Below are 72089 nucleotides of genomic sequence, written 5' to 3'. Positions count from 1 at the left end.
AGCTGAGAGGATGGTGATATGCTTGACAATAACAGGGAGGTTCTAAAGAGGGAATGGTTTAGGGGAAAGATAATGAACAGGGAGGTTCTAAAGAGGGAATGGTTTAGGGGAAAGATAATGAGTTCAGCTTTGAATATTTTAGTTTTTATGTCCGGGTATATTCAATTTGAGATGTTCAGTAGGCAGTAATAGATGTGAGACTGGAAGTCAGCAGAGAAGTAAGGGCTGAATAAATACATCTAACAATTAACTGCATAAAGATGATAATTGAACCCATGGGAGCTGATGGGATCACTCAGTGAAATAGTACAGAAAGAGAAAAAAGAGGGCCTACAATAGAGCTTTAGTGGGTAACTATGGTCAGTTGTTTTTATTCATCTTTCTTTTAAAAGAAGACCAATTACATCATGATGGGTGATGTCTTGACTCTAGCATGAGTTGGATTTAAGTGAGGTAGAGTTGCACAAAGTTGTCAGCCTCATTTTCTCCACCAGAGTTATTGAAGTCTAGTGGCAAGACAAAAGTCAAGACAACTAGTGATGACCTAGGATGCAGTGGATAACCTGGTGTCTTCGATGTTTGACTAAGCTCTGCACACTCCACAGCGCCTGCTTCAGCTGCCTTCATGGTGACAGGCACAAGTTGTTCTCATCCACCCATTCCATCTGGGGGAATCTTCACATACCTGAGGGAGACATCTCCCTAACTCACCAGCAGGTTTGAGGCCTGTTGGTTACCCTCAGCCTGGTTAGCCTGTCTGCCATGATGGTTTTATGGGGTGTGCCCACTGAGTATGCTATAACTTCCTGGAGCCAAAGGTGAGAGTTGGGTGACAGGTAGACACCAAATGTGGATGAGCAGTCCTGAAGAGGGCTCAGCAAGCCACTAGAGGTGCTAGTCATCCCTGATCACAAGATCCACCAAAGGAGACTGAGGAATCAGACAGGTAGGAGGAAGACCAGAATAGAGTAATGTCACAAAAACCTAGGTATAAGAGAGTATGAAGGAGGAGATGATGATTGGCAGTGTCAAAGACTTCAAAGACTTCAAGAAGGATGACAATTGAAAAGTCATTAGACTTGACAATTAAGAAATCCTTGGCAACTCTGGAGAGAACAGTTTCAATTTGATAATAAGGTTGGAAGCCAGACTCCAAGGTTAAAAGGAAGAGGGAGAGGAAAGGAATTATGGATCAATTGCTTTCTCAAGGAGTTTAGCATAAGAGGAAGGAGAGATATGATGAATGAATCATGTGAGGTGGGGTTTTTTTGGGAGGGACTGGGGAAACATGTGCATAAATGTGTAGGCAGAGGGAAGCAGCCAGTGGACTGGGAGAGATTGAAGATAAGTGAGAGAATGGAGATGATAAGGGGAACAATTTGGTGGAGAAGGAGAGATGGAATGAGATCACTTGTGCATGTAGGGAGGTTTGCCTTGGCAAGAAGAGCTATTTGGATAAAGGAGGAGATAGTTGCAAAAAGCATCTGAGTGATATCAGATGAGAAAAAAGAGATAAGAGGGGGCTCTCAGCAAGTGGCCCCAATTTTTTCAGCAAAACATGAGGTAAGGTTCTCAGCCTAGAGGGTAAGAAGAGGGAGAATGGAAAAGTTTGGAAAAGCCCCCATGGAGAGTGAAATTGTGAAATCAATTAGGGCAGTAAAAGAGTTGTGTCTAACCTTGATAGACTTCGCTCTTCTCAGCAACACAAGGTTCAAAGACAACTCCAAAGGACTCACGATGGAGAATGCTATCTACATCCAGAGAAAGAACTATAGAGTCTGAATGCAGATTGAGGCAGACTATTTGCTCTCCTTTTTTATTCTTTTGTTTTTTTCTCTTTTGTTTTTGTTTTTTGTTTTAGTTTCTTCTTTCTCAAGATTCATTCCTTTGGTCATAATTCTTCTTTAAAACTTGACTATTGTGTAAAAAAGTTTAATGCGAAGTTGTATGTAAAAAAAAGTCTATTTCAATATTCCATGAGTTAGCTGTTTAAGGTGATATGGAATATGGGAAACCCAGTGAATGTGATGACAATGGGATCGATCCTGAAACTTTTTAAAATGAAGGTAAAATGGATACCCTAATCAGAAGGAAGAAGGATTTAAGGACTTGATAGTGGCTGTAGTGGTGGCAAACTTGACTGATACTACAACCCCATATCCTGAATAGGTGTCCTCTTGCCTTCAGTTAAAGAGAGCCAATAGAATTAATTTGCCAGCCAAAGGCAATTCAAGAACCATGTGGAATCAGCTCATATTGATCCTTCAAAGTTGGATGCTCTGACTGCCTAGAAGAGCATTGTTGGGAAGACACTGTTGGCTACATCATCCTCTGTGAATGGGGATCACATGGTTCTGCACCTATAACAACACAGCAAGAACCCCCGTAACCAGACTGATGAGGTACCAAATCCCCAATTTCTGCTGTGCTTGTGAGGGTATCAGCTCGGTTATTCAGTTTTACAGAAAGGGCCTGTAGTCTCTCTGGTGGTTTATTTGGTTCAATTCTGGTTTAATTCTGTTCCAGTGGGCACTAACATACCCCGCAAACAACTGCATGTGGTGGAAGGCATCAATAACTTTTCCCCATTAATCCTGACTTCAAAGTAGAGAGCTTTTAAGTGTTCAGTTCTGTTCTCTCTTTGCCCCAGAATATTTGGGCAAACCCATAGCCATCACCTAGGTACCAACATAAATACAAATTTTATCTGTTCCATCCTTCAAGTCTCTCTCAAAAATGGCCATGCAAATCATAGTTTATACCATTGGGAAGACTCTCTAGGACACTTGGAGGAATTAGAACAGCAAGTAGAAGTGAGAATTGGGTGAACTACATGGATTCCATCTTGTGGCTGTATTATTGGACTTGTGACTCAATTCTGGAGCTAGCTCACTTCCCTTTCTATTCAATTATGGGTCTAGTGCAATTTCGGTCTTGTGAGAAAACCGTATTTCATTGTTTGAAACTAGCCCTATGTGGCTGAAAAGTTGGACCACCTCTACCTGCTGCTTAGAGACCCTTAACTTAATACCTAGGTTATACTGACCAGAAACCCAATCAGATCTGAAGATTAATAGCAGGGAGTTTTCTCACAATGGCATATCTCAAGCAACTCTTACGTCATATCAGAAAACTGGCCCCATACTGGTCAATCAGTTATTGTTTCCATGTTCCTTTGACTGAATAGACACTTGGAGGGAGTGAGACACCCCTTTTTTTATGAGGTTATTGTACCTGTTTGCTCTCCCCTTCCCAACTTGGAAAGTCCCTAATGTTTCCTCCAATTAGAAATCAGATTATCTAATTTTGTATACTGCTTAATTATTTTCTTTTAAATAATTCACCTTATTTGATTATTTTTAAGTACAAAAATCAGTCTTCCTCTGTATTTGTCCAGTGCCAAAACTGAGGAAGATGACTAGTCCCGATTTGTTAGGCAATTGGCATGCGTTGCTTAATCAATCAATATGCTCAGAAGCTCAAACCTTTGTTTCCTTGGTCATTTCATCTTTCGCGTACCACACCCCCATCTCTCAAGATCTCCCAGCATAAGTCCAATTGCTGCTGCTAAAGTTTACTTCTATATAACTTCCTCAAGGAGGCAGAACTGTCAATAAATCAAGCAAAATAATGTCTTCATGAGCTGGGCCCACATAGGCAGAGCCTCCTTGGGTTTATGGGAGAGAGTAAAGCTTTAGGACTAGGACTCAAAGTCTCATCCTCTGGGCAATGTCACAGCTTATTCATCAAAGGCACTAATTACTGATGCTCAAGCAAACAGGATCTCAGATGTGTCATTTCCATTGACAATGGAAGTCCCTTGTGCTCTGCCTATTTTACTAAAGGACATATCTTGCATTACTCAATTCATGGTGAATAATTCTGGACAAAGGGTAATCATATGATCCTGTGTCATGCTTTCAATAGTAATTATTTCTTGAACATAGTCTATGCTTCAAAAAAGTTTTTGGCTCTAGAAAATCCAATAGTCATTTAAACTTGCCACCCTCTTGGTGCCTACCACAGACTCCTTTAAGCCTAATCCCTACAAACAGACCTTCAGGAATACATGCCCCATAAGGTCATAAGGGCCCAAGGGGAGAACCTGTTGGACGACCCACTTAATAAACCTTTCAGTGTCGTAGCCTGTTCTAGTCTGCAGTTGAAAGAGGAAGACTTACAAGTAACCCAGTAAGTGAAAGTTTCATTCTCTAAAACTTGAAGAATCTGATAAGCTTTTGAGTCTGTGAAGGCTAGCTTGTTGGGTTCTTCTCATCTAATATATCCCTAAAAACTTATCTGAATCAGCTGGATCGTTAATTTTCTTTGGATTAATCTCTTATTTCTTGTCTCTCATAGGAGCCATCTTCTAATCTAAGGTCTCTGTCATCACGGCCTCATCTAGGGCATTCATCATTACATCATTCATATAATGGTGGACATCAATACCTTCAAGAAGTAAAGCCTTATGATAGCCCCAATATCTAACAGGGTTCCACTCTTCTCCCTGTCCCCCAACCCTCGCCACACACAATATGGATTAGTTTTATTTTTCCCTAAAAGGAAACAAAACTGTCCCTGGATTTGATTAGCCTGGGAGGAGGATGGGAGAAGGATCAAGCTGCATCTTCCTTGATGGCTTCCTGGTAGTCTCTGTTCTTATTGACATATCTTCCTGGTCACCTAAGGACATAAAAAGTGACCCATATGGGGACAGAGACTTTCAGGTTTCTTGGTTGTGCTAAGGTTGTTCAAGCAACCACATCCGGCCTTTTGGACCAAGCATATTTCCATACACTAAATGCTACAGTATCCTTTCACTGTTAGGGATCAGTAAACCTCCTTTGGTCAACTGTTGAAGGACCTACAAATATTTCATTTTGTTCCAACACCAAATCCCAATTAAGAGGGTACAGGCCAGAGTGAGTGTCTGCCTATCTACCTTTCTGCCCCCACAGGCTTTTTTGAGGTTTGTGATCATTAAACTGTAGCAATATGAAGGCAATTTCAAATAACCCCAGGAAAGGACAGTGAAAGTGTATTGAACTCTTTCCCAGATAAAAGCAAATTGTTATTTACTGGGCTCAGTCGCAGGGCTGCAGAAAAGAAAATTGGAGAGATAAAAAACAAAACACCACTCCACTCACTTTAGGCCTGGGATATCCAATACACCGTGCTGATATAATCAGAAATAGCTGCGGCAATAGGAATAAGTATTTTATTCAACTTCCAATTATCACCTCAATTGCCAGGCAACATCCACCTTCTTTACTGATCAGTGTTATTAAAAGGGGAATTCGTATAAAGGAGTAATCTAGCTTTATTCATTTTTGTTAGTAAGAAGGAGATATGCTTCACATCCTCCACCAAGGATCCCTTATTTAATATTAAATACATTGAATGATTCAATAATTACAAGGGCTTCCACTTAGTCCTCACTACAATCACTGAGACAGAAGGTACTGTAAGTTACCAGGCAGATACTGACTCCCAAGGGCTCATAATATCCATGCCCACAATACACTTTCCCTGATCAGTCATTGTAACTGGAGCCCAAACAAGGAGTCTTCCACCCACTGCCACCTGAACAAGAGTACTCCTGTCCTCAGTAATTCATCCCCCAAAGCCTAAAATAGAAAGTAGGCATCTTATAAAGCTATTGAGTATTTCCTGGTATAATTGCAACCTTGCTGCCAGCATATAACAGGCTTTCATATGTTTGTTTCCCCACCCACCCACCCTCTCCATGCCACAGTAGTTTAGGCATATGACCTCTGGGCTCACCAGGGTTCTATAGTTAAAATAGCCCAACCTCTGGGGAAACCTCAGTCCTCATTCTTGGGGACTAATTCCAACACTCCCTCAAGTGTGGACATTGTTGTTGCATTGTGGTAAATAGCAAGGTAGGACTGGGGCTTTTAGGGATACCCTCAATTTTGATTGCATAGAAAAACACCTATTAATTTTGTGCTGGATGTCCCAATGCAATTTTACTAATACTTCCTTGAACTGTCTATCAATCATCTTACCTACCTACTGATTTAAGAGCCATACCCAAAATTCATTATGATAGAGAGTATCATCATCCTCTGCCCACCTAACATGATGCGTCATGCCTCCTCTTATGCGTGTGTGAACAGCAAGGTTTTTCCCAAACAGCTGTTGGGGCCATCCCAACCTTCTGTTCATATATTACCAGCTGATTTGCCCAAGTTTCTCTTGTGGTTCATAGTGAAGACCCATCTCTAGGGCCTGAAGCCTTTGGGGGCAAAGGGTCCAATAAAGAGACATGATCTAATAACAAGTTATGCTGTATGCTTAATACACCTGAACTAGGTGTATAATAAAAAGTGAGGGATTTTGGGGAGGGGGCATAAATCCAATCCACCAAATCATATATCCTGAAATTTTATTTCCTCCTTTCTTGGCCTCCGTCTTGGAACTGTATATAGATGGAATTCATCACTATGGAGCCAGCCTCTGCACAATTCCCCACCTTATCCACTTGAAAAAGGATAAAGAGTAATCCCCATCTAGGACCTCCATTTGATATAACTGATTTTTCAAGAGCAAATTAGCCAAAACAGCTAGGTGGTACAATGAATAGAGCACTGGACCTAGACACAGAAAGACTTGAGTTCAAACCTAGTCTCAGATACTTACTAGCTGTTTGACTCTAGACAAGTCACTTAACCTCTGTATGCCTGTTTCCTCATTTGTAAAATGGGGATAATAATAGCAGCTACTGACCAGGATTGCTAGGAAGATCAAATGAAATGACATTTGTTAAGTGCTTTCCAAGCCTTAGAGCAAGGCTAGCTATCATTATCTGGAAGCTCCCCATGTTGACGGAATTCTGCAGCTGACAAACACTCTAAATCATTTCCACGAACCATTGTCCTGAAGTTTCAGTGAGATGTTTAAATTTCTCTTCAATCACCCAAGTTCCTTAATGTTAAAAACCTTCCCATTTTGACTCCCCTAAACTAGAAGGGAATGCCTGGGAAATAATAGCACCCCGGGGTAATAATATGATAAAGTTTTCCCATCTGTTCTCATTCCCAATCATTATTATCCCTATATATATAATCCTGTTTTACAGCCTTAGATTCCATAGGGTCTAAGGTATTCTCCAGAGAAATCTCTAGATCAGAAAGCACCCTATAGCTTAGAGGTCAGCAAACTTTACCTGTAAAGTGGATACTAAATATCTTTGGCTTAAATGGCTTCGTGGGTCAAGAGGCAAAATCAAAGATATTATGTATTTTTATAACAAGAGAGAAAACAAAATTGCACAAATTATTATTGACAACATTTAAAATATAACAATAAGTACACACACACACAGGTTCACTAATAAGAAGAATGGAATTCTTTTGGGGGGGATAACATTTTGCTTAATTAGGGTTCAAAGGTAGTATTCTATCATCAAAAGCAACTACAAATGTTCACCTGTTAATGCTGTTCTGTAATGAGGTTTTATGTATTTCATCTTTTAAAGTGTCTTTTCACACAGATACGTACTGCCAAATACCAATATCAATCCGTGAGAATAGGATTCCAATTGAATGTGTTCATTGCTTAGAAGATATTTATGTTAAATCTTGACATTTGCATTTTAATATGTCATTTATTTTGCAGATTAATCACTTCTAATTGAAGGTTAGGTAGAAGCTCCTTAGTCTCAGAGTTAAATGGATGTTGAAATATGCAAATTTCTCTCATACTTGCATCAAGATTTGAAAAACACTGCTGGAACTGTAGTTTGAGTTCAGAAAATATATTCACTGTAAATCTGTATGGGAATGGAGATCTTGCTTCCTGTTTCAACTTTTGGCACCACAGGGAAAACTTGATGTTACTTGTGATTCGATCAACATTATTTGTTGGATTGAATTTATTGCAGAATAAATTTCACACATAAGCTTTGCTATGCATTGTGATTTTAGGTTGAATTCATTAAGAAACATTATCAATTCTATAGCAAAAGCAAATTTCCAAAGCTATTCATTGTTAATAATGATTGAGGGCAGCTCTTCTCATTGAGAAAGTTTCAATCCCAGCCCTAAGCTCAAAAAATTGTTAAAAAAAATTTTCTCTTTTTTTGTTTTGACATGATGGGTATGCACTGGTAGTAAAAAACAAAAAGTCAAAGTACTGCAATACAGGTGGCACTCAACATAGTGTTGATTTATAACTGTTACTATGATTTGTAAGGGGAAGAATGGCAGTTTGAAGAGATGAGATCACCACATACATTCTCTGCTCAACTGTTAAATTTTGATATTTCAGTGTAGAAAGCATAAATAGTATGTAAACAAATAAGTGTGTCTGTGTTTCAATAAAGCTTTATTTAAAAATATAAAAATAATTCTTAGCATACAAAAACAGACAACAAACTGTATTTGGCCAACAAGACCCCTGCTATAGGTGATTAGTCTCTGCCTCTATTAAAATTTACTTCTTCACTTGGATTATAAATATAACCATTATGTGGTTCTCTGACTTCAAATACATACTTTTTAAAAACTAAAAACTTATTTACTTCTGTCTCTGATTGTTTAATCTTTAAAGGTAACATGTTCTTTTTCTTTGCATTGGCAAAACACTTTTTCCTTATATGACAGATGGAGCCAAATAATGCTTCTGACATTTTTGGAACTGTTTTCTTCTAATATGTATCTTAATAATCCTACTTGATCAGTAGGAACCTTCTCTTTGCTCAATAAAGGAGGTTCTCCATAGATTCTAAACAAGGCTTTTGCCCCTGGGGGAAAAAATGAATTTAACTCTGAAGGAGAATTGTAATCTTGCTAAAGGAACTCACCCTCCTTCCCTCACAAAAAAAAAAAAGTGTATGGGGAGATAAGAATTCTCAGAGTTTATAAGAGGCTACATGTGGCAAAAACATAAACATACAACAGCAAGAAATGAATAAACCTGTGCTCACAACACCAAATATTGTAAGCTAAGCTTAAATTTGGCTTAGAAAGCAAGTTCAAGGTTATTTTGTTTTTATTTTTGCTGCTAAAATGCAATTGGTACTCATAACCAATAAGACTCAATTAAAACCACTTTAGTAATTAAGTAGAAAGGACATGAAACCCAAGCTCAGGAAAATATTTCCAACACTGTGAGAGGAGAAAAGAGATGCCATTTTGAAAATATTTTGTGTGATTAAAATGTTGATGTTCTTTTCCCGAGGGGTGAGGGGTTTTCCAGATAACCATCTGGAATTACCACAAACCAAAATGTTGGCACTAACAGCATGGTTGAGGACGCAGGTGAAGCAGCAAACTGTTGAGCCTCCCATTATGGGACTCTAAGTGAAATCCAGCAATCAGCTTTCTTTGTATCATAGAATAATACCTCATTGGTCCAGTTAAATGCCAAAGAATGCTTCTCATTGGCTATGTAATCTAAACCCTCCTCTTCCATACAGCTATATAACCAAGAACAATTTGCCAAGAAAACAGAAGCTGCTACCATTGAGCAGTCTCCCATAGTATGCTAATAAATTTCCTTTCCTCTCAGTTCGGCTACTCACTGCATTTGACCTCTGGTCTATTGACTATACATTCTGTCTGGGCTCTCCAGGAACCTAGACTGAGAAATTCCCTAACAAATATCATTCCCTACCCCCTGACCAATATATTTATAATCAGACTTATGCATAAAGTGGGACACAGGACAAACTGTAGCTGCAAGAGTCCTCCAAGGTCCCATTACACTCTATGACAACTACAGAAAGGAAAAAAAAAGTTCTGTCACTAGTTCAAAAATAATGATTTTACAATGCAAGAAGGCTAAATGTAAGGAGAAGGAAATATTCTGTCAATTTGTTGTCTTGATACCATTTTTCTTGTCATAAATTCTCAAATTGGAAGAGTGGAGTGGGAGGAGAGAATACAGAGTGGGTAAAGTAGGAAGGAAATGCGCTCCAGTTCCTAAAAGATTTCTAAATAATGCTGTCCTCTGTGGTACTCCTTGCCTTTTGGTGCAATAAATATTGATATCATCTCTATATTTCACTTTTAATTTATGGACCTGATTATACCTTTTACCAAAGGATATATGGGAGTATGCTGGGGAGAGCCAATTGTTAAATCTGCAGTAAGCATTTATACCTCAGAAATTAGCAAATGCAACAAATCAAGGCTTAATTTATTCTTTTGCTGATTGTCTAGACTCTAGAAAGTGATAGAGGAACTGTTAATGATGCAGATTACACTTAATACATTTCCCCTCCCCCCCAAGCTGGTTATTAAACATTTATTAGTACACCTTTGGAAATGTCCTATAATCAAAGGAAAATTTCCAGTCCTGCTTTGTATTAGCATAAATATTGGACTAAATACATGTTTTTTTTTTCCTAGCCAGCTCTTTGAAAATTCAACCTGGCATATATATATTTCTTGCTATGACTTTATGTTCAATGTTGAGAATGATCACTCAGTTAAGAAAAAAAATGTCATATTTTGTCTTCAGAGGCACAAAGAAGGCCATAGTCTCCTTGTTTAATTTCTTTCTTCGCATATGATGCAAAGGGATCAGTAATGTTCAAGATTTTGCAACAGAGGAAAAAAATTTCTTGAAATCTTTTTGTTTTCTATGATGATGAATGAGATCTCTCTGTCATATCTTTTGAGAAGGTTTTTAATAATATGGCAGAATAACCATACATAAATGAATGGTGACATATTTGCTCTCCAAGGAAGTGTCTTATTTAGGATCTTTACTTAAGAACTTTATTTAGAACAATTTAGAAAAATTGTATTTTGTGTTTTTAACCAATGTCTATCAGAGATCATTTATTTATGCACAAGCATTATTGCGTGGAGAGAGATTGAAACAGACAATTTTGCCTGCTAATTGAAATTCTCCCCATCTCAGGCAAGTTCTATCTAAATTTTACAATAATCATGAGACAAAAGACAAATCCCATAATAAGATATAAAATATGAAATATAAAGTTTGGGGTAGGGCTTTTAAAGAAATTTGCCTAGTAATGTTAATAAATCAACTTATCCCTCTCTATTCAATCTGGTCAAAAGTGAATAAAGAGATATTTCTCTCAAACGAAGACACTTCCATTCTTAATTTAGTCACCATAAGCAAGACAAAAACCTTCTAGTTTCAGGGAAAGAAGATCCTCAACCTGATTGAATCTCTTATTCAAGTTTTAAAAAGGGAATTAATCAGATCTTTAATTCAAATAAAATCAAGATCATTGTCTCTTTGTATTGTTTTCTGATAAAGTTTTTCATTCAGGTGAGACCCAACACTGTCAAAATATTAATTTTTAATAATTTATAGCACACCTATGTTTTCCTTCATTCCCAAAGAGGACCAAAATGGCATCACTATATTAGAGTCAAATTACAGCATGTCCAACCATGTTCAATCAGACCAATATGAACTTGGGAGTGCTCTGTCACAGGTCAGGCACAAATAGTCCATGTGAACATTTGGAGTGGATTCTCTAAATCTGCACATCTCACATTTCTTTTAAACTACTTCAATTCTGCTTTACTCATAAAGCACAACACCTTCTCTGATGTGGACACATCATGCTGAGCAGTCCAGTGTCTCCCATGTCACACAAACAGTTCCAAAATTCTTAAGAGAGACCTTGAGAGTATCCTTGTATTGCTTTTTCTGACCACCATGTAAATGCTTGCTCTGCGTGAGTTCTCCATAAAATAGTCTTTTAGGCAAGCCTATGTTTGCCATTCAAAAAATGTGGCCAGCCTGTAGGAGTTGTGCTCTTTTCACTAGAGTTTGAATGCTTGTCAGTTTAGTTCAAGAAAGGACCTCAGTGTCTGGTATCTTATCCTTCCAGGTGATCTTCAGAATCTTCATAAGAAAATTTAAATGGAAACAATTCAGTTTCCTGGCATGGTTCTGGTATACTGTCAAGAATTTTTACAGGTGTACAATAACGTAAGCACAATGGCTCAATAGACCTTCAGTTTGGTAGTCACAGATGTTCCCAAACTTATTTGGCCTACTACCACTTTTTTAAAAAAAAATTACTTAGTGCCCCCCCTGGAAATTTACTTTCTTTAACCCTTTAATTTTTTTTTTAAATTGCATCCTTTCAAAAAATATATAAAATATATTTTTAAAAAATTACACACTTTAATAATTTATTGTAAATTTGTGGGGGTTTTCCTGCATTGAAATTTTGATGATGCAATATTGTGTCATACAGCCCTATAGTAGTATCATATTGTAAACAAGTCATTACATGCACATATTCCTGCCAATGCATGCTGGACTTCCTGACAATGTGTGACACACTCACCTGTCAACACTTGCTTGTTAAGATCTGTCAGAGAACTTGACAATTGATCAGTTATAAATTGCATTTTGTATATTTATTTAGAAAATAGTATAATCACTATGACTTTAACTGTTACACAACAGATAAAACATGTACAAACGGTTTTTCAAATTTTTCTTCTCTTCTTTCCTTATGCGTCCACCACCCCCTTATTTTTATTCAATGCTCCTCAATTGCACACGAAGCTACTATGACTCCCCCACACACCCCACCGATCAAACCAGCACCCCCCAGAGGGCTCTCTTCAAAGCTAGCAATGAGCTCTTAATAGCCAAACATTATAATATTGTAATAGTCTCACCTTGATTCCCATACTTCTTGTCTTTTCTGTAGCATCTGACACTGGTAAACATCTCCTGAATACTCTCACGTTGGGGTTATCATGACTCTGCCCTCTATCGTTTTCTTTTCTGACTGACCATTCCTTCTAAATGTTTTGCTGGATCTTCATCCAAGTCATGCCCACAAATTTTGGTTTTCCCCAAAGACTCTATCATGGGCTTGCGCTCTCTCTCTCTCTCTCTCTTTCTTTTGCTATACTGAAACTTTCCCATCCCAGTAATTTTCAGGACCCTTGCTGTGCATAGTCTTCCCTATTAGAAAGTAAGTCTGTTGGCAGGAGCTTTTTTGGGTTTCAGTCAGTCAACAAGTATTTATTAATAGGCATTGTGTGAAGCTCTGGAGATACAAAGAAAGGTTAAAAAAAAGCTATCCCTGCTTTCAAGAAACTCACAATCTAACGGAGGAAACAACACAGAAAAAATCTTTAAATACAGGATATGAACAGGATAAATTGTGTCAGGATCCCCATGCCAAGCCCACCCCGTTCTTTTTATCATTAGGAGACACCCTGTTTTCCAGAGCTAAGACCCAGAAAGCAAGCTGAGCTTGGCATAACAACAATCCTTTGTGCTCACCCTCTGAGTGAGCTCTGCTTCAGTTAAATCACAGAACTGGCTCAAACCAGCCCCAGGTGGTCCCTGAGCTCAGACAAGAGTCTGCAGGAACCATGTTCCAGTCATAAAGCCCTGCTATGAACAGACCTTTTTTCACTAGGTAAACTTGCCTCATTGTTGCTGTTAGCCCTCCCTGCCTGTGTCTAGCCACAACTATATGTATCAAGGCTTAGCCTCCCTGCCTTGGTAAAGGATACCCCAGTATGTGTATCTAGTTCACTTCCTCCAATGGAATAAAGGATTTTTGCCTGTAAACTTTGCGAGCTCTTTGGTTTTATTTTATTTTATTTTTCAGAGTTTAACAGTTGGTGTACAATCTCTACGGCTTTGGTTATTTTGTTTGTCACAGTTAACAGTTGATATATAGCCTCTGTGAACTCTGATATTTTCACAGGTAACAATTGTTGCATAACATCTCTGTGGCTCTTTGGTCATTTATTTTCAGTCTGATAGTTGGAAATAATCTCAGAAAGAAATCACTAAGACTAAAGAGGACTGGGAAAGGCTTCTTGCACAAAGTAGGACTTTGATGAAACTTGAAGGAATCCAGGAGATCTAGGAAGCGGTGTTGAGAAGACAGTGAGTTGCAGGCATTGGAGACGGACAGTAGAAATTGCCTGCTTGGGAGATGAAGCTTCTTGTTCCAGAAACAGCAAGGAGGTCAGTGTTACTAGATAATAGCGTATGTGGCAAGAGGAACTGGGGGTGGGGATGGAATGGGAGAAGGTATAAGGAGACTGAAAAAGTAGGAAGGAACCAGGTTATGAAAGGCTTTAAAAGCCAAACTGTGAATTTTATGTTTTGGTCTGCCTACTTAATGAGGAATGGCCACACCCCTTTGCTGCCTAATCTAGAATTCATCAGTGTTTCCAAGATATATAATTTGTTTGATGTTGGGCCTGTCTCCAATGATGTAAAACCCTACACACAAGAGCAGATGGTCTTCAACTATTGGTAGACAAAATCATTACTCATCACTTAATGGCCTTTCCTAACTTAGCCAGACTGGTCCTTGGGCAATAGTTAACAAAGTCTGCCACTAAATCTATATTCACAGTCTTAATTAGCTTCAGTATAAATGTACAGGCATTATACTCTGCTGGCATAGATTTCAGGAATCCAGAGATACTGCCATGCCATGATGAGGCATGAGGGCAGGGTTTTCTTTGACGGAGGTTGTAAAAAACATTTATGATTAAATTAAAATGCTATCTAGCCTATAATTATAAAAGATTGTCTAAGATTATATAAGTCATGGACTAGATATGATATGTGATGGTGGCAGTAGTTCCCATGCCAACAGAATCACGAGTTGCTTAGTGTTTGTGCAGTTGAAGAAATTACAGAGAAGCTTTAATTTAATTTAATACTAGTTTGTGTTGATTTGATTTATTCAGAGATCATTTTAAAAATAGAGAGAAAACTATAGATAGGGCCATATCTATACCTCTCGCCCCTCCAATGAAAATGCAGGACAGCTAAAGGGCTTGATATGCTGAGTCAAAACTCTCAAAGGACATGGATTTCGTCTTGATTACAAAGTAGAAAAGACAAATTTGACTAAGCCCTGTAATTCTTGGCCTTTCTCTACTAACAATGAACCAAGCCAGTAACAGTACATATGTTGTGGCAAAAAGAAGTAAATGATAGGGTTAAATGATGGACTTGAAGCTAAGGAGAGGTCCTTTGAATTCTGACATTAACTCCCTGTGTGGCCCTGGGCTAATTACTTCACCACACTGGGCTTCAGTTTCCTCATTCATGAAATGAAAAAAAGTTGGACTAGATAAGTTCTAAGGTCCCATCTACTTGTAACATTCTATGATTCCATGTATTTGCAACTGGTAATGCAACAGATTTGTCATTCATTTAAATTTTTGTAAGGCTATTTGCTTTAACTTCTTTTTGATGTCTGAAGTGATCCTAATGAGGCACAAGAGAAACTTAAAATTAAGTGGAAAACCAAAGTATCCACTCAGATTATTGTTATTAGGAGTGAGCCAGTGTTTTTACACTGGAAAAATATAATTCCTATGGAAAGTGGATTTACAGCTAATAGAATTATTATTGTTGGATTGTTATTAAATTTAGAGGACATTATGATATGTTTTAACTGGGTAAGAATGTTGGGTCCTGAGCCCAGTGTTTTATATTCTTATCAATGACCACACTGAGGAAATAGAATATTAATGAATATAGAATGGACAAATAAATGAAAAGATTGCTAAAAGGAAGATGAATTCTGAATAACTGAAAAACAAGTGAAGATCTTGGAATATAGATAATAAAACAGAGTACCTTCTTCTTCAAGGCAGAGAGGTGGAAGCTACAACGAGGTATATGTTGCAGCAGAGTCAGTACAATGAGGTTTAAAATTCAGTATGTAGGGGAGGGGTATTTGAGAAAGGCTGATGTAAAGACAAAATGCATCAATAAAATATATTTTTTAAAAAATAAATTAAGGGTGGCCAATATATTTGAAGGCAAGATGTACTTCTAAAGTGATGTTAAGAAGTTGGACAAATTATCAAGAAGCAACAGAAACAGTAAACTAGAAAATAATCGGTCATATAAGACTGGCAAGGATCCAAGAGTCATGGTGCCCAATAAACTGAACCCAAGTCAGTAGGATACTGATAAGAAGAGGAATAACAATTAGCCAAGGAAGGCTGTGGAATATTTTCCAGTTATCTTTTAGAACTGGATAGACTCATACTTTGAGAAAAGCCCCAAATCTGGGTATAATGGAGAAGGAATTATGGAGTTAATCCCTCTTTGGTTTACTTTGCTGCTGTGTGACCCTAAGGCAAGTTACTTAGTGTCTCTGAGCCTCAGTTTCCTCATCTGTAAATAGGAACTATAATAGTACCACCCCACGAGGCTGTTGTGAGAATCAAGTACGATAACAAATATGTAAAAAATACTTTACAAATGTTAAAGCACTATATAAATGTTAGCTATTATTGTCATGCAGCTAGGTAATGCAGTAGACAGAATGCTGGGCCTAGAGTCAGAAGATTCATCTTTCTAAGGTCAACTAGCTGCGTGATCCTGGGCAAGTCACTTAACCCTGTCTGCCTCAGTTTCCTCCTCTGTAAAATGAGCTGGAGAAGGAAATGGCGAACTACTCCAGTATCTTTGCCAAGAAAACCCCAAATGGAGTTACAGCCAGACCTGACTGAAAAACCACTGAACCAACAAAAATTATTATCAGTTATTGTTATTATTATCTGCCTAAATAGTAGCCTGCTCTGCCATCCTTCTCATTTGTCTTCAATATACCTGACTCCTTTTTGGGTTTTTTTTTTGTTTTGTTTTGTTTTGGAGGGGGGATGGCAGGGCAATTGGGGTTAAGTGACTTGCCCAAGGTCACACAGCCATTAAGTGTGTCAAATGTCTGAGGCCGCATTTGAACTCAGGTCCTCCTGACTCCAGGGCTGGTGCTCTACTCGCTGAGCCACCTAGCTGCCCCCACCTGACTCCTGATAACATTTTTTTTTCTCAGTTCTCATCCTCCGTGGCTTTTCTGCCTCTTTTTACCCTCCACTCTTGTTGACCATCCATTCTTCCTGATACTCTCCCCTCCACTAGCTTTCATGACACTGCTCTTTCCTGTTTATCCTACTATCTACATTACCATACCTTTTCACTGTTCTTTTCTGGATAATCATTTACCTTTTGCCCCATAAGGATGTCCCAAGACTCTTAGATTCTCTTTTATTCTCTGTGGTCTCTTCCTCAGTGATCTCACCTGCTTTAATGGGTTCAATTTTTATTTCTACATAAATGATTCTCAAGTCTGTGTATGAAGACATTCTCTCTCCACAACATCATTCTCACGTCTCTAACCACCTGCTGGCTATCTCACCTTAGGACTGGTCCAAAACTCGAAGGCAACACATCCCAGACCAAACAGATCATCATCTTTCCCTCTAAAATAGCACCTCTTCCAATCTTCCCCACTTCTCTTGAGTGCCACATCCTCTCAGTCACCTGGGTTTGACATCTCAGCTTCACATTCAACTCTTCTCTCTTCCTTGCATGGACAAGAAGCCATTCTCTAAAAGTTTTAATCCTTTCTTCTTTGAAACTTCTACCTTGGGGCCCTGCCACTCTGAGTGGTGGCCACCTCCTCCCAGCCATTTTTTTGACAACTTTGCCTTACCAGCTGGGCACCCTCTCCATCTCCTCCACAGCCCCTCTCCAGTCCAAAAGCACAATTAAATAAACTCTTCCATTGTTCTTGGAAGGAGTGTGTCAGTCTATTTCCAGGTAGCCCCACTCACCACTCCTATGAATTTCCAAACCAAAGTGCAACTCTCTACTTATTATTGTATTATATATATGTGGTCTTCTCCCATTAGACCTTGCTTTTAGGACCACCTTTGTTTCATATTTTTCTCTCTCGAGCTTAGCAGTGTTTGATACATGCTACATTTGATACATGATACATAAATGCTTTCTCATTCATTTGTTCATTCATTCCCTTTGTCTTGTCTATTCTGCTTTCACATCTCTCATAGCCATCCCTTTCTTTCCATACGTACTGTTAGCACTCCAGTTCAGGACCTTATAACCACTCTGTTAGACTGTGATAACCTTATAGTTATTCTTATAATTAGTCTCTCTTCTCTCAAAACCATCTTCTACATAGTAGCCAAAATGAGCTTTCTAGTGCATAGGTCTGATCATATCAATTCTGGGCCCCAAAACTTTCAGTGGCACCCTTTAGTCTCTAGCACAAAGCATGTATTCCTTAGTCCTATACGTTCTGGCTCCAAACTATCTTTGCAGTCTCACTCTACATTCTTCCCTACTCTGTACTCTGCATTCCAGTCGAACTAGTTCCTTGCTATTCTCCGAATTCAGTATGTGATCTCTAAACTTCCTGCATTCTTATGGATGTCTACTGTTCCTAGAATGCACTCTCTTCTCGTCTCCACCTTTCAGAATCCTTATCTTCCTTAGCAAGTGAACTCAGGTAGTACCTCTTTCACATAGCTAAGTTCTCCATCTATGTCTTAGTGTATTCTCCCTGCTCAAATACTTCTAGTACCCTTCCTCTGACCTTTCCTTTTGCCACTTAACTCCCTACCTTTTGTTATATTCATCTATGTATTATCTCCCCGATAAAATATAAGCTCCTTTAGGGCAAGGACTGATGTTTTTTCTCTCCCTAACTCAGTGCTTTTCCAATATAATAAATTTATGTATACACACACACACACACACACACACACACACACATACAGAGAGAGAGACAGAGAGACAGAGAATATATTTATTAAGTATTTACTATGTACCAGTCATTATGCTAAACCCTAGGGTACAAACACAAGCAAACAAGATAGTTCTTGTCTTCAATATGCTTAACTTCTAACAGAAGAAGACAATGCACAAAGGAGAACTGGAAAGAGAAGGTACAAAAGTTTGGAAATAGTTGAGAAGTGACAAGAAAGCTTAGTTTGGGGCAAGGTAAGATTCACCTATCAGAGCCTTAGGTCTCAGAGGAAGAACTCAAGGGTCCGGTGGGGAGAGAAGAGATGAGGACGATGATATAGCAGGCACTTAGTGTGGCTTTTTTTTGTATTGAAGTGATGTGGATGTTGAAAGGTGACGACATCAAGTACTTTCTAGCTCCAAAACACAATGAGTTTTTTAAAAGTAGGATTATTGATTATTGGAGATTTCAGAAAAAGAAAAAGGGGAAGAAGAAATTTCAAGAGAGGAAAGAATATATGGCCTTTAAGAAGAACATGGGAATGGACAGTTTGGGGGATTCATTTATTCATTTACTCTCTGCTGTCACTTGCTTGAAATTATAAAGGGGACAGAGATATATAATATAGAAACAGGTTTTTATTAAAGGACAAAGACTATAAATTTTATTAATATAGTTGTCAACTTGTATCATTAAAATATATTAATCAACAGAAATCTATTATATGAATAAATATATTACTTTACCTGGACAGATCTACACATGTGAATTTTTGCATAGATTTTCAAAAGACTGATATAACTAGCCTATCACAGCCAGCCACTCCGGAATGATCCATTAAGCTCTTAGTATTATTAACAGAATTGCCCTAAGAATAACAAAAATAATAAATGAGCCTAGATGATCAGAGTAGGGAAGATATTTTTCCTGAGAAACATTTGCTTAATGTTCTTTCCTAGTGCCTCTGTCATGAAATATGATAAAAACAAATGCTAATAAACAAAGGAAATGAATGTTTTACCCTTTACTTTTGCCTTCAATATGATAAGCATAATCTTCAGAACTATGAAAATGGCGCGATGATCACACCCCTAAAGTCTCCTGCTGCCTTCTATGCCATTATTTACAAATTCAGGAAGAAAAATTCTGAAAGATGTCAGCTCCCTCCAACCAGTTTTGGAAGCAGGAGAGGCCTTTTTCTCTAATTTGTTTCCGTCCTTTGTCAGTGATGACCTCTCCAGTTTGTTTCACCACCACCAGCTTAGGTATTGCTGTGATATTATACCTCTTCTTCAAATCACTGGGAATGACAGAAAAATACAGGAAAATGGTTACATTTCAAATAGAAGAATCAACCATTACAATGACTATACTTATTTCAACGTTTTAAGGATGCATGTTCCCTCTCTCAATACAGACCACTACTTAAGTGCTATATCAATCGTATCACCAAGGGTACATTTTATAAAGCAATGCAAAATAATAACAAAATTCATTCCAAGGAATAAAAGGTCTAGAATCTCAAGGGAAATAATGGGGGAAAGTAGGGATGAAGAGGAAACAGACTTCCAGAACTCAAATTACATGATAAAGTAATAATTATTAAAATTTTGGGTACTGTTTAAAAACAGAAAAACAGATCAGTGAAACAGATTGGATGAGGAAAAATCACATAAAATTTTACTCAATAATCTAATGTTCAAAAATCTAAGAACATAAATGACTTGGGAAAGAATTCTCTATTTGACCAGAACTACTGGGAAAATCATAAAGCAGTTTGGCATAGTATCATAGTATCACAGATCTAGAGTTGGAAGGCCTGAGGCCATGTAGTTTAATCCCCTTATTTCCTTAGATAAGGAAGGTTACATGATTTGTTCAAGGTCCTGCAGCTAAGGAAGCCTTGGAAGCAAAACCTTTGTAACAAATATGTAGTCAAGCAAAATAAGTTCTCTTGTTGGCTATATCCAAAAATGCACTTCTTATTGTGCATCTAGAGTCCATCAAAAAAGAAAGGTGGCATTCTTCATCATTGATCCTCTGGAGTTACGGTTGGTAACTGCACTTATTAGAGTTCTTAAACCTTTCAAAGTGTTAGTCTTTTTATTATCCTTTGGGTGTTTATCTTAATAAAGAGCATCAATTGCTCATCAAAACCTGATTTCTGCCAGACTGCTTTTCAGTCTTCCCAAAAGTTTTTGTCAAAAACATAGTAGTGACTCCAGTACCAGGAACTTTTAGGATCATACGACATGAGGCTATTGTGTTTGCTTTAATATGCTGGGTACATTTGTGGATTATTACTTTGTTATATAGTTTAAAATTTGATACTAGTAGGCCCCCCTCCTTCCCACTTGTGAAATTATTTCCCTTGAGTGTCTTTACCATATTTTGGTCAATTTCTAATAGGTCTAGCTTATGAAAACTTTCATTGATGATTTCTCAAAATATGTTATTTGGGCAATTTTAATGATCGTGGCTTTCAGATAATCCAATGATTCTTAGATTTTTGTCTCCTTGACCTGTTTTCCAGATCAGTTGTTTTTTATATGAAGTACTTTGTATTTTCTTCTCTTTTTTTAGTCTCTTGGCTTTGTTTTATTATTTCTTCTTGTTTAGCCCATGCTAATTTTTAGGGAGTATGCTTATTGGGTAAAATTTGATCTCTCTTATACCAAACTGTTAATTCTCCTAAATTTGTCCTCAATTTCTTCATTTCTTTTATAGTTCCTCAAAAGAGCTCATTTTATGGCCAAGATGGCAGAGTAAAAGTGAGGTGCCTCAGCTCCCCTAAATTCTCCTCTGAACAAATTTAAAATAGTGCCTCAGAGTGAATTCTGGAATGGTAGAGCCAACAAAAAGACATGATGAAACAATTTTCCAACTGAAGAAAACTTAGAAAGTAGGCAGGAAAATTCTGTCTCACTGAGGTGATAGTGGAATGCAGTCCAGCACAGACCCTACCTCAGTAAGCCAGCAGCAGGTATTGGGGGCAACTGAATCGGCATTGGTAGCCTCCAGAGCTCTCTACCCACAGATGGCAAGGGGTCTGACAGCTGGTTAGAAGGAGATTAGTAGGGATCCTTTGTGGCACTGGGTATAGGACTCTGTTGCATGGCCCATTCAGTTCCAGGTCACAGTTCCCGGGCAAGGAGCACACTAGCACATAAGGCTGCCACAGGGCAGTAGGAATTATGGTCACAGTTCCAGGGTAGGAAAGGATGCTTGGGGTCACTCACAGACCAGGAGAGTGAGTGACCACACACCTCTCCTTATATAATTCCACCTTGGAAGAACTGAAAACTTATAGGTTCCCAAAATTAGCCTTGAAAAAAAAAAAACAGCACTAAAAACCTAAAGCATGGGACAGTGCCAACTCTACTTAAGGAGTAAAGTCCAATTTTAACATAAAGTTAAAAGTCAAGAAGTTGGAAAAATGAGCAAACAACAAAAAAAGAACCTGACCATAAAAAGTTACAATATTGACAGGGAAAATTAAAAAACAAGTTCAGGAAATAGCTAGGTGATACAGTGGATAGAGCACTGGCCCTGGAGTCAGAAGGACCTGAGTTCAAATGTGGTCTCAGACACTTAATAGCTGTATGACCTCAAGAAAGTCACTTAACCCCAGTTGCCTCCAAAAAACAAAAACAAAACCTCAGATAAAGATAACAAAACCAAAACAGCTACATTCAAAGCCTCAAAGAAAAATGTGAATTGGTCTCAGACCCAAAAAGAATTCCTGAAATGCCTGAAAAAAGATTTTAAAAATTAAATAAGAGAAGTAGAGGAAAAATGGGGGAAATGAGAGTGATAAAAGAAAATTATGAAAAAATATTCAACAGCTTGGTAAAGCAGGCTTAAAAAACTGAAGAAAAGAACACCTTTAAAAAACAGAATAGGTCAAATGGTAAAAGAGGCACCGAAATTCACCAAAGAGAACTACTTAAAAAGCAGAATCAGCCAAATGGAAAAAATATATACAAAAATTTACTAAAGAAAAGAACTCTCTAAATTATAATTGACCAAATGGGAAAGAGTTATAAAAGCTCACTGAAGAAAATAATTCTTTAAAAATTAGAACTGGGCAAGTGGAATCTAATGACTTCATAAGACATCAAGAAACAAGAAAAACAAAATAAAAATAGGAGAAATTGTGAAGTATCTCATTGGAAAAACAACTGACCTGGAAAATAGATTCAGGTGAGATAATTTAAGAATTATTAGAGTACCTGAAAGATATGATTTAAAAAGAGCCTACATATTGTATTTCAAGAAATTGTCCAAAAGATACCTGCCCTGATATGCTAGAACCAGAGGGTAAAATAGAAATTGAAAGAATCCACTTATCACCTCTTGAAAGAGATCGTAAAATGAAAATTCCCAGAAATATGATAGCCAAATTCCAGTGTTCACAGGTCAAAGAGAGTACTTCAAGCAGCCAGAAAGAAATAGTTCAAATATTGTGGAACCACAATGAGGATCATACAAGATTTAGTGGCTTCCACATTAAAGGATCAGAGGGCTTGGAATATGATATTCTGGGAGGTCAAGGAGCTAGGAGTATAACGAAGAGTCACCTACCCAACAAAACTGAATATAATCTTTCAGAGGAAAAATAGGTATTTAATGAAATAGAGGACTTTCAGGCATCCCTGATGAAAAGACCAGAGCTGATTAAAAAACTTGATATTCAACAGAAGACTCAAGGAAAGCATAAAAAGGTAAACATGAAAGAGTAATCACAAAGGTCTCAATAAAGCTAAACTGTTTCATTCATAAATGGGAAGATGATACATGTAACTCCTAAGAACTTTATCATTATTAGGGCAGTTAAAAGGCAGTTACATAGACAGAGGGCATGTATGTGAGTTAATTATGTCAGAATGATTTCCACAAAAAAAAAGAAGAGGTAAGAAAGAGGGATGCTCTGGGGAAAAGGGGAAGAAAGAGGAAGAGTGGGGGAATTTTCCTTACATGACAGAGGTGTACAAGGAAGAGGTTTTACAGTGGAAAGGAAAAGGGGTAGTGGTGGCAGGGAATGTTTGAAACTTATTCCCATTGAAATTGCCTCAAGAAGGGAATAACATATACACTCAGTTGAGTGTAGAAATCTATCTTACCCTACAGCGAAGGAGAAGGGGAAGGGCATAAAAGAAGGGGGTGCTGATAGAAGGTAGGGAACATTGACAGAGATGATAGTCAGATGCAAAAAACACTTTTGAGGAAGGATAAAGTGAAAGGAGAGGGGGGAAAGAGAGAGAGAGAGAGAGAGAGAGAGAGAGAGAGAGAGAGAGAGAGAGAGAAGGGAAACAGGACTGAGCAAAATATACAGTAACAACTGTGAAAAAAATTGACAGCAATTTTCTCTGATAAAGGCCTTATTTCTCAAATATATAGAGAACTGATGAAAATTTATAAGAATCTGAGTCATTCCCCAATTGACAAATGATCGAACGATATAAATAGGCAGGCAGTTTTCAGAAGAAATCAAAGATATGTGTAGGCTTGAAAAAAATGCTCTAAATCACTATTGATTAGAGAAATGCAATTAAAACAACCCTGAGGCACTACTTCATGCCTATCACATGACAGAAAAGGAAAATAACAAATGTTGGAGGGGGATATGGGAAAATTGGGACAATAAAGCTTTGTTGGTAGAGTAGAGCACTGACCCAACTATTCTGGAGAGCAACTTATAACTTTTAACTCAGCAATACCACTACTGGGCCTATATCCCAAAGAGATTTAAAAAAGAACAGGAAAAGAAACTATATATACTAAAATATTTATGGCAGCTCTTTTTTTGTGGCAGCCAAGAATTGGCTAGGGGATGTCCATCAATTGGGGAATAACTGGAGTTATAGTTTATGATTGTGATGGAATTAGTTATTGTTTAGTTGTTTTTCAGTCATGTCCAACTCTTTGTGACCCAATTAGGGGTTTTCTCGGCAAAGATACTAGAGTTGTTTGCCATTCCCCTTTCCAGCTCATTTTATGGATGAGGAAGGTGAGGCAAACAGGGTTAAATGACTTGCCCAGAGTCACACAGCTAGTAAGTGTTTGAGGCAGGATTTGTACTGACGAAGATGAATCTTCCTGACTCTAGGCCCAGCACTCTATCCACTGTGCCACCTAGCCGCCCCTGTGATGGAATACTATTATTATATAAGAAATGATTAACATGATGTTTTCAGAAAAACCTGGAAAGACTTACATGAATTGATGGAAAATTAGCAGAAATAGAACATTATATACAGTAACAACAATACTATACAATGATCAGCCATGAATGACTTAGCTATTCTCAGCAATACAATTATCTGAGACAATACTAAAGGACTTATGAAGAAAAATGCTATCCACCTCCAGAGAAAGAACTGATGGGGTAGGAATGCAGATCAAGGCATTTTTATTTTACTTTATTTTTCTTAGGTTTTTTTTTGGCCTGTGTTTTCTTTTACTACACGACTAATGTGGAATTTTTTTTGCATGACTACACATGTATAACCTGTACTAAATTGCTTCCCTTCTCAATAAGGCGGGGCGGGAATCAGGGGAGAGAGAGAATGTGGATCTTAAAATTGAAAAAAAAAACACAGAATGTTAAAAATTTTTTTACATGTAATTGGAAAAAAATATTTTAAAAGATTTCATTTTCTTTATAATGTGATTTTTTTAAAGCTGTTGCTTCATTTTTTTCCAGAAATTCTATATGAACTTGTAACCAAGCAATGTTTTTGTTTAAAGTTTTGCTTATAAACACTGTAAACTTATTCTCTTCTGGATTTTTGTGCTGGTTGTCCCTGGGTCCCTAGATCAAAAATAAATCTTTATCATAGATTTTTTAAAAATTTACTTATTCTTCTAGCCTTTCTTCCTGAATTAGGACTTTATATTTGAGTAGGCTCTGTGTACTTCTAGAGGAATTTGGAAGCTTTATGCAGTTTTGATCTGTACTATTAGAGGTCCTACTCTTGCTTTCCCCTGATCTTACATGTTATATTCTATAAGGATCACTAGGGCAACTGAGGTTGGGTACCTGAAAACTTTCAACGGGCCCTGAGCAATTTTGGTCTATTGTTAAGCCTGACAACTGCCTTCCTAGAATTAGCTTTGCAAACTTCCAAACTAGGTTTGGGTCTGGGTGATATAATTGTAGACTCGCCCCTGATTCAGGCTCCAGTATACTGCTGCTGGCCCCAGTCCCTGACAGCTACTTAGAAGCCTCTAGGTGCAAACTGACTTAGCTCTTTTCTCTGGGAGGCCCCAATCTGTAACCCTTGCTCTAGGGTTAGAACCATAGAACTGTAGCTGGCTTCTTTTCTTATTTCTAGACTAATACATAGCCTTAAGCCCAGTTCTCAGTAGAACTGAGATCTCTCCTTGTCTTGTTATACTTTAGGACCTTAAGAGATCCAGTTTCAGGATCTGATGGATATAGCTGCCAGGTAAATTTATGTTGGACCCCACTCCCCAGTGCCCTCCAGCCTCTGGTTCTCTCCCTGCGCTAACTTGGGCTGGAAAAAAATGACTTGTGTTTTCTCATTGTATTTCCTGACCATTACTCAGTCTGGTGCTCTTTCTTGATCTTTGTTGGAGTAGTTATACGAGGAAGTTTGGTTGTGCTGCTTCCTCCTACTTCACCATCATCGCTTGTTTTAAAATTAGACTAATATCTTACATCGCATATAACAATAAGCTCAAAATGAATATGCAAGTTAAATGCTATACCATAAAAAATTAGAGAATCAAACCATCATTTCCCTAATGTCATGGTCCTCTTCAAAAACAAAGGACGAACACAACAACAACAATCCTCAACATTCACGTGTTTAACTTCAGCAACTTCAAGCATTATTGTGATTTTATCAGTAATCTCATTTTCAGTTTCATATTGGCAACCTCACATTTGAGTCTATGTGCAGTATAAAAAAAATGAGAGGCACAATGCATGCAAGTTTGTGAAGCAGCTGGTGTCCTACTAGGCATTTCACTGATCTTGTTCCCCCTACCATCATAAAGACCTCTCCATGTGTATGTTGCATATTTTCACTGTTTGCTTTTAAAACTCAAGTTTTGTGTGGAATTATGCCCCCAAAGCACAGTGCAAGTCTTTTGGACTCTAAGACTAAGCATGCAAAGTCAGTGATGCTGCTTAGTGAGAAAAGAGTTTTTAGATAAACTTAGTGCCAGAATGTCTGCAGCTGCTGTAGGTCTAACTGACCAACTGGCAAGAGACTGCCAATCCCATGATCTACTGCAGCCTCAAGGTTAAACATCAAGTAACCTCTGCTCTGCTTCAGGATCTCAAAGAGTGCATGAAGCAGACATAGGCTCAATGATTATTTCAAGCTATTGCATCCTTTAGAATCTGCAATACCATTCACCAGTAGTGAAAGATAGAGTGTTGGAGGTGATGTTGAGACTGGCCTCAATATCTTTCCAACAGCGGTGACTAAAGTCGTAGCAACTTCTCCTTTGGTTTTCAGAGGACAGACAAGGGAAAGAGCTTTACAGCAGTATAGTATACAGTACAATGACCTCACACTGCCATCTGGCACAGGGGAAGGTAAGATTCAGGTCAAAAATGTTTTAGTTTTAAGAATTTTATTTGCTGTACAATATTTATGGTACATTAAAAGTGAATATTGTCTGAAATCAATATTTTTGTTTTGTTTTGTTTTATTTTAATTGAGATGTTAACACAAAAGATCATGGAATTCTAGGGAATTACTAGCGAGAAAAAATGTTTTGCATGTGGACAATTTTATTTTGTGTACGGCATTTTATGGATTATTTCACAATTACTATATTAGGAAAAATGCATATTATCAGCACTAATGTTTTGCTAAAGAATTGTATGCCAAAAATGTATTTTTAGCTATCTCTAGCAAAAGATTACAGTTTTTGGTGGTTGCAGGAACCTAGTCCTCAATTTCTCATAGGTTCAATGTCTCAACATTCATGTTTTTCACTTTTGCACCATTTTCTAGGAATATTATCCCCAAAGGAGTTGAGGATTGAGGTTGACTATACATGCATACATACACATATATCCATAAGAGAATGGTGCTTGGTCTTATGGTCTTAGTTCCCTACATATCTTGATTACTCCTTTATCAGAGATAGCTGAAGAGTATTGTTTTCCCAATTCACTGCTACCTTCTATATCTTAATTATATTGATTATGTTTCATTATCAGCTTTATTTTTTACGATCTCCTCTATCCCTTGTTGAGTGAATAATTCTCCTCTCTGATGTAGCTTTGAGAGGCACCTGGTTTGGTTCTCTAATTCTTTACAACATAACATTTAACTTGCACATTTATTTTGGGCTTATTGTTATATGTGATATAAGACATGAGTCTAATTTTAAAACAAGCAAAGATGGTGAAGGAGGAGGAAGCAGCACAACTAAACTTCCTCCCACAACTACTTCAACAAAGATGAAGAAAAATCAAAAGTACAAGTCATTTTCTTCCAGTCCAATTTATAGGCACACATACATATATACATGCATACACATATACATATACACATACCATATTCCCTCAAGATTGAGACTGTTGTCAAGTCATTTAAGAAGTGTGGCATTTCAAATGCCATAGATGGAACTGAGGATGAGGCAATATATGAAGACAGTGATTCATCATCAAAAACAGATGAGGACAAGCTAATGGATGAGAGTTTTGACAGTGATGAGGAGTTGTATGAATTTTATGATGAATAAAACTTGAGCTCAATAACTTTATGTAATATATTTTTTTCAAATTTCAGGCCCCAAAATTAAGGTGCATCTTATACATGGGGGAATACGGTATACAGTACACATACACATAGAAAGGAGGTCATAGATGGAAAGAACACTCTCCAATCACAACTCCAGAGAGCTGATAAAGAAACATGCTATCCACCCTGTGATAGAGAGGTAATGGCGTCAATACGCAAAATGAGAAAAACATACATGAACATGGTCAATGAGGGAATTCATTTTGCTTGGCTCTATCTACCTCTTGTAAGTGTAACAGGGAACTGTCCATGGGAGCCTTAACTTCAGAACATATGCAACGTGTTCTGCCTGCTGCCAAACCGTATAGAGAGGCATAGTGAGCCTGCATCTAGAAATGTGTGGTGATAAGTCATGGAAAAGCCTTCCTCTCCACTTTTAGAAAAGTATAGGTATTTTATGACCAATTTCAGTGGGGGGTTAAAACTGAGGATGCATAAGAAAAAGACTCCCATTGGGCCACTTATTTTCTCATTTTCCTGGTGGCAAGTGAGACAATAACTGATAAAAATCCTCTGGGTGTGGAAAGATATAGGAGCAACGGCAACAGCAGCCTCCTGCTGACCAGCTTCCTATCTTGCTACGCAGGGCTAAAACATGTCCCTGAGTATAGACTATGTCCTTCTTTGTTTCTTTGCATTTGTTCTTTCCTGCCCTAGAGTGAAAGAATATTGAAGATGGCATAGACTAGGCTATGACCTTCTGAGCTCTGAAAGGCCTCAGCCTTAAGATGGCCTTAGCCATCAGGGGTCTAGAATTCACCCCAGAGTTTTTCAGCAGGCAAGCCAGGTGAGACAACAGTGACCCCTGAGTATGCTTCATCCAATGCAGCAGTGAGTTGACTCTGATGTTAAGTGTCCTGCTGTAGCAAGAGAACAACTCTGCAGCATTGACTCTGCTAAATCTAGAAATAGACCTTTTGGGGGGATACGGGTGGGGGTGGGAAAGGGGGGTGAATGCTTTGTAGAAATCACTTCGGGTTTGAGTCCATTCTCCTCAGTGACACAGGTGGTACAGGGCAGAGTATACCCTCAGTCTAAAGGGACGTATTTCTATTCTTACTATATCCTCTCAGCAAAATATCTTCATGAAAGCTAATTGATTTTATTTGGTTAAATGATACTGCGACACTAATCACTGATATTAGGGAGATACTAAGTGTGACTAGTAATTGATATGAGACTGAGGATTAGAGTCAATAGTATTAGATAGACAGCCCAACATATCTTAGGGATATTCATAGAAAACAGTTTCTTAACCTTTTTGTATCATGGATCCTTCACAGAATGATGTTTTTAAATGTATAAAATAAAACACATAGGATTACAAAGGAAACGAATTATATTGAAATAGTTCTAAAATATTTTTAAAAAAGAAAACAACCAAATTCACAGATTCCCTGAAATTTACCTATGACTCACCCCCTCAGGTCAAGAACCCTCATCAACAACAACAACCACAACTACAACCAGAGCAAACAACCATTTAGAATCCTGAGCAGAAAGACACAATTTTGCTCTGGGGACTCAATTTGCTAATGAGAAGAGTTGGAATAATTGTCCCTATGGTATTTAGATGCATTGCACAAGCATTTTTTTTTCCAATAGGAAAGGCATAGAAAAGAGTTGGATAGGATCCTCCTTCCCCACTCAAAAGAGGGGGAAACAGAGAGAGACAGAGAGGGAGAGGGAGAGGAAGAGAGAGGGAGAGAGAGAGAGAAAGAAAGAGGGAAGGAGAGAGACAGAGAGAGAGACAGACAGATGGGAGGGAGGGGAGAGAGAGAGGCTAGAAGGAATTACAGACATGCAGGACAACTTTGAAAGTTACATCTTAAATTTGTCAAATATTTTAAAAGAAAGTCAAGCTCTATGTAATGGAGATTCATTTTCATGTAAAAATCTCCCTTTCTGTTCTACAATGTTTTTGGAAACAATAATTTTATTTGGATTTTATTAAGTTCAAAATAAAAATAAAATTAATTGAATTTTTTAAAGAAAGGAAGGTCCCATATACATCAAAATATTTATAGCAAACATTTTGCAGTAGCAAAGAACTAGAATATAGATGCCCACTGATAAGTTAAAAACAAAAAACTCAGTTTGCAATCCCCTCCAAACCTTAAAAAATAGTCTTCATAAAGTTCTGTAGCAAAAACAAACAAACAAACGGAAACATGGTGGCCAAATTTGAACAAGAGACGTAGTCCATCACCAGTATGGTACTCAACTTTCCATGTTGACAGGACCTGCCTGACTTTGCATTTCACTAACATTACCTTCAAAACCCAGGGTCCCCTCTTTGTCTCAACAAGTCAACAGTATGATTCTAGAGAGAACGCAAATATGCACCTAAGAGTAGGAAAATGTGATGTTTTTAATTCTTTAATTAAACTCTAAATGAATTCAAGGAAGTATTACCATTATCACTACAAAGGACTGTATATATCTTTTACTCTTTTTTATTATTCTCCAATAGAAAGTTATCAGACTTTTTTCTATCTTTCTCATTTAGGTTAAGTGATGATTCCCCTTATTAGGGAATTTTTCCCATTAACCTTCAGAGAGATTATTTCTCTCCTTTCATGCCAGATTATGGAAATCCCCACTCCTGTTTAGTGTTGCCTCATTTCAGGGGCTTAAATCTATGGAGTAATCTGATTTATTCCATCTGTTGCTCTCAAGGCCGGTCTGAGGCTAAATTGGGAAGGACAAGTTTGCTTGAGGCACTATTTCCAACTCTCTTTTCCTGCTTATCCCTACCCAACCAATGTGTATGGTGGGGTTTTTTTGTGTATGTATAGGAATATGTATATATACACGCATATGTGTATATTGTGTATGTGTATGCAAATATATGCATATATAGACACATACATATATGCATATGTATATACACATACACAAACACACACAATCCCATATCTACTCTTTTCATGTAACGTGACATGGCAATTTAAAAAGTTAACTCAACCTTAAGTTACAGTGTTCAGAAAAGGAGAACTACTATTCCCACTCTTTCTTGACTACATCTGAAGTACTGTGCTCCCTTTAGGTACTTTCCCTCTAGGTCTTCGACATGCTGGAGCACATCCAGAAGAGTATAATCAGAATGGTGAGGAAACTTGAAAACATGCCATATCCTAATTACTTAAGAGAATTGGGAAACTGGAGGAAAAATAAAAACATGATGAGGTATGGTGATATGTGCAAGAAGGATTAGATTTGTTCTATTTGACTTGAGACAGCAAACTATTGGGTAGAAATTGCAGAGACAGATTCCTTCTCAATAAAGAAAAAGTTCCTAACAATTAAAACTGTTCCAAAGTGTAATGAACACCCTTATGAAGTACTGAATTCCCCATATATTCAGGCAGAGGCTAAAGGACTATTTGTCAGGAATGTTGTTATGTTGTAGGAGGGATTCCCACTTAGCTATAGGGAAGACATGGCTCTAGGATTCAGTGTTTCTTTATGCCTTTACTTTGCCTTCCACTGTGATGTACTATGGATGCTTTCTCTTCCCAGGTACAGTAGATTCTTGTACTCCAAATTTTTTAAAATCCTTTTTTTCATATGAAAATTTGACTGTCCTATACCCCGTTCCACTAGGGCCCTTCTTTCACTAAATAATACTTTAATAAAATAGAAACTTCTAGGTAGAATGTGAACTCCTTTAAAGGTAGGGACATTGCTGCTTTTTTTAAAATCTCTGCAACACACTATCTAGAGTAGGCAATTAATAACTGTTTTGTGAATATTGAATAAAGAAACATTAGTGACCTGACCTGATCATCCATTTCATTTTTATTCATTAATGGGTATTAGTGAGTTAATGTTGTCCCTGCTAGTAAGATACTGCAATAGTATTTAAAGAGGCTCTCTAGAGAAACTCAAAGAATTGTCAACCCCAATTCCTAAAGGAGTGATTCTAATTGCTGGAATTTTAACCACTATTTTAGGCTGGTAGGGGAAAGATCTGGGAGTGAATTTTGCACCTATAAAAGAGACCTCTTCTCCATGGCTGACAGAGCTTTGAATTTGTCTCCATCAAAATATGCTGATACCTTTTTTCTTCTCTGATTTAGATTCATTTAGAATGTAAAAAGAAAATAAATAAGTCATAAAGAGGTAATATGTGTGTGTTTATCCTTCGTTCTCGAAGAGGACCATGACATCAGGGAAATGATGGCATAACTTGCAGTTGACTTTGATTTGAGTGAGAGAGGGCTATGCAAGGTCACCAGCCTCACTTTCTCCTCCAGAGCCATCTGCGTCCAGTGGCCTGATATTCACCAGAACAACTGGAGATGGCCCAGAATGCAATGGGAGACCCTGGCTCTTTCACGCTAAGGTCTTTTCAGGTTCTCACTTTTTGAGTGAGTCAGTGAATAGGTCTCTTTATGAAGTGAATTTGGCGGGGGGCAATTGGGGTTAAGTGACTTGCCCCGGGGTCACACAGCTAGTAAGTGTCAAATATCTGAGGTCAGATCTGAACTCAGGTCCTCCTGACTCCAAGGCCAGCACTCTGTCCACTGTGTCACCTAGCTGTCCCAAACAGGTAACATAGCATAATGGATAAGGTACTAGGCTTGGAGTCAGAAACACCTGAGTTCTAATTCTGCCTCAGACTCTTACTAGATGTTGGAGCCTGGGCAAGTCACTTAACTTCTTTCAGATCCTTTCCCTATATATAAAAGAGGGATATAAGAACACCCACCTCAGAGGATTGTAGTAAAGATCAAATGAAATAATTTCTATGTTAACACCTACCTGTCTGACCACTTCTCAGTGTCCTTTGCTAGGTCTTCATCTAGGTTCTGCCTACTGACCATGAGTGTTCCTCAAGACTGTCCTGGGTCCTCTTCTCTTCTCTCATTCTCCTATTTCACTTACTGATCTCATCAGTTTCCATAAATTCAATGATCTCCATGCTGATGATTCTCAGAGCTACTTATCTAGCCCCAACTTCTTTCCTCACCTCTAGGCCTACTGGCCAATGGCCTACCGAACATATTTTGAACTGACTTCTAGTAAACATCTTAAACTCACCATATCCAAAAACACACATTATCTTTCCAGCAAAACCCTCCCCTCTTCCTTACTTCCCCAGTCCCGGGGAGGGAATCACCATCCTCTCAGTCACCCTCGCTCAAAACCTTGTTGTCATCCTGGATTCCTTACTCTTTCTCATTCACCCCCTATATCCTGTTGCCAATTCCTATTGATTCTACTTTCATAAAATCATTTGCATATGTTATCTTCTCTCCTCTTATACTGTTACTGCCCTCCTGTAGGCTCTTATCACCTCACCCCTGGACTATTGCAATAGTTTGCTGGTTGGTCTCTCTGCCCACTCCAGTGGAGGTAGCAAAAAAATAAAGACAAAGGAAAAGAAGTATAATACCCTGTTACAATAATTTGTTCATTTTAAGCCCAGAGGGCAATATATTGTTCTCTAAGTTCCAACTGGTTTCTTTGTCTTTGACTTGAGAGAGCTGGTTTTAAATGAAACATTCTAAGTTCAGTCACTATGACTCTGAGACTCTAGTTTAGAAAAACTCCTAACACCTAGGCAGAAGTTGGTTTCTCTGCCTAACTTTAAGTTTATCTCTATCTCTAGTTAAACCCTCACCTCTTTATAATTAAGGAAAAATTCAGTTTACTGGAAACATTTAGGTAATGAAACAGTAGATTATGTTATAGCATCTGTGGAAAGATGGGCTTCAGGTGGAGAAAGTGCCAACCTTTTCTTGGGACTTTCCCTCCGCCTGGATTCTTCTCTCTGTGATGCCCAGAGAGCCCAGAATTAATTCTCAGTTATCTCTCTTCTCAGCCACAGCTCAGTTCACTCTTGTTCCAAGCTTGCTCTAATCTCTCAAATCCAGACACTCAGAATCTTGGTAATGGAAAAAGATCAGAGGCCTATATCATGGATTAAGGAAAAGAAAAAAAAAGATGTCCATTCTCACCACTTCCTCTTGGTTCAATTATAAGAAGAAAAGATTTAAAATGAGCAAGTAAGTAGAAATAAAGGAGAAACAAAGTTATCATTACTTGAAGATTGTATGGTATATTTATAGAACCATAAACAAATAAAGTACTAATTGAAACAAATGATAACTTTGTTAAAGTAACAACAAACTCACAAGAAGCATCAGTCTTTCTGTACAGAGTAAATAAAAAACAATCAGCTACAGAAAAAGAAACTACAAAATAACCACAAAAAATATAACATGTCTGGAAGTCAAGCTCCAAGATATAGTCAGAGTTTATGTGAATATAATACAAAACATTATAGAAATAAAGGCAAATATGTGGAGGAATATTAATTGCCCATGGCTGCATCATGCAGATACAATAAAAATCATAATGCCACTCAAATGATTTTATAAATTTAGCTCCATACCAATCAAACTACCAGAAAGTTACTTTATAGAAATAACAAAAATACTAAACAATCTGAAGTAGTAACACAGGGTTTGATGAATTCAAATATAGAAAGTGGAATTTTAGTTGAGACTTTAAGAAAACCAGGGAAGTCAGCAGTCAGAGCAGAGGAGGGAGAGTATTCCAGTCACAGAGGAAGACAGAAAATGCCCAGAGCTGAAAAATGAAGCATCTTGTTCGTGGAACAACCAGGAGGCTGGTGTCACTGGATCAGAATGCGTGCTGGGGAATAAGATGTAAGAAGATTGGAAAGGCAGGAAGAGGCTAGATCAAGGAAGGCTTTGAATGCCAAGCAGAGAATTTTGTAATTGTTCCTGGAGGCAACAGGAAGTCATTGGAGATACTGAGTGGGGGTGAAAAGTGGTGGTGGTGGAGTTGACATGATTAGACCTGCATTTAGGAAAATCACTTTAGTGGCTGAATGGAGGATAGGCTGGACTGGGGAAAGACTTGAGGCAGACAGATTCACCAGCAGGCTGTTGCATAATCCAGAAGTGAAGTGATGAGGGCTTGAGCTAGAGTGGTGGCAGTGTCAGAGGAGAGAAGAGGGAATGTGTAAGAGATATTGTAAAGACGAAATCAGCAGGCCTTGGCAAGAGCTTAGATATGGAGGGAGGGGAGGTGATGAGAGACAAGAAGGAATCTAGGATGACTCCTATGTTGTAAACCTGAGAGACTGGGAAGATGGTGTTGCCTTCTACAATAATAGGAAGGTAGGAGGAGGGGAAGGTTTAGAGGAAAAATAATGAATTCTGTTTTTGGATATATTGAATTTCAGATGTCTATTGGACATCCAGTTTGAGATGTCTGAAAGGCAGTTGAAGATGTGAGACTGGAGGTCAGAAGACAGACTGGGGCAAGAAAGGTAGATTTGAGAATTATCAGCTTAAAAGTGGTAATTAAATCCTTGGGAGCTGATAAGATCACCAAGTGAAGTAGTATACAGAGGGAAGAGAAGAGGACTCAGGACACAACCCTGAGGGCCACCTATGATTAGAGGGCATGATCTGGAGGAAAATACAGCAAAGGAGACAGAGAAGGAGTGGTCAAATAAATAGAAGGAAAACCTGAAAAACCTGAAAAAGGTAGAGAGAAGAGAGTATCAAGGAGAGGGTGATTAACAGTGTCAAAGGCTGCAGAGAAGTCAAGGAGAATATAGATTGAGAAAAGGTCACTGGATTTGGCAATCGGGAGACCATCAGTACCTTTGGAGAGAGCCATTTAGAAAGAATGATAAAATCAGGTGCCATATTATAAAAAGTTAAAAAGAGAATGGAAGGAGAGAAAGTGGAGACACCTATGGTAGATGGCCTTTTTGAGTTTAGCTACAAAGGCCAGATGAAAAACAGGATGATAGCCTCAGAGGACAGGCACACTAATGTACTATTGGTAAAAATGTACATTAGTTTAGGCAGTCAGGTGGTACAGTGGAGAGAGTGCAGGGCCTAGAGTCAGGAAGACTCAACTTCCTGAGTTCAAATCTGGACTCAGACACTAGCTAGACCCTGGGCAAGTCATTTAACCCTGTTTGCCTCTTTCCTCATCAAAAACAATGAGCTGGAGATGGAAATGGCAAACCAGTCCAGTATCTTTGCCAAGAAAACCCCAGATGGGGTCACAAAGAGTCAGACATGATTGAACAACAACTGAATGCATTAGTCTGACTGTTTTGAAACTCAGTTTGGAACTATTCTCCAAAAGTCACTAAAATACATACCTTTTGACACAGTGATTACTAGGAAGCACTTATCTAGTCAATGGAGGTCAAAGAGAAAAGGAAAGATCCCATGTGTACTGAAGTATGTATTGTAGCACTTCTTGTTTTGGCAAAACATTAGAAAGAAGGTGGGTGCTCATCAGTAAGGGAATGGATGAACAAATTGTGGTATATGGATGTAACAATGTTACTGTGCCATAAAAAAATGATGAATATTAAAAAACCAGAGAAACCAGAGATAACATATATGAACTGATGCAGAATGAAATGAGCAGAACTAGGAGAACAATGTACATAATGTCCATAATAATGTAAAGGAAAAACAACTTGGAAAAACTACAGAAGTATGTTCAATACAGTGACTAATAATAACTTCAGAAGACTAAGGATGTCACATACTTCATGTATTTTTTTAATTAAATATTTTTTCCCATCAAGGTAAATAAACTTTCTCTTTATCCCATGCCCTACACATGAGAAGTAAGGAAAACAAAACCTCTGTTGAAAGCAAAACAAATTCTTACATTGGACATATCTAGAAAGGAAGGAAGGAAGGAAGGAAGGAAGGAAGGAAGGAAGGAAGGAAGGAAAGAAGGAAGGAAGGAAGGAAGTCTCAAATTGTACTCATGGTTATTTCCTTTCTATTGAAAAGTCAGTAGCATGTTTCATTATGAGTCCTCTGGAATGAAGTTAAGTATTTTATTATTCAGAGTTTCTAACTCCTTCAAAGTGGTTCATTCTTACAATATTGATCTGATTGTATGAATTGTTTGGTGGAGCATGGCAAATACAGGAATTTATTTTACTTTATACATATTTGTAATGAGTTTTGGCTTTCTTGCCTTCTCAACAAAAGTGGGCTTGTGGAAGGGAGATAATTAGGAGCTGAAAGTAAAATAAAATTGAATTAAAAACTTAGCAAAAGATATTCAATGGAGTGTCTTAAGGATCTGTGCTTGGCCCTGTACTCTAATATTTTTTATCAGTGAGTTGGATGAAAACATAAATGGCATGAATATCAAATTTTCAAATGATGCAAAGATGAAAGGGAAAGCTAACATATTAGACAACAAAGGATTAAAAAAGATCCTAAAAAGGTTAAAGATCCCAACAGCTCTGGGTTGAACTAAATAGATGAAATTTATTAGGAATAAATGTAAAGCCTTACACTTTGGTTAAAAAAATAAACTTCGCAAGATGGAAGAGGCATGACTGGACAGCAAGGACTGAGGCACAGAGAGGTTAAGCAACTTGCCTGGTTAAGCAGTACTTGTAGTAGGTGGCAGAAGTGGGATTCAAATTCAGTTCCCACAACTTCAACTTCAGCGTTTGGTATAAAAACAACAATAACCATCTCCCACCAGATGCTATACTTTTTAATGTATAGGTCTATCACCTCTAACTTTTCTCAACTGTTAATGTTCTTAACTTCTTTCTTGTTTAGATTTTTATTATATTTGTCTAGTTATGAAAGGGATACATTGAGATCCCCACTATTATGGCTTTACTCTCCTTTTCTCCCTGAATTTGGTGAATATGTATTCATTATTAATATTCTTTTTGGCTGCATGATGTCTTTTTTCTTTGATTTTGAAGCTCTTGATTTTGGCTCTGATGTTCCTAGAAAGTTTCATTTTAGGTTTTTAGGAGGTTGTCAATAGATTCTTTCAATTTTTTTTAACTTTGTCAATCAGTTAATAAACATTTATTAAGTGCCTATTCAGGCACTCTGTTAAGCACTAGAACACAAAGAAAAGCAAAAGAGAGTCCCTGCCCTCAAGAAGCTCACAATCTAACGTGGGAGAGAATATGCTAACAAATATGTACACACAAGCTACTTACAGGATAAATAGGAAATAAACAATGGAGGGAAGGCACTAGAATTAAAAAAGATTGAGAATGGCTTCTTGTAGAAGGTGGGATTTTAGCTAAGAATTGAATGAAGCCAGGCAAGTCAAGAGGCAGAAAAGAGGAGGGAAAACATTCTAGGCATGTGGGACAACCAGAGAAAATGCTGAGTCAAGGGATGCAGTGTCTTGTTCATGGAACAGCAAGGAGGCCAGTGTCACCAGAACACAGTATACGGTGGGGAAAGGGCATCCTGAGGTATAAGAATACTGGAAAGGTGAGAGGAGACTCAGCTATGGAGGGTTTTGAAAGCCAATCAGAGGATTTTGTATTTGATCCCGGAGAAAATAGGGAGCCACTGGAGTTTATTGAAGGAAGTGACATGGTCAGATTTTTTATTTAGGAAAATCACCTGAAAGGAGAATGAATTGGAGTGGAAACAGATGTAAAGCAGGAAGACCCACTAGCACTCTATTGCAATAGTCCAAGCATGAGGTGATGAGGGCCTGTACCAGAGTGGTAGCAGTGTCAGAGGAGAGAAGATGCCATGTTCAAGAGATGTTGCAAAGGTGCAACTGACAAGCCTTGGAAACGAATGGGATAATAGAGGGCTGGCTAAGAGAAGATGAGGAGGCAAGCACAACACCTAGGTTTTACAATCCTTCCTCATAGAGTTAGATAGTTTTCATTTGTGATTTCTTGTATGTTGGCTTCTTTTTAGGTCATATAGTACCATAATTTTTTAGATTATTTCTAATCAATCCATTTTGCAGGTCCGTTATTTTTTTAAGCTACGTACCTTACTTTTTCCTGTTTTAAAATTTTTTTAATACTTTCATTTTGTTTTAATATCCTGTTGACTGATAGAGTCTTTCCTTTCCGTTTAACCAATTCTCAATTTCAGGGAGGTGAATTCTTGGGTAAGGCAACACTGTTGCTCTAATTTATCAATCTTCTTGCCCCTCTTTCCTACCCTAGCTATTATTTCCTCTAATATTAAATTTTATATCTCTCATTTCATTACTTCAAAGTAGTTGTATAGTCCTTGTGGCCAGGTCATTTTTTTTCTTTGAGGCTAGATATGGACTTGTTACGGACTTACTTTTTTCTTCTGGGTTTACCCCTTGGGTGTTTCTCAGTTCAATGTACTTCTTTTTTGTGTTTAGCATTTTCTTCTGTTGAGTCCAATCTCCAGCCTCAGTTTCTGGACTGTGGCTCTGTGTTTGGGTCAAACTCTGCTCTCTCTTGTTCTTTGGACAACGTAAGCAGGCTCTGCTTAATCAGGGACAGTGGCTATCACTGAGCCCTACTTTTCCCAACCAGATGATTTTGATGTGCTGTTAGCAGGCCTGCAAAACCGTGCATGTGTGGGTATGTGTGTGTTTCACTTTTTCCTGCTGTGGCTTGGGCACAAGAGTTCCTGGGTGTTGGAATAGCATCGTCTCCTCCTATGGGTCAGATGAGCTGGGCTCTGGAATTAGCAAGGACTGCCTGGATACTGGGTTAGACACAGCTTGCTCGGGCACTTTTCCAGTCCTCTCTTCTGCAGCAGCGGGTTGTCTCAGAGTGAGATGTCTCAGCCCTGAGGCCAAGGCTGGTATGTCCGTATCTCCTTCAGAGGCTGAGCCTAGGATTGCCCAAGCCCTGCTCTGGGTACTGCTGTGTCCCTATCCTTTGCTCTGGTCTGCACTGCTTGAACTCTATTCCTTCTACCAACCTTGTAGCTGTTTCTTTTTGGTTTTGCTCATCGTTGTTCATCCTGGGATATTTTTAAAGACTTACTGGTGTGTTTTCGGGGATCTGTCTCCCTCTAGTTCACTACCATCTTCCCGCAGTCTAGAAGGTTAGAGATTTAAGGGGAAATGAAAGACTCAAGAAAATCAAGGATGGAAGAGTTGAATTGATGCATCCCCCAACCTCAGTGGGATGAAATAGTAGCAATGGAAATTGTATAAATATACAGAAGTGGGCAAGGCAACAGAAGAGGAAGGATTTTAAATCCAGGGGTGAACAATACTGAGAAGCAATTTCTCTAATTTCTCTGTAAAGACTAGGGTTTGGAATGGAAGTGTTAGAGGACAAAGACTGTGACATTGGGATTAAGGGTGTGGGTTTCACCCTAGAGAAGGGTATGATATGCTAATGAAGGACGGTTTCCTGGGGAAGAAGGTGGGTCCTGGTGATGCGTTTAGTCTGGTGAGAGTTTGATCCTTGGGAGGCTGGATTATCTGAGAGTGTTATGCTTCCTTGGAAGGCATCCTATCCCAGGACAGAGGATATGTGACTTCCTAGGGAAAGCTAGTACCTAGAGTGGTGGGGTGAATAAAGACAGAAAGAGGTTATTGCATGACTGATCATGGGGAATGAGGGCTGATCATGGTGAAGGTAGGAATAGGGCCAGGCCTCACAATTAGTGACACAGGATGACTTCCACCAAGCAACACTGTTACCCTGAGAACTGCCATTTCTAAGTGAGACATATCAGAAATAGCAGGAAATAATGGAACTATAAGGATGTGATCTACGAAGTCAATTGCAGTTTGAGAGAGCTCAAACATAGCTTTGCCTCCGTGACGGGCACATGGCCCATAAATCAGAAGAAAGTTAAATAGCAATAATAATGATAAGAGCATTTATATAGTGCCTACCACGAGCCAGGCACTTTGCAAATATTATCTCATCTGATCTCAAAGCAACCCCTGCAAAGTAGGTGCTATTATCATCCCCACTTTACAGTTGGGAAAACTGAGATAAAAAAATACTCAGTGATTTGCTTAAGGTCACCCAGCTACTAAATGTGTGAAGCCAAATTTAAATCAGGTCTTTCTGACTCCCAGTCCAGCACTGCATTTACTGAACCACCTAGCTGTGAGAACAAAGCAAAAGGAAAGAGTCCTAGGAAAGGGTACAGTAAAGTGAAGTTACTAAAATAGAAGGTTAGAGGTTCTGAAAGTCAATTTGGGGGAGAATATAGTGGCTCTATTTTGTGCTATATTTGCTGTTACTGTACTTCTTTTGCCATGTGACACTGCATGTACTGAATGGCTCCTTCAGTATGTCCCTCCCCCAATCACTTTTTGTTGTTCAGTTGTTTTCAGTCACATCTGCCTCTTTATGTCCCCATTTGGTGTTTTCTTGACAAAGATCCTGGAATGGTTTGCCATTTCCTTCTCCAGCTCATTTTACAAATGAGAAAATTGAAGCAAACAGGGTTAAGTGACTTGCCCAGGGTCACAAAGCTAGTATGTGTCTAAGGCCAGATTTGAATTCAAGAAGATGAGTCTTCTTACTTCAGGGCTGGCAATCTATCCACTACATCACCTAGCTGCCCTAATTACTTTACAGCTACAAAAGGTAACTCATACAACTTTACCTAGTAACACTTCTCTTTATCCTATCTAATAAAGCACACAGTAGGAGCTTTAACAAAGGTTGCTTAACTGATTGATAAATATATAAATTTATATAAAAAATATAAATATATATAAAATGCAAATGTTTTCTTTGGTCTGGTAAAAATAGCTATGCTAAAGGCCTTTGTAACAGTTTAACTAACCTTTTTTTATTTTTGCTAAAAATGTACCTTTTCCTGTACCTACCCTGATACCCTATTTGATCTTACCCCAAATGTCTTTGTAAGCCTGCCTATGTGACCCACCCTATTTTACCCAAACACTGGTCATGTAACTCAGAAGAAGAAACTATAAACATACACACAAGTGTGCATATGTGCACATCAATATGTGGAATTTTGAGACATGCATATCCATCACCTAGTTAATGCGTATATCACACTCAAGTGATTAAAATGCAGTATACCTGTCTGTGAGTAACCTGGGCTGGTTTATTAGTGCAGTGGCTGCTAGCAAGGACCCTGAAAATTCTTGCTACAGAAAGATGGTGAAGAAGGAAGATTTTGAACTAATTGCTTGGATGTACAAGGAAAAAAAAGAGAACAAAAGAGAGGGAGAAACTGATAAATATAAGAGAAACTAACCATTTAAATAATTTCACCCACCTGATTGTGTCAGGTACATTAAAAAAAACTAGTTAAAGTCCTACTTGGATGCCTCCAAGTAACCTAGGTTTTTCAAACATTTGGTCCTTAGAGAACAAATTCTGGTAGGTTTTATAAGCAGGAAAGGCTTTGAGAGCAGACTTGGCTATGAGCTAAGTATCTGTTCCCCAAGGACCAACCTAACTAAGCTTGGAGAAAATCTCATCACTAAAGGATACACACCAGATAATGATTTTTTTTCAGCAACACAGTTTCTACAATCATTTAATAAAGCAAAGATGGCTTGTGATAAGAAATGAAGCTCTTCCTTAATAATAAGCTTAACAAATACTTACTAAAAAGTACTTCAAATCATCACTTCCTAGTCAATCTTCCTTTTGTTACACAGCATCACAAATGCTGCAAAAAAAGTAGTGGACTATAAAATTTCCAGCAAGCAAATCAAACTGGAAATAAGAATAATAATACAATCTCTATATTTACTATGGTAAGGGACCTTGCCAGGATCCTTCCTAATTTTTATGATGTTCCTTTCAAATACCAGGCTAGAGATAAATGTGACTTTCAGTTTTGCTTGGATCATAGAGACCATAGCTGTAGAAGTAAAAGGGATCTTACAAGTTCAACAAGTTCAAATTCAACATCCTCATTTTGCAGGTGAAGGTACGGGGAGGCTAGATGACTTAAATCACACAGCTTGGGTCTAGGATGGGATCTGAACCCAGGTCTTCCTAATTCCACCTTCCACATGCACTCTATGCACACCACCGCATGCCCTTCCTAAGGTACAAATCTTAATAGCTTAGGGGCAACAAATAAAAACAAGCTATAAATCTAAGATCACTAACCATCATTTATTAGCAAATCATTTATTCTAAGCAGATTTCAGATGACTATCCAAGACACTTGACACTGGTGATATTTATTACACTACAATAAACATCCATATTCAAACCATTCACTATTCAGCCACCCCAGCTGCAAAGTTTCAGCTAATTAGTGTTCATTTGCCTTTGTTTTACGATGCTTGGAAAACTAAGAGGCTAGAAGATAATACTGAATAGTGCCTTTAAGAGCCCTAACACTTGACTATGAGCAGACCTCAAAAGAGCTGACAAGTGCTCGAGATCAAGTTCCGCTTTTTTACAGGTGTGGAAGGGCTAAGCTAAGAAAGGCATCTCTGCTTGAAATAGGCTCATTAGCTAACGATTTAAAGAGGAAAATTCTGTGGACTCGAAGGGAAAGGACGGGGTTATTATGGCACTTCATCTATTTCTAGGGAAGAGGAAGAGACCATATGGCTGGATTACAAAGGGATGTCCTTCCTCCCGGAATCGCTCCCCTCCATCCCCAACCTCTTCTTTCCCTTCCCCTACTCACTGTTTGAAGGGGTCGTGAAAAGGCAGGGCCAACCACTCCCCGTGCATGTCGTGCATATAATCTACCATCTCCTCGGGGCTGCGGTCAGAGGAGATGAAGACTATTTCAAAGGGGGCCGGCGGATGGGTTTCTTCCACCAGTTCCGTGTAGAAGTCGCAGAGGCGCGGGGTGAAGTCCCTGCAAGGGGAGCACCAGCCTGCCGAGAAGTACAATCCCACCACCTTGTTCTGCAGCACCTCCTCGGGCTCCACCGTTTCCCCATCCTTATTGACAAGGACCCGCCCGACAAAGACGTCCGCCATCCTCCCGGCGGCACCACGTTCTCCCTCTCCGCTGCTGATCTCTGCCCCGGGGAGCCGGAGAATGCTCTAGGGAGGTTTCTGCTTTCTCTCTGCAGGCTTGGTCAATGCTGAGGCGAGTGTGTTGCTGAGTGCTGAGAAAAGAAGCTGGGCTTCTTCTCCTGTCCTGCAGCTGGACATATACTGCCCCAGGGAGTTAAGCTTCAAGGGCTTGCTGTGTCACTTTAGAGGGGGGAGGATAATTTTCTTGACTCCCAAGCTTTCCTTCACGCTCACACACCAGTAATTATCTACTCATGCACCCCTTACACGCTTCTAAATAATGAGAAGATTGGTCCCTTTCCTACGACCGCTAACTTACAGCTGGAGTGGCCCCTCGCTCCCAAGTTCTCACAGAAACTTTTTACGCCTTTCCGGGAAACCTTGGAAACTCCAGTCTACGTCGTTACTGTCCTTTGTGACAGTGGGTGTGCATCACTTCTCTCTCCAGGCTTCGCTGGCCTCACCGGCCTCACGCTGCTGACCACTCATTCAAACTTTTTCTTTTATCTTGGTTCTCCCGAGAGATAAGCAACAGAAAGACCAATTCAGAGCCCAAAGCTATCCGCCGCTGAGAGGAGCCAATTAGGGAGCTTATGGGCTAAGTATGACCAGTGAGAAAACAAACGTGGGGCAGAGAAGGGACGCCGGCAGGAGCCTGAGTTTCCAAAGTCTGGACGCTCCTATTTAATATCAGTACCGTTGAAAAAAGGGGAAAAAGAAAAGGAAGGAAGGAAGGAAAAGGAAGGAGAGAGGGAGGGAGAAAATGACATCTATGAAACTCTTAAGGAAGCAGCCACAAATTCAGTTTTCCAAGGCCATTCTCAGGTAGGAGGGTCTAGGAGCAGGAACGGAGGGATCAGTGCCTCCAAGCAGGATATAGTCCACAGCTAAGGGAAGAGATGGTGGGGATGGAGGGAAAGTGAACAGTGTCCCATATGCTGTTTCTCTGGAGATGCCTTTTCATTATAGCACCTTCAGAAGCAGTGTATGGCAAAGGAATCTTGTTTGAAAGGATTGCAAGTTTATGTTGGTCAATTGGTGATGGATTGGTGGGTTGGTTAGTTTACTTTGCTTCAGTCAGCTGGAGGTATGGGTGGCAACATTTTCAGTAGGCTACAGTAGTGTTAAAAGTTGGTTGAAGGAAACAAACAGAGTTAGGTGATAGAAAATTTATATTACTTATACATTTATTCATTTCCTTTAAGTATAGCAGACAGACATGATCATGGATTGAGCCAGAGAGAGTCTGACTGACTTGTACAGAGGAATGAACAGGTTTTTATATTTTTTTAGAACCATCACAATTCAGCATGTTACTCAATTTTATGATTCCCATGTATGTTTAACCATAAGACCCTTAATGGAATAGGTTTGTAAATACAAGAGTGTTGACAAAGGTCAGTTAAAGCATATACCTGTAGAATATTAAGCAAGGTAGTCTCTTGGGATTAGGGTCTCATCCCTTAATGGTTAACAAGAGAAAGAATGTTCTTAGGTCAGCCCTATCTGGCCTTGTTGACAGAGAAAAGATATTCTCTGAGCAAACTTCAGAGAACAAAAAAGTCCAGGTCCTGGCTCTTCAAGTGGGTCATTAATTCAGGCTATGGTTCTTATTGAAATTACAAAAATGATATAAAATGGTATAAAATGTTCCACAGTAGGAAACTACTCTGTACTGACCTTGAAAGTGCAGGCTCCTTACAATTTTCACCAGGGTTTTGATGACTGTTCAGTATACCCCAGCATCACCCTTCCCTGCTTCCCCTTATAATCCTCCCAGCTAATTAGTTAATTAATTAACTAATTAAATTCCTTGTTTTGTAGAATTCCATATTTCACAAAATCCACAGCCACTGCTAGGGCAGCTGGAGAGATGGTAACATTTTGTAAGCACTTCTTTTTTTCTTCACAAACAGCCAAGGAACAGAGTAGTGAGCAAGGTAATCTGACTACTTCTCACTTTTGGTGGAGAGCAGAGAGTTTTCTTAATAAACTTTAGGATACAAGAGAAGGGATACAGGAAGGAAAATTGGATAAGTCTTGGAGAAAGCTTCCCTCCCTTTTAGAGAAAAATTATCTTAAACTATGTGGCAGGAAGCCACCATACCACACCACACCCTTTTGATGAGGTCGGGTTGTGTTGCCGCAGGACCTCTCAAAAGAATTTCAAAGACTTGGGCTGGCTCCAAGCCAGTTAGAGAGATTTATTATGGTTTTGAGGTTTCACGCTCTGGTGAGTTGCTAAATTCCTTAGAAGAATTAGCGATTTCAGTAAGGCAAGCCAGACAGTTTTATACACTATACGATGCTAATTACACAATCAAAATTTACATAGAATATAGGAATATGATTAATATTAAAAAGGCAGGAGGGACTTGTTAAGGGATTAGGTAATAGGGGAGGGGTCCCAGCCTGTGTGGCTTTGCCCATGTGGTTACCTACAATGTATATAGAAAAACCCAAAGGTGGGGCATTTATATATGATATTATATATATATATATATGCATATATATATATAAAATGATATTATAATAAGCCTCTATGTCATTAATTTACTCTAGGTCAGTTATTTACTATTACTGCACAGGTGCTAGGTGGGGGGGGGGGTGCGGCACTTCAAGCATCCTGGTTTGCATCCTGGTGGTGTTGCTTTAATTGGCTAGCTATTGTGGTCCTGTTTGATCAAGAGAGATAGTTAGGTATTATGGTCCTGTCTTGGGCCAAATGGATGATGTGGCTGTGGTTGAGTGCATAGACATGCCTATTTCTGAGGGAAATATGTGAATTGAAACTGGTGGCAGAGGCTAGCTAGGGGCAGTGGGCCTGCTGTTCAGTGAGGCCTATGACTGAGTTTGGGAACCTGTGATGTGGTTAAAACCAGATTGTATGATCAAATCAGGGCATGCCTGCTATCCAATGGGGCCCATAATGAAGTTAGAATATTGGGGCTGGGGGTAGGATTCCATCACCTTGGTGGCAAGGTTCTAAGTTCTTCTAAGAGAGGAGAAGTCAAATACATGTTGCCCAACACACCTGAGTGAGGCCTTAGCCATATTAAAATGTAATTGGGAAATATTTAACAAAATAAATTTTAAAAGGCCTGAGCCAGGATGGCAGAGTAAGGCAGGAACTTGCCTGAACCCTCCAAAATTCAGCTCCAAACAACTATAAAAAACACCTCAAAATGAATTCCTGAGTGGCAGAGCCAACAAAAGGGCAGGGTGAAACAATTTTCCAACCTGAGACATCTTAGAAAGTCAGCAGAAAAGGTCTGTCTCACTGAGTAAAAGGTGAGCACAGTCCAGTGCAGGTGGTGTCCAGCCAAGCCAGCAGCAGGCCATGCCCCAGCAAGCCAGCAGCAAAGCCCCATGCTCCAGCACAGGCCAGAAATGAGGCCCCAGGTGTAATTAGATCTTTAGAAGCTTGGGACAATGCCTCCTTCACCCCAGAAGCAGAGCCCAACTTTAACATAAAGTTAAGTCATGAAATAGAGGCTTCAATGTAGTATTAGTACTGTTGAAAAAAAAAAAGGAAATAAAATGAGTGAAAGAAAAAAGAAAGAGGAAGAGAGAAAGAAAGAAAGAAAGAAAGAAAGGAAGAAAGAAAAAGAAAGAAAGAACCTGACCATAGAAAGTTATTATGTTGACAGGAAAAATCAAAACACAAACTCAGAAGAGGAAACATCTATGTGAATACTCAAAGAAAAATGTGAATTGGTCTCAGGCCCAAAAAGAACTCCTGGAAGAGCTCAAAAAAGATTTTAAAAATTAAAAAATGATATAGAGAAAATTGGGAAAAAATGAGAGTGATGCAAGAGAATCATAAAAAAGAGTCAACAGCTTGGTAAAGGAAGCACAGAAAAAGGAAAATTATGTACAAAAAATATCAACAAAGAGAAGAACTATTTAAAAAGTAGAATTGGCTAAATGGAAAAGGAGGTACAAAAGCTCACTGAAGAAAATAATTCCTTAAAAATTAGAATTAGGCAAGTGGAAGCTAATGACTCCATGAGTTATCAAGAAACAAACAAAACCAAAAGAATGAAAAAATAGAAGAAAATATGAAATATCTCATTGTAAAATAATTGACCTGAAAAATAGATCCATGAAAGATAATTTGAGAATCATGGGACTACCCAAAAGACATGATCGAAAAAAGGACCTAAACATCATCTTTCAAGAAATTATCAAGGAAAACTGTCCTAATAATGAAGAACCAGAAGATAAAGTAGAAATGGGAAGAATCCACCACTCACCTCCTGAAAGAGATACCAAAATAAAAACTCACAGGATTATAGACAAATTCCAGAGTTCTGAAGTCAAGGAGAAAACACTGCAAAAGCAGCCAGAAAGAAATGATTCAAATATTGTGGAGCCACAGTCAGGATTACACAGGATTTAGTAGCTTCTACATCAAAAGACTGGAGGGCTTGGAATATAGTCTGGAAGGCAAAGGAGCTAGGATTGCAACCAAGAATCACCTACCTACTGAAACTGAGCATAATCCTGCAAGGGTGGGGGCAGGGGGGGAGGAATTGATATTGACTTATCTATTCTCAGCAACACAATGATTCAGGACAATTTCAAAGGACTTCTGATGAAAAATGCTATCCACCTTCAGAGAAAGAGCTGATAGAGTCTGAATACAAATCGAAGTATACTCTTTTATTTTTCACTTTATTTTTGTGAAGTTTTTTTTGATCTGTGTTTTCTTTCATAACATGACTAATATGGAAATATCATTTGTATGATCACACATGTATAACCTATAGCAAATTGCTTACTATTTCAGGGAGGGGAAAGGGAAGGAGGGAGGGAAGGAGAAAATTTAGAACTCAAATTTTTAAAAAATTAATTTTAGAAATTATCTTTATATGTAATTAGGAAAAATAAAATATTAAAAATAATAAAACACAGACATTACATTATTTTTAAAATTATTTCTATTTTGTTAAATGTTTCCCAATCGTGTAAATTTTTATAATCTTTTAAAAAATTTGAGTGCCAAATTCTCTCCCTCCTTGCTGCCCCTCCCCCTTCCTTGAGAAGCAAGTACTTTGATATCGATTATACATGTTAAGTCATGCAAAACGTATTTCCATATTAGCCATGTTGCAAAAGAAAAGGCATGCAAAATAAAACAATAAAAACATAGTTTAAAATATGCTTCAACTTACATCTCCTTCTCAGACTGTTCACCCTTCCCCCTTTTCTCCCTTCCCTCCACTCCTGCCCCTCTCCCTTTCCCTCCCTCCCTCTCCTTTTCCCCCTCCTTCCCCATCCCCATCTTTCCCTCCATCCTTTCTCCTTCCTCCCTTCCCCGGCCTAGACGATGCCGTGGTGGAGACGGCGGAGGAGGCCATATGGATCCCGCCGAGGAGGACATCACGGGGCTGTGCCAGCACATGTTCTCCAAAATGGCCACATACCTGACGGGCGAGCTGACAGCTACCAGTGAAGACTATAAACTTCTGGAAAATACGAACAAACTGACTAGCCTGACGTATCTAGAAATGAAAGAAATTGCGGTAAACATAAGTAGAAACCTAAAGGATTTAAACCAGAAATATGCAGCACTTCAGCCTTATCTAGATCAGATCACTCTAATTGAGGAGCAAGTTAGCAGCTCTTGAGCAGTCAGCTTACAAGTTGGATGCATATTCAAAGAAACTAGAAGCAAAGTACAAGAAGTTAGAGAGGCGATGAAAGAATTCTTTAGCACAAAGACTTTTAACTACAAGAATGTTTTATAAGAGCTGAAATAAGTGGGATGGAACTTATCACTCTGCTTCAATTCCTAAAAAGAAGCGGTGCTGCTGATCCAAGGAGAATCCCAGCCCCCACCTCTGGTTGGATGTGTAACTCTGGCCACCCCCACCCCACCATGGTTTCCTAAACCTGTACCCCCAGAACCTCATCTTATCGCGTGCTTCGTTGCGTGCCCTGGACCAAGGCTCAGAAATCAGTATTAACCCCGTCTAGAGCAGACACAGACGATAGACTCTCGTCTCCCTGTCTCCTCCCTTCCTCCCTCTCCACCCCCGACCCCCGACCCCTTCCACAACCTGTTCTTGAACTTAAATAATAAATGCCAACGTATGAAAAAAATTAAATATGCTTCGATCTGCATTCATCAGTTCATCAATTCTCTCTCTGGAAGTGGATAACGTTTTTCATCACAGGCTCTTTGGAATTGTCTTGGTCAGAATAGCTAAGTCTTTCACAGTTAATCACCCTTACAATACTGCTGTTGCTGTGTACAATGTTCACTTTGCATGAGTTCACATAAGTCTTCCCAGGTTTTTCTGAAACCATCCTTATAATTTCTTATAGCACAATAGTATTCCATCACAATCATAGACCATAATTTGTTCAGCCATTCCCCAATTGATGATCATCCCTTCAATTTCCAATTCTTTGCCACCACAAAAAAAACAAAAAAAAAACAAACCCTGATATCAGTACTTTTGTATGAATAGCTCCTTTTCCCTTTGATCTCTTTGGGATACATACCTTGTGTTGGTATTCCTGGGTCAAACTGTGATAGGCACCATTTGATGTCCTTTTGGACGTAGCTCTAAATTATTCTCAAGAATAGTTGGACTCATGTACAACTCTACCAATTGTGCATTAGTGTCCCAATTTTTCCACATCCCCTCCAACATTTGTCATTTGCCTTTTCTGTCATGTTAGCCAATCTGATAGGTGTGAGGTGGAATCTCAGAATGATTTTAATTTGCATTTCTCTAATCCGTAGTGATTTAGAGCATTTTTTCATGTGACTGTTGATAGCTTTGGTTTCTTCTTCTGAAAACTTTCTATTCATATCCTTTGACCATTTATCAACTGGGGAATGACTTGTATTATAAATTTGGCTCAGTTCCCCATATATTTGATAAATGAGGAGTTTATGAGAGATACTTGCCATAAAAGTGTTTTTGCTCCCAGTTTCCTGCTGCCCTCCTAGTCTTGGCTGTACTGGTTTTGTTTGTGTAAAATTATATATATATATATGTATATATACATATATATATATATATATATATTTCATGTAATCAGAATGATGCATTTTATTTCCTATAACCCTCTCTTTCTCTTGATTGGTCATTAACTCTTCCCTTATCCATAGATCTAAAAGGTACGTTTTTCAGTGCTCCCCTAACTTACTTATCATATCACCTTTTATGTTCAAATCATTTATCCATTTTGATATTATTTTGACATATGGTATGAGATGTTCTATGCCTAGTTTTTGCCAAATTGCTTTCCAGTTTTCCAAGTAATTTTTGTCAAATGTTTAGTTCATACTCCCAAAGCTTGGATCTTCGGGTTTATCATATACTAGATTACTATGACCATTTATTATTGTGTATTGTGTGCCTAGTCTATTGCACTGATCCACCACTATTTCTTGCAAGTATCAGTTTTTTTATGATTATTCTTTGTAATATTGTTTGAAATCTGGAACTGTTAGGCTACCTTCTTTCACTTTTTTTTATTTCCTTGGTATTCTTGACCTTTTGTTCTTCCAGATGAATTTTGTTATTATTTTTCCTAGTTCTATAAAATACTTCTTTTGGTAGTTTGATTGGTATGGCACTGTATAAGTAAACTAACTTAGGTAGAATTGTCATTTTTATTATATTGGTTCAGCCTATTTATGAGCAATTAATATTTCTCCAATTGTTTAGGTGTATCTTTATTTGTGTGAAAAGTGTTTTGTAATTGTGTTCATATAATCTTTGGGTCTTGGCAGGTGGTCTCCCAAGTATTTTATATTGTTTGCCTTTATTTTAAATGGATTTTCTCTTTCTATTTCTTCCTGCTGGGTTTTGTTGGTAGTGTATAGAACTGCTGATGACTTATGTGGTTTTATTTTATATCCTGCAACTTTGCTGAAGGATTCAACTAGTTTTTTTTTAATTGATTGTCTAGGGTTCTCTAATATTTTGTTGTTCAGTCATTTTAGCCATGTCCAATTCTTCATGACCCCATCTGGGGTTTTCTTGGCAAAGATATTGGGGCAGTTTGCTATTTCTTTCTCTAGCTCATTTTACAGATGAGGAAATTGAGGCAAACAGGGCTAAGTGATTTTGTGCCCAGGGTCACACAGCTAGTAAGTGTTCTGAAGCCAGATTTGAATTCAGGAAAATGTCTTCCTTTCTCCAGGCTCTGCACTCTATCCACTGTACCACCTAGCTGTCCCTAAGTATACCATCATATCACCTGAAAAGAGTGATAGTTTTGTTTCCTCATTGTCTATTTCTATTCCTTCCGTTTCTTTTTCTTGTCTTGTTGCTATAGCTAGCATTTCTTGTATAATAGTGAAAAATAGTGCTGATAATGGGCAGCCTTGTTTCTATCCTGGTCTTACTGACATAAGGCTTCAAGTTTATCCACATTACAGATAATGCTTGCTCTTGGTTTTAGATAGATAATAGATAATACTGATCATTTTAAGTAAAGTTCCACTTATTTCTATGCTTGCTAGTTGTTGTTGTTTAAATAAGAATGGGTGTTGTATTTTATTTTTGTTTTGGCTTATATTGTATTGGTTTTTCTGTGTCTATTAATATAATCATATGATTTTTGTTGTCTTCGTTATTGATATGGTCAACTATATTGATTGTTTTCCTAATATTGAACCATTCCTGATTTCCTGGTCATAGTGTATGACCTTTGTGATACATTGCTCTAGTCTCTTTGCTAGTGTTTTATTTAAGAGTTTTGCATCAGTATTTATTAAGGAACTGGGTTGATAGTTTTATTTCTCTGTTTTTAAGTATTCTATTTCCTTTTCTATTAAACTGGGCAGTTTATATTTTTGTAAATATTTGTCCATTTCACTTAAATTGTCAGTTTTACTGGTATGTATTTGGGGTGGGGGGACTCCTAATAACTATTTTAATTTCATCTTCATTGGTGGTAAATTCACTTTTCATTTTTTATACTAGTAATTTGGTTTTCTTCTTTATTTTAACCAAATTAACCAATGGCTTATCTGTTTTATTGATTTCTTTTTCATAAAACCAGCTCTTAGTTTTATTTATTAGTTGAGTGGTTTATTTTTGACTTCAATTTTATTAATCTTTCCTTTGATTTTTCAGGGTTTCCATTTTGTTGTTTAATTGGCATTTTTATTTGCTCATTTTCTAGTATTTTTAGTTGCATACCTAATTTATTGATCTGATCTTTCTCTCTTTTATTGGTGTATGCATTTAGTGATATAAATTTCCCCCTACATACTACTTTGAGTGTACCCCACAAATTTTGGAATATTGCCTCATTGTCTTCATTTTCTTTAATGAAATTACTAATTGTTTCTATGATTTGTTCTTTGACCCACTCATTCTTTAGAATTAGATTGTTTAGTTTCCAATTATTTTTTAATCTATCTTTCCATGGCCCTTCATTGAATGTAACTTTTATTGCATTTTGATCCAAAATGGGTGCATTTGTTGTTTCTGCTTTTCTGCACTTAATTCTGAGTTTTTTATACACCAGTACTTGGTCAATTTTTGTGAAGATGCCATATACGCCTGAGAAAAAGGTATGTTCCTTTCTATTCCCATTCAGTTTTCTCCAGAAGTCTATCATATCTAATTTTTCTAAGATTCTATTTGTCTCCTTGACTTTTTTCTTATTTTTTTATGATTAGATTTATTTAGCTAGCTCTGAGAAGGGAAAGTTGAGGTCCCTCACTAGTATTGTTTTATTGTTTCCTCCTTTAATTCATTAAACTCTTCCCTCAGAAAATTGGATGTTATGCCATTTGGTGCATATGTTAGTATTGATATAATTTCATTGCCTATAGTTTCATTTTTAGCAAGATGTGATTTTTCTGCTTAACCCTTTTCATTAGGCCTATTCTTGCTTTTCCTTTGTTTGAGATCATGATTGCAACCCTGCCTTTTTTACCTCAGCTGAAGCATAATAGATTCTGTTCCAGCCCTTTATTTTAACTCTGTGTGTCTCTCTATTTCAAGTGTGTTTCTTGTAAAAATATGCTGTTGGATTCTGGTTTTTAATCCATTCTGCTATCCACTTCGATTTTATGAGTGAGTTCATCCTATTCACCTTTATAGTTATTATTGTTAACTGTACATTTTCCTCTGTTATATTTTCTTCTGTTCATTCTTCTCTCTCTCCTTTTATCCTGTCCCTCCTCTAAAGTGCCTCTGACCCCTGCTTTCTTTTATCTACCTTCCATTTTCTCACTTCTCCTTTCTCTTATCTCCTTCTCCTCCTATTTCCCTTTTGGATAATATAGATTTCTGTTATCAATTGAGCGTGTGTATGCGTGTATCTATAGCTATGTATACATATATATGTATATGTATATATGTGTGTGTGTATATATATATATATATATATATATTCCCTCTTTAAACCAATCTAGATATGAGTAAAGTTCAAACCTAGCCCACCCACCTCCATTTTCCTCTCTACTGTAAAAGTTCTTGCTTGCATGCTTCTTTTATGTGAGATAATTTTCCCTTCTTCCTCTTTCTCACTTATCTATTTTTTTTTGCATTATCCCAACATATTTGACTCCCTCCTACACCCTCTTTCTATGTAGAATCCTTTTGACTGCCCTAGTAATGATAAGGATCTTAGAAGATACCTGTATCAAGTTTTTATATGGAAAGGTAAACAGTTTAACCTTATTGTGTCCCTTTGATTTCTTCTTCCTCTTTACCTTTTTATGCTTCTCTTCTTGAGTTTTATGTTTGAAAGTCAAATTTTCTATTCAGCTCTGATTCCTGATTCCATCAGGAATGCTTGAAAGTGCTATATTTCATTACATATCCATTTTCCCCCATAAAGTGTTATACTCAGTTTTGCTGAATGGGTTATTCTTGTGATCCCAGATATTTTGCCTTCTAGAATATTATATTCCAAGCCCTCTGCTCCTCTAATGTGGTAGCTTCTAAATCTTGTGTGATCCTGACTATGGCTCCCCAATATATTGCTTCTTTCTGGCTATTTGAAGCATTTTCTCTTTGACCTAGGAGCTCTGGAATTTGGCTACAATCTTCCTGGGAGTTTTCACTTTGGGGATCTCCTTCAAGTGGTGGACTCTTTCAATTTCTGTTTTATCCTCTGGTTCTAGGACAGGGCTATCCAAAATGCAGCCCCATGGGCCACAAGAGGCCTGCAGTGCGGTTTATGCTGCCTGCCTAACAAGCATAGAAATTTACATAAATGCTTTACTAAATGAAGCCAAGCTACCACAGAGCTCTCACTAAAATGGCAAATCAAAATATATGGTCTATTGTTTCAAAAAAAAACCTAAGGTTGGACAGCCCTGTTCTAGGATATCATCAGGACAGTTGCCTTTTATAATTTCTTTAAATACAGTCTTTGATCATGGCTTTCAGGTGTGGCAGGTGAAAGACAAAATGAGTAAGGAAACAAATGTGTGAGCTTCCAAGCATATCAATTTGTGAAGCAATATCTGCCAATTGTCTTTCTCAGCTTTGGCGCTGGGCCCCAAACACAGGGAGAGATAGACTTTTATACATTTAAAAACAATTAAATAAGACCAATTAAATAAACATTTAAGCAGCATACAAAATTTGGTAACCTGCTTTCTAATTGGTGGAAAAATTAGGGACTTTACAAGTTGGGAGGGGGAGAATGAACAGGTGAAATTCCCTGAAATCAGAAAGAGAGGTGTCCCACTCCCCCAAGTGTTTGTAAACAATCAAAGGAACATGGAAATAATAAATGATTGACATATGGGTTGCCTGAGATATATTACTGTGAGAAAACTCCTTGCATCACTCTTCAGATCTGACTGGGTTTCTCGTCAGCAGAACATAGCACCTTAGTTAAGGGTCTCTAAGCAATAAGTAATAGTGGTCCAGCTTCCCAGTCATGCAGGGCTAGGTTCAAAAAAGGCAATAAAGCTTCCTTACAATTGAATAGTTTTCTCACAGGGCAGGCTAAACTCATAATTGAATAGAAAGGAAACTGAGCTAGGTCCAAAATTGAGTCAAAAGATGGAGACAGTGTGGTTCATTCAATTTCCACTACCACTCGATGTTCTAATCCCCTTATTTCCCTCAATTGCCTCACAGGTAATCCAGTAATTCTTAAATTATTTCTCCTTGACCTATTTTCCAGGTCGGTTGTTTTTCCTATGAGATATTTCATATTCTTTTTCATTCTTTTGACTTTGTTTTATTGTTTCTTGATGTCTCATGGAGTCGTCAGCTTCTACTTGATCAATTCTAATTTTTAAGGAATTATTTTCTTCAGTGACCTTTCATATCTCTTTTTCCATTTGGCCAATTCTGTTTTTTTTAAGTGTTATTTCTTCAGTATTTTTTGTACCTCTTTTTCCAAGCTGTTAATTGTCTTTTCATAATTTTCTTCCTTTGCTTTCATGTGTATACTTCTGTGTTCATATATGTGTATATGAATATAATTCTATATTCATTTCTATATTTCTAATTTTTCCTCTACCACTCTTACTTGATTTTGAAAATAATTTTTAGCTCTTCCAGAAATTCTTGTTTGGCTTGTGTCCAATTCACATTTTTTCCTTTGTGGCTTTGCTTGTAGCTGTTTTGATTTCATTATCTTTTGAATTTGTGTCGATTGTCCATGTAACCACAGTAGGTTTTTATAATCAGGTTCTTTGTTGTTGTTTTTGTTTTTCCCTTTTCCCACCTTATTTCTTGGTTTGGAATTTTAGGTTAATGTTGGGCTCTATTCTCAGCATCAGGGTTGGAGGGGCACTGTCTCAAGTTTCAGGCTTTTTTGCACTACTGGTTTCAGAGTTAGTTCTTTGGGTTTGGAAGAGGCATGGTCACTGCTTTCTTTGTCTGCACTCTGGTCCTTATCCAGGAAAAGGCCTTAATCCCTTGGGATTGCAATAAATAGTGCTCCTCAGGGCCCCTTCTCCCATGGAACTGGAAATGATACTGCTTCTTCAGACTTTCGCTCCCTCTTGACCAAAAGAGCTTCTCTCCAACCTTGAACTATGAGCAAGAATTTCCAAACAGAATCTGGTCCTACATCCATTGCTAGCAGAGGGGTACTCTGTAATCTCTTTCTGACCAGTTGCCAGGTTCCCTGACCTTCCCTGGCATGAGAGATCCTGAAACTGCTGCTGCTTCTGTCACCACCACTTAGTGCCATCATTGGTGTTTCATCCATGTAGGTCCTGGGACAGCATTTTCCCGATTTACGTTTTAAAACTAAGTAAATATGTGGCCATCAGGGATCCTTGTGAAGCAATTAGTGGCCCCCATATTTATTTGAGTTAACACAATGTTCTTGAGGTCTTTCCACCACTTTAAGTAAATGGCATTATATCAGAAATCCCAGACTTCATTCTGCCTTTAGAAGAACTGAGTGTCAGATATTCCACGTGGTGTAAAGTAGAAAAACACTAGAAATATCAGGTCATAGATACTTCTGGGACAATAACTAATCCTTACCATGAGTCAAGATAATCTGTATTATGGTAGGTAATAGGCCATAAATCTCTTGTATGCAACCTATCTTGAGATCTGATTTGGCACCAAGATTTGCCCCATACCACCACCCATTGGATCTTTCCCAACCCACCAATTATAACCTTCCTCTCCACAGGAACCCTGTGGAGGATGATGTCTAATTATTGAGCCCTTTAGTGCCTCTGGTAAGGGGCAGTCCTCTTCTTGTGTTGGGCCTTGGTAAGAACCCTCTCACCTTCATCCAGATGATTAGGATTGTGGTGAAGCAAAGTATCTCCCAACATTTTTACCCCTTGTCCTCCCAAGCCCTTTCTGAGAAAGTCACCTGACTGATCCCTAAAGAAAGTAGACCTGCCAATTGAGGGTTATCTGGGCCACTACCTCAGGGTGTATGGAGACCCTTAAGTGGGCAGGAAATTTGAGATCCAGGCAACTCTATATTGGGGTTAGAAGGAAAGACAGGAGAGGGTAAACTGGGACTATGTTTAAAAGTAGTCTATCCTTGTCAGGTAAGTCTTCCTGGAGGAGTGTTCCATGAAATTTGTAGAGAATCCTTCCTCTTCCCAGAGTGATATCAATTTGTTACAGACATGGCTTCTGGGAGGCAGGCCAGTAAATTCTGATAATCAGGAGAATGATTACAAAGTTATTATTTTAAGAGTCCATTCCAATGTTCAGCATTGCCAAGGGCTTCAGAATGGTGCAGGAGATGGAAAACCCAGCAAATGTGATGATAGTGGGCATAATCTCAGACTTCCTTCACAGTGAAAAGGGTGCTCTGAACAGAGGCAATGGGGTGGAAGGATATAGCCAGGGAGAGTGTTGGTGATGGATGCCTTGACTGGCATTGAAATAAAATATCTAGAATAAGTATCTATTCCATTAAAGAGGCATACTTCTTGCCCTGACATAAGGAAACCAGGCTAATATAATCAGTTTATCAGTTGGAGGAATCATGCCATACAGGTCTTTCAGTAGCAGATATTGTGATTGGCATGAAGTAGTTTTGATCTTAGGGAGATCAGATTATGGCATGGATCTGAGGCTAACCAGACTCATTTGTAGGAGTGGTTAACCCTCAGAGTGGTCCTGAAAATTGAGTACTTTAATGCACTGTTGGTGGAGCTATCATCTGGTCCTATCATGCCCTTTGACATAGCAGTATTGATATAAGTCCTATACCCCTCAAAAATCAAATAAAGAGGAAAAGGACACACACACATTGTAATAGTAATTAAGGTGGGACTTTTTGCTGTCGACCTTTAATGATTCTGTCTTTTGTTTGAATGGGGCAGATAAAGTGGGATGTTTTTGTATTTCTCAGCACTGAGACAATTGGGAGCCGTTGATTTGTATCTGATGTGATATTGGGGGTGGGGAACTTCTCCACACCCAGCCTGGGTGAGGACAGGCCCTGAACAGGATCTATAAGTGCAGAGGTTAGCATTCTCGCTCAGAGCTCTGAGCCACAGCAGGAGTGGCGCATGACTCTGGGTCAGCCTTTATAATGAGCTCCCCGGCTGAACACCCAGGTGTTGGTAACCATGAATTGTATATGGTCTGTAATTCAGGGTGCTGGGTTTTTCCCCTGAACTAAGTAAATGATATTTGTATGCTGGATTAAAGTAAGATTGTTAACCCCTTAATGTTGCTTTCCTTAATAAAGCAGATGAAAAGGACCTGGGCTCGCAGCGTTCTGTGAGCTGGTTGTTGTTGGCTTTATACCCTCACAGCAGCTGCTAGCCAGATTGTTGATACACACAGACATATATATGTGTGTGTGTATACATATATGTGTATGGTGTGTATATGCATACGTGTGTATATATATATACATATATATATATATAAAAATATATATATATATACATACAGACACACATACACAGAGTATCCTCAGTTAAAGAACTAATGGCTGTTTAAGTCTAGTTGCACATGCCTCTCTCATGGAGTGGAGTGAACAATTGGTAAACCAGGAAAATGGTCCATTGGTTGAGCGGAACAGACAGGGTGCCAGGACCTCTAGCACAGTTGCAACCTGTTCATGAAGAACACTAACACCGGTAGGACTTGGATGAGTGCAATCATTAATGTACCATTTCCATTTAAAATGGCACATTGACCACTGAACAATTTAGCACATCTGTGACCCTGGCTTTATCCAGACTAGTCAACATTATATCATCAATTTAGTGGTGGACATCAGTTCCCTTAGGAGAAGGGATTTTTTTTTCCAGGTTTCTGCCCATCAGACTGTGGCAGTATGTGGGAAAATTCAGGTAGCCCTGGAAGATGGTAAACATATTGTAGACTCCTTCCTAGCTGAAAGCCAACTGCTCCTTATTAGTTTCAACCACATGAATTGTGGGGGAGGAGGGGAGAAGTGCTGGTGATGTTGATAATACTGATCCAGTCCTGCAAACTAATGGCACATTGTTATACTGTCTTTTTTTTTAATGCAACAATTTATTTTTTGGTTGGTGGGGTGGGGGAAGGATTGGGGTCTAGATCTGTGTTGGGAGCTCTATTTGTTTTTAATTTATTTTTATTTTATTTTATTTATTTATTTTTAGTTTTCAACGTTCATTACCACAAGATTTTGAGTTACAAATTTTCTCCCCATCTCTACCCTCCCCCCCACCCCAAGATGGCATGTATTCTGACTGCCCCTTTCCCCTGTCTGCCCTCCCTTCTATCATCCCACTCCCCCTCCCTTATCTCCTTCCCCCTTACTTTCTTGTATGGCTACATAGATTTCTGTACTCCATTGCCTGTATATCCCAGTTGCATGTAAAAACAATTTTTAATATTTGTTTTTAGAACTTTGAATTCCAAATCCTCTCCCTTCTTCCCTCCCCACCCACCCTCCTTGAGAAGGCAAGCAATTCAATATAGATTATACATGTACTGTTACGCAAAACACTCCCATAATAGTCATGTTGTGAAAGACTAACTGTATTTCCCTCCATCCTATCCTGTTATACTCAGTCTTGCAGGGTAAGTTTTTCTTTATTTTTCAAATGTTATGTTCTAAGATTTCTTCGCTGTTATGCAGCTGGATATGCTCCAAGTTGGATGATCTTGACTATGGTTCCTTGATACTTGAAATCTTTCTTTTTGGCATGTAGAATTCCTGGAAGTTTTCATTTTTAGGGTATTGTTGGTTGTAAGCTTTTATCTTTTTCTTTTGGGAATATAATATTCCAGGAGCTTCTATTCTGTGATCCTGATTAGCTTCTTACTATTTGAAATGCTTTTCACTTACTCTATATTTTTACTTTGACCTAGAAGCTCTGGGTTTTGGCTGTGACATTCCTAGGAGGTTTTATTTGGGGGTTTCTTTCAGGAGATAACCAGAGGAATCCTTCCATTTTCACTTCCTCTCTTTTTCTAATAAATCTGGGCATTTTTCATTAATAATTTCTTGGGATATAGCATCAAGGCATTTTGTTTAGTTCTGATTTTTTAGGGAGTGTAATGATTCTTTTTTATTTTATTTTTCTCAATTCTATGTAAAATTTTTAAAATTTTCATTTTTAAAAATTTTGAGCTCCAAATTCTCTTCTTTACTCCTTTCTTCCCCCTCCCCACCTTGAGAAGTCAAGCAATTTTATATAGATTATACATATGAAATCATACAAAACATATTTACATACTAGCTATGTTGCAAAAAGAAAACCGACTTTAAAAAAAAAAGAAAGTAAAAAAAGTATGCTTCAAGCTGCATTCAGACTCCATCAGTTCTTTCTCTGGAGAAAGACAGCATTTTACATCTTAAGTCCTTCAGAATTGTCTTGGATCATTTTATTGCTTTGAATAAGCTAAACCATTCATAGCTGATCATTTTACAATATTGCTGTTACTGTGTACAATGTTCTTCTGTTCATTTCACTTTGCATTTCATATAAGTCTCCCCAGGTTTTTCTGAAACCATCCTGAGTGCAGTGATTCTTAAATGATCACTATCTCACCTGTTTTCCCCATAAAATTTTTTTTCCAGTAGCACATACCTTTAATTTTCTCATATTTTTTCCAATCTTTTGATTTTTCTCTATTTCATACTGTTCTATGGAATCACTGAATAATGGTTAGTAATTTTGTAATTTTCAAGATTTGCTACTTCTGTGTTTCCACAATTTATTCTAAGTTATTTTTTCAATCAAATTATTTCCTGTACAGTTTTTATTTCACTTAGAATTCCATGCCTTATTTCTTGCTTAATTGCTTCCAGAAACTCATGTAGTACTTGTGGCCAGATAATTTTGGGTGGTCTGAATTGTGCTTGTAATTGTTGTGGGTTTACTCTTATGTGTTTGCCTCCTCAGCGTATTTTGACTAGTAATTCTTCATAGTGTTTGGCATCTTCTTCTCTTTATTCATATTTTTAGCCTCAGTTCCTGATTTGGTACTTCATTAGATATTTTGTACTAGACACACAAATACTTAGACCATGTCAATATTACTAATGAGTAGAAACATAGAACAAGATACAAATAAAGGTATCAGTCAATTGAACCAAGAAGCTTAGTGATGACTGACATGGATAAAATGTCATTGTCTCTTGGCTTGATTTTTTTAAAAAGTCAATTGATAAGAGCAAAAGGCAAACATTCTTTATAAAAATCATTCCATTATGAAATCATTTCTAGAATACTATTATTAAATTTATTCTTCTGAGATTGGGTTACTTAAATGTTCTCATCCATTTCACTGATGTGTTCAGTTTTGTTGGCTTAGCATTAGAGAAAATAATTTATTTTTTTCCTTTTATTTTCTCTTCATCTATTGTGAAATCTTTATTTTCATTTTTGATTTTGGTATTTTGGTTTTCCTCTCTGTTGAAATAATCTGATTATCTGGTGCTTTTTTAGTAGCTTAGTCATTTGCAGTTAATTATTAGACATTTATTAAACACCTACTTTTGTAAACAGCCACTTGCTGTTACATGTTCTGGAGATACAAGGAAAAACAAAAAATAGTCTCTTCTGTCAAGGAGCTGACAGTTAAATGAGGAAGATAACATATAAACCAGGTATGTATAAAGAAGATATATGCAGGATGAATCAAAGATAATCAACAGAGTAAAGGCACTAGCATTAAGGGAGATGTAGAAAGTAAACAAACAACAACTCTATTTCACTAATTCCTACCACAACCACTAAAGCTCCCACTTTATTTATTCAGTGCCTTTTTTTGTTTTCAATTTTGTTGAGCCCATCTTTGACTTTCAGAATTTCTATTTTTGTGTTTAGCTGAGGGGTTTTGATTCATTGGTTTTATAGAGCTGTTTTGTTTTGTTTATTTTATTTTGCATACTTTTTCCTGATTTTCCCAGGATTTTATACCTCTTCTGGAATCACTGTGGAATGTATTAATCTGAGTTAAGACTTTGAAAGTTGTGTGTCATTGCAATGCTGTTGTTATTGTATAAATTTTTCTACTGCTTCTGCTCACTTACTCTACATCAGTTTATGTCTTTGCAGATTTTTCTGCAACTTTTTTTCCATCATTGATAATGGTACAATATATTACATTATGTTTATATACCATATATATCATTATTTGTTCATATCTAGTCCCTAAATGATGGGCACACCCTTAGCTTCTAATTCTTTGCCACTACAAAAAGAGCTGTTCTAAATATTTTTTGTACATCTGGTTTTTTTTTTCCTTTCTTTGACTAGTAGTAGTGATATCTCTGTACCAAAGTGTATGCATAATTTGGTAACTTTGAGTACATAGTTACAAATTTGAGTTCAATAAGTCATAAATTATCTCTTCTTTCCTTAACCCATTACCCGGGTTAGTCAGTTGTCTTTAATTGCAGAGATCTTGTATTTTGGCATTTTTCAGTCTTTTGACTTTCTTCTAACATTAGTTATCCTACGGAATGATTTTGTTCTGATATGTTTCATTCTATTTTTCTGATAGTCTACTATGTGGGTCACATTTTCCATCTCTTTGTTCTAGAAATTTATTCTCTTTACAGATTTTTTTTCTCAAGAACTCCAATTTTGTTTGTTTTTTAATATCTTGCTTCATTTCTTCCAGTCATTCCTAGAGTGCTTGTGGCCAAGGCATTTTTTTCATGAGGATCTTTTTGTACTTATTGTAGAGTTACTCTCTTCCGGGTTTAAGCTCTTAACTCACAGTATTTCTTCATTGTATTTGGAGTTTTCTTCTGCTTACTCATACTTTCCAATCCTTAACTGAGACTTTATGTCAGGCTTAGGTTGTTTCTGCTGTACTCTTGTATTTTGGTCCTGTCCCCTCTGTAATCCAGATGTCACTGCTAAAGTTCTTGATGAAGTGGCTAGAATTAGGCCTTCTACCTGTTGTAATATCTAGTTTCTGTTTTTGTTCCTTGGTCCCCAACTTGAATATTGGTTTCAGCCCAATTGTTCTCCTTTCCTTTCAATATCACCAACCAGAAGTAGGCTCAGTCCCTTGCATTCCTGACAGGCTGCTGGCAATCCCACTGGTTCCAATCCTCTTGGAGGGCTCTAAGGCATGTGCACAACAATAGCCCCTCTCTCTTTGCACAATAACCTACCAGGGAATGAATCCACTCCTCTTGTAGCCCTGATAGGTCATGTTAGAAATGGAAATACTGAGAGTTCCAGAACCCATTTATCAGAGTGGGTGCTGGCTTACGCACTGCCTCCTCGCTTTCCCTCTTTCATCTTTATCCAACATCTCTTCCAGTTCTTATAGGCTTCTGGTCATCTTCTTGTGCAGTTCTGGACTTAAATGGGCACTTACTGTTGCTTCTGTTTGATCTTCTTGCTAATTACTTCATCAGGTGTCTTTTTACATTATTTTCTGGGATGTTTGTCAATACAGCAAAATTCCTCCTGGGTTATTCAAATTGCCATCTTTAAAAAAAAGTACAGAATTGCTTACTATAGGTCTCTCCTCTATTCATTCCTTCAGGAAATAATTATATACATGAGTTTTCCTTAGCTGTGGATATAGATATTCAGGATCTGAAATTTGCAAAGACAGCTTTGTTAGTGAAATACTGCCTTCCTCCATTCTGCCCTACCCTCTCCCCAGGACTCAATAAATAAATTCACCTGTTTAAATAGTCTAGTCAACAGAAAGGATCTTCTTATTATATTAACAATAAGCTGTGAAGTTTTATGTGCTTTTCAAATGCAAGAGAATATGAATATGAGATTCCATTTTTTCATTTCATATTCATTGCTGCAGCTGTATTTTGGGGATAAGGAAGTTTAAAATAGTATCCCGGCATAAATGATGCATTAGCAGTTTGTGTTTCATATCAGTTCAAAGATGCTCATTGAGCTTTTTCCAGAAGGAGGCTAGAGACTTGGTAAAAAAAGAAAGCATCATTACGTTGGGTGCTTGAAGTTAGGAGATACAAAAATTGTCAAATTACAGAACTTCGGAATTGAAGAACCTGAGACCCAAAAATGTAAAATGCCTTGCTCAAGGTCAAGTAGCCAATTATGACAGAATGAATTCTGGAACTCCATTCTCCTAATTCATTGTTCATTGCTCTTCCTTTCCTACTGCATTGCCTCCAGATGTAATGTAAACTTCAACATTAATCCTTATATTCTTGGCCATCTGATATGGCATATTGATTTTTTTTTTCTTGCAGGTATCATTTTCCTGCTGCAATGGGCTATCAGCTTCTCCCCATGGGAACAGAAAGAACTTTTAATTCAACGAAGAGCCTGCTCACTATGTGGGAGAATGCTTGAAAATAAATACTGCTCTATACTGATGGTCCCCTATCTCAGCACCTTAGTAATGCTAACTTATTTCTCTCCAACATCTCATTTTTGAAGGAAGTACCCAGGTTTCTACTCTAGTGGCTGGATATCATCCCACTTCATTTTGTGAGGATTCAAGACCGTTCTAATACATCTTTAGTGGACGGAATTATAAAATCATGAACTTTCAATGTTAGAAGGGACTTAATGGGCATTTTCATCCAATCAGTATCTAGGCAGGAATCCCCTCTATAATATACTCAACAAGTAGTTATCTAGCCTCTGCTTGGAGACTTCTGCTAATGAGTAATTCATGAAATCCTAAGGAAATCCATTAGAGTTTAGTTCTGCTCTTTGGAAGCAAAACAAGTCTATTTCTCTTCTAATGAATTACCAGGCATTTATGAACCACCTACTCTGTGTGGGGCACTATACTAGGCACTGGGGATACAAAGACAAAAGTGAAAGCATCCCTGCCCTTAAGTAGTTTCTATTCTCACAGGGAGAACAAACACATGTAACATATGTAAAACATATGTAAACATATGTAAAACAGGCATGAGATAGATATGTAATTTGTAAGGAGGAAGGCACTGGCACTAGCATTTGGAGGGATAAGGCTGGACTTCATGTAGGTGGCACTTGAGGTAAGTCTTAAAGAAACCTTAGGATCAGTTCCAGGAGCCAAGATGGCAGAGTAAGCAGTGGGTCTCTCTCACCCTCCCTTATTGACCTCAAAAAAACCCAGAAAATATCACCCCAGGAAAAATCCTGGAACAGCCAACAGAAAGACAGGGTGCAGCAGTCTTTTAGCCCAGGCTGCTTGGGGGATTAACAGGAAAACTCCCTCTCACTGTAGTGGAAGGGGAGCAGAATGAGAAGTGTTCCAGAAAAATAGTGGCAAGTACCACCTTAGCCAACCGGCAGGAGATCCTGAGCCTCAGGGTGGTGGAACAGGCAAGGGCCAACACCAGGACCTCGCACCCCCACCCCTACCCCCTTGCATGCCTTGACACAACTGGGAGAACTGGCAGACTCCAGCTTGGAGAACCACCACGTGTGCCAGTGGACAGGCATCCACCAGCAGCTGAACCTACCCATGCGCTAGCACAGCTCCAATGAGGAGGCATCCTCCAGTGGCCAGACTACCCCCCACCCCACACATACTTGGTGAGCTTCAGTCTAGCCCTGGGGAAATGTACAGAAACCTCACCTGGCTTCAGCACACACCAGCCACCACCACCAGCTCCAGCTCAGCATCAGGTAACTACCAGACCCTTACAGCCTCCATCTGCCAGCACCTGAGGCCCCAGCACACAAAGCGAGTGAACAGGCCCCTGCCCTCTAGCACAGGAAGCTTGGGACAGTGCACCTTCTGCCACAGAAGCAGAGATAAATTTTAAAAGCCAGGAAAAAGGCAAACACCATAAACAAAAAGCAACAAAGAAAACCACTGACCATAGAGAATTATTATGGTGACAGGGAAGATCAAAACAAAAATTCAGAAGAGGACAACATTGTCAATATAGCCACATCCAAAACTTCAAAGGGGAATATGAACTGGTCTTGAGACCAAAAAGCCTTCTCAAAAGAGCTCAAGAAGGATTTTAAAAGTCAAGTAAGAAAGATAGAAGAAAAACTGAGAAAAGAAATGAGAGGTATGCAAGAGAGAGAAAACAGCTTGGAAAAGGAAGGACAAAAACTGACTATAGAAAACAATTTCTTAAAAAATACAATTGACCAAATGGAAGAAAAAAAAGTACACTGAAGAAAACAATCCCTTAAAAAGCAGAATTGGCCAAATGGAAAAGGCGGTACAAAAGCTCAGTGAAGAAATACTTTGTTAAAAATCAGAATTGGGCAAGTGGAAACTAATGACTCTATGAGACATCAGGAATCAGTCAAACAATCAGAAGAATGAAAAAATTAAACTACCTCATTGGAAAAACAACTGGCCTGGAGAATAGATCCAGGAGAGATAATTTAAGAACTATTGGTCTATCTGAAGGCCATGATCAAGAGAAGAGCATGGACAGCATCTTTCAAGAAATCATCAAGGAAAACTGCCCTGCGGTCCTAGAACCAGGGGTAAATTAGTCATCAAAAGAACCCTGCAATCACCTTCTGAACGAGATCCCAAATTGAAAATGCCAAGGAATATTGCAGCCAAATTCCAAAATTATCAGGTCAAGGAGAAAATATCGTAAGCAGTCAGAAAGAAACAATTTATATATTGGGGAACCACAGTCAAGATTACACAGGACCTTGCAGCTTCTACATTAAAAGATCAAGAGGCTTGAAATATATATTCCATAAGGCAAAGGAGCTTGGATTGTAAGCAAGGATCAACTACCCAGCAAAAACAAGAATAATCTTTCAGGGAAGGTGTAAAGGCAATCAGTGAATGGGAAGATCTTTCCTGCCCATTTGAATGGGCTTTGGGGTGGGGGTGGGGGGCCTCTCAGGGTCCTGGGGGGAGTGGCTAGGACTGGAGCCAATGGGAGCCTGTGGCAGGAGGAGCTTGCTGAACAGTCAGAGCAGAGCTAAGAGGCAGTTGGTGAGGCAGTTGGTGAGAGCAGTTAAGAGTTGAAGGAGAGAGGAAGCAGTCAGCTAGCTGGAACACAGCTTGGAAATTGTGGTGGAAGTGGTGGCGGTGGCAGCGACAGCAGCAGGTGCTACAAAAAGTCAGGACTGACCTTCGTGGAGACCAGAGAGTGCTGAGCAGGGGCTTGAGGCCAGTGGGTGATCTTCTTGCTTGAGGGCCCTGGCACTGGCGGGAGGAGGGGGGGAGGAAGCACCAGTGTGGCTTGGCTTGCTGCCATAATGTTTTTCTGTGGCCTCCTGGTCACTATTGTGAGATGGGCATACTGGTTTTGGAAGATTCTTGCCAGGATGTCAAATTAGGGACGCTGGTCCATGGGTCTGCTACTTTTGAGTTTCAACAAATGTTTTAACTCTTCTGCCTTCTACTTAGAGAATTCCTTATATCCTGTCATTCTGGACCATTCAGGCATATTCATGGTTATCTTTGAAGTCATGAATTCTGCCTTAATGATATAGAAGGAGATGGACACTAAATGAAATACAGAACTTCCAAACCTTCCTGATGAAAAGACCAGAGCTCAACAGAAAATCTGATCTTCAAATACAAGACTCAACAGAAGCATAAAAAGGCAAACAGGAAGGAAAAAAACACATTATTCAATAAGGGCAAACTGTTTACATCTCTACATGGGAAGATGATACCTGTAACTCTTGAGAACTACATCTTTATTATGACATTTAGAAGGGATATACATAGACAGAGGGCATGGCTATAAATTGACTTTGATGTGATGATAAAAAATCTAAGTGGTAAAAAGGGATTTTAATGGGAGAAGATAAAAGGAGGAGGCAGAAAGGGGTAAATTATACCACACGAAGAGGCACAAAGACCTATTACAGTAGAGAGAAAGAAGGGAGGGAGATGAGCACTGTTTTAACCTTACTTTCACTGAATTTTGCTCAAAGAAGGAATAACATATTCAGATAGGTATAGAAATCTAACTTACCCTATGCCTATAGGAAGTAAGAAGGGAGAGGGGAGGGAGGGGGATGGATGGATAGAAGAAAGGGAGAAGTACTAGGAGTAAAAGGAAAGAAAAGGGAAGGGGCTGATAGAAGGGAGAGCAAATTGAGGGAGGCAGTGGTCAAAAGCAAAATTCTAGTGAGGAGGCAAAGTGAAAAGGGAGAGAGAAAAGGATAAATGGGGTGGGGGGGGAATAGGATGGAGAGAAAGACACAGATAGTAATCATAACTGCGAATGTGAATAAGATGAACTCTCCCATAAAACAGAAGCAGACTGTATTAAAAATAATGTTGTTTACAAGAAACACTTGAAACAGAGGGATACACACAGAGTAAAGGTAAAAGGCTGGAGTAGAATATATTATGCTTCAGTTGAAGTAAAAAAAAAAAAACAGGGGTAGCAATACCCCTGGGCATTGCAAAAGCAAAAGCAAAAATAGACCTAATTCAAAGAAATAAGGAAGGAAACTATATCCTGCTAAAAGGTACCTTAGACAATGAAGTAATATCGGTACTAAACATGTATGCACCAAGTGGTATAGCATCCAAATTCTCAGAGGAGAAGTTAAGGGAGTTACAGGAAGAAATAGACAGGAAAACTACAGTAGTGGGGGACCTCAACCTCCCCCTCTCAGAACTAGATTGATCACAAAATAAGAAAGAAGTTAAGGAGGTGAATAGAATTTTAGAAAAGTTAGATATGATAGACCCCTGGAGAAAACTGAATGGGGATAGAGAGGAATATGCCTTCTTCTCAGAGGTACATGGCACCTACACAAAAATTGACCATGTATTAGAGCATAAAAACCTCACAATCCAATGCAGAAAGTCAGAAATATTCAATGCATCCTTTTCAGATCATGATTCAATAAAAATTATATGTAATGAAAGGCCATGGAAAGATAGACTAAATATTAATTGGAAGCTAAATAATCTAATCCTAAAGAATGAGTGGGTCAAACAACAAATCATAGAAACAATCAATAACTTCATCCAAAAGAATGACAATAATGAGACAACATACCAAAACTTATGGGAAGCAGCCTAAGCAGTTCTTAGGGGAAGTTTTATATCTCTCAGTGCTTACATGAATAAAGTAGAGAAAGAAGAGATCAATGAATTGGGCCTGCAACTTAAAAAGCTAGAAAATAACAAATTAAAAATCCACAATTAAATACCAAATTAGAAATTCTTGGAACCAAAGAAGAGATTAACAAAATTGAAATTAAGAAAACTATTGAACTAATAAATAAAAGTAAGAGCTGGTTTTATGAAAAAAAAAACACTGAAATAGATAAACCTTTGGTTAACTTGATTAAAAAAGAGAAGAAAACCAAATTACCAGTATCAAAAATGAAAAGGGGGAATTAACCACCCACCAATGAAGAGGAAAATCAACAATAATTAGGAGTGATTTTGCCCAACTGTATGCCAATAAATTTGACTATCTTAGTGAAATGGATGAATAGTTCAAAAACATAAATTGCCCAGGTTAACAGAAGAGGAAGTAAAATAGTTAAATGACCCCATCTCAGAAAAAGAAATTGAACAAGCCATCAATGAACTCTATAAGGAAAAATCTCTAAGGCCAGATGGATTTACAAGTTAAAGAACAATGATATGAACTTTTTCTATTACTCCTTTGGTCATTAATGCTTCCTTATCCACATATCTGAAAGGTAATTTCTTCTTGATCTTTAAATTGTTTTTGATGTCACCTTTTATATCTTAGTCATATCCCTGTTTGAAGTTCATTTTGATATATGGTATGCGATGTTCTATATCTAGTTTCTGACAGATTGGTTTCAAGTTTTCCCAGACAACTTCCAGTTCTGCTGATTCATTGTACTTAAAGATCATGTTAGTAGAGCACAAGTTTTGGCAGGGCCTAAGAAATTAGAAATGCATTAAGCACAGGCCCATTGATGAATCTGCCTGTCTAAATTTAGAGACTTCACAAAGATGACTTTACAGTGATAACCTTTTTAGCTGTTGCCTGTTTTCTCAAAGCCCCTCCAACATCCAATGTTTTCCTCTTCTATCAGCTTTGCCAATCTGAATGGTGTGAAGGAGACCCCAAAAGTTGTTTTGATATGTATGTTTCTAATTACTAGTGATTTGAATTATTTTTTCCTATTGATATTTTCTATTGATACTCTATTGGCTATTGGTATTTGAATTTCTTCCTCTGAAAAATGACTGTTCATATCCTTTGACCATATATCAAATGGAGAGTGAATGGTTCTCACTTTTATTAATTTGTTTTGTGCTTATCTGCCCTTAAAGGAAGGGGGAGGAGAAGAGTGGTTTTTTCAAATATATTTTACTTGGCTTTTTGAATATTAGCTGGTATATCTTGCCCCCCTGGATCACTGCCTTGTTGTGGCAGAGGGGCTTGTGTACCTCAATGAAACTATAAGATATGCTGTACGGGGTAAGACCAGAAGGAAAGATCTCAGTGAAGAGTTCTGACAAAAGGTGGTCTACCAGAGAAGGAAATGGCAAACCACTCCAGTGTGTTTGCCAAGAAAATCCCACGGACAGTACTAACATAAAAGAAATGACATTAGAATATAAGCCCCTCAAGTTGGAAAAAAGTAGCTCCAGTATTAATGAAGTGGCTGGGCCAAAGCCAAAAGGAAGCTCAGCGGCAGATTCATCTGGTGACAAAAGGAAAGTCTGATGCCGTAAAGCTCAAGATTGCATAGGAGCCTGGAATATAAGATCTATGAACCAAGATAAGCTGGATGTGGTCAAACAGGAGATGGAAAGATTAAGCATTGACATCTTGGGTGTCAGTGAACTTAAATGGATGGGGATGGATGAATTTAATTCAAGCAATCCCTATATATACCACTACAGGCAAGAATCCCTTAAAAGAAATGGAGTAGCTCTCATGATCAAGAAAAGCAGTACTGGGGCATAATCTCAAAAATGACAGGATGATATCTATTGGAATCCAAAAAAAAAAATCTAAACCGTTCAATATCACAGTAAATATGTCTATTCTCCAACTGCTGATGCTAAAGAAGCCAGGGTAGATCAGTGCTATGAAGATCAACAATATCACCTAGAAATAATACCAAAAAAAGATATTATATTCCTCATAGGAGATTGGAATGCTAAAGTAGAAGAAAATCAAAAGACAATTAGAATAACAGGCAAGTTAGGCCTTAGAATACAAAATGAAACAAGGCAGAGAATAACGGAGCTTTGTCAAGAAAACTCTTTGCTGGTCATAGCAAATA

The 72089-nt window shown here is 38.2% G+C and overlaps 1 protein-coding gene and 1 pseudogene across 1 annotated transcript; one reads left to right on the top strand and one right to left on the bottom strand.

Moving 5' to 3' along the window:
- Positions 1 to 19620: 19620 nt before the first annotated feature.
- On the bottom strand, positions 19621 to 44023 carry NXNL2 (nucleoredoxin like 2). The gene is made up of 2 exons (XM_036744116.1): positions 43722 to 44023; positions 19621 to 19823 (listed from the first exon to the last, which is right to left on the bottom strand). Exons 1-2 carry the CDS (start codon positions 44021 to 44023, stop codon positions 19655 to 19657), a joined length of 471 nt encoding a protein of 156 aa, XP_036600011.1. The 3' UTR covers positions 19621 to 19654.
- Positions 44024 to 49467: 5444 nt separating this feature from the next.
- LOC118844185 lies at positions 49468 to 49768 on the top strand (annotated as a pseudogene).
- The last annotated feature ends 22321 nt before the right edge of the window (positions 49769 to 72089 follow it).

This window comes from Trichosurus vulpecula, chromosome 1 (assembly GCF_011100635.1).
Source record: "Trichosurus vulpecula isolate mTriVul1 chromosome 1, mTriVul1.pri, whole genome shotgun sequence".
Lineage (NCBI taxonomy): Eukaryota > Metazoa > Chordata > Mammalia > Diprotodontia > Phalangeridae > Trichosurus > Trichosurus vulpecula.
This window is presented reverse-complemented; position numbering and strand designations above follow the sequence as displayed.

Excerpts from the sequence above, each read along its gene's own strand:
- NXNL2 (XM_036744116.1), bottom strand. The coding sequence starts at position 44,023 with ATGGCGGACGTCTTTGTCGGGCGGGTCCTTGTCAATAAGGATGGGGAA. Across the intron at positions 19,824-43,721 it reads TTTCACGACCCCTTCAAACA|TGATTTGAAGAAGAGGTATA; the intron begins GTGAGTAGGGGA and ends TGTCATTCCCAG.